The following is a 70,037-nucleotide window of genomic DNA, read 5'->3' as shown; positions in this document are numbered from 1 at the left end:
CCTCCGGGCCCCCGCCGCCCTCCGGGGCCCCGCCGGCCTCCGGCCCCCCGCCGCGTCTCCCCCCCCCCCCCGCATCTCCCCGCCCCCCGCCGCATCGGCCCCCGGCGCCTCCGCCCGCCGCCGCATCCGCCCCCGCCGCGTCTCCCCCCGCCGCATCGCCCCCCGCCGCATCTCCCCCCGCCCCCCGCCGCATCTCCCCCCCCCCCCCGCCGGCCGCATCTCCCCCCCCCCCCCCCCCCGCCGCATCTCCCGCCCCCCGCCGCATCAGCCCCCGGCGCCTCCGCCCGCCGCCGCATCCGCCCCCGCCGCGTCTCCCCCCGCCGCATCTGCCCCCGCCCGCCGCATCCCCCCCCCCCCCCGCTGCGTGTCCCCCCGCCGCATCCGCCCCCGCCGCGTCTCCCCCCGCCGCAACGGCCCCCGCCGCATCTGCCCCCGCCCGCCGCATCCCCCCCCCCCGCTGCGTGTCCCCCCGCCGCATCCGCCCCCGCTGCATCGCCCCCCGCCACGTCTCCCCCCGCCGTATCTCCCTCCGCCGGCAAGGTTAGCGCAATTGCAAACGTATTATGTGGTTCCCTTATGTTATTTCAGATTGCAAGAGCAAACTTTTGCTTATATATATAGCTTGGCATGATTTGTGTATTTTGTCACATGCATTCCCTTAGTTTTTCCTGGTAGAACGAATGGGAATCCTTCATTCTTTGAATGGAAAGTGTTTATTAGCCTAAAAATCTGGAATTATGACACTAATAACATGCATTGGTTACGTTAGCAGTAGGCATTACTCTGTTTTGATGTGCTCCTTTCATGCATTTTGTAACTAAGCAGTGTGCATTTGAACAAGTCATATTCTTTTATCTGCAACATGTAGTATAGATCTTATGAAGCCAACAACTATACTACCACTAGTATTTTCTGATGCATGGAACCTATGTTACGTTAGCAGCAGGATTGCAATGTGCAGGCCCTCAAGGGTCAAAATGGCATGTGGCAGCATAAAGTAGTGGTGCTAGCAACCAATAAAACCCAGGTCTTTTTTTGAAGGGAGGAAATCAGTTCAGTTTAAAATATGTCTAGTCACTAGTGGATGAGTGAGTGCAACTTTTATCTCTCTACCAGCTGCCTGAATGAAATGTTGCTGGGGGTGTGCATGCCTACTCCTATGCCTAGTCACTAGTGGATGAGTGAGTGCACACATAATGATCTTTAGCAAGCAATGCAAGTGCACATAGCATATATGCATCCTTAGCTTTCTCTGAATTGATTTCTAAGTTGTTTTAGATGGTTGAAATTGATTGGAATGCTGTGAACACTCGGGAACTTTGCAAATTGTTTGCTGAACAAGTTCGTAGAGGGAATCGTCCCAACACGTATTTGAATTCGGTTGGGTATGCTGAAGTTGAGAAAGGGATGAAAGATAGACTCGGTATTGAGGTGAGCAAGCTGCAAATAAAAAACAAATGGGACAAGCTGAAAGAAGATTTCAAGGCATGGAAAAAATTGTTGTTGAGGCAAACAGGAACAGGTTGGTGTCCTACAAAGGGCACCATCGTTATGGACGACGAATGGTGGAAGAAAGCTAGAGCGGTAAGTGTTGAGCCGTTGCTTACATGTTGCATCTTTGTGTTCATTTCAGGTTGTATTTATGTGGTTTTTGCATCTTTCAGGACATTCCAGGCTGTGGAAAATTCAGGAAACAAGGACTCCAAAATGAAGAGGAACTACAAGTGTGTTTTGGTAGCATCATTAGTATTGGTACAGATCATTGGTCACCGCATATGGCGAGTGCTGAGGAAGGACAACATGGCACCAATGAAGAAGACACAGCAGAGGATGCAGCTGATATTGGGCAAAATAGTACCAATGAAGGGGGCACACAAGAGGATCCATCTCCTGTCAATGAAAATGGCAAAAGAGCACCAAGGTTTATCCAAGAAAAAGGCAAGAAGCCGAAAACAGGGACTGCATTACTGATTCAAGAGGCAGTGACATCCATGGCTACTACAGCTAGCTCTTATGCTTCCAAGAAAGAAGGAAAATATTCTATTGATGAAGTGATGGGACACGTTCTTGCTTGTGGTGCCGATTATGAGAGCAACGAATATTTCATTGCATCTGAATTATTTGTGAAAAAGGAACAGAGAGAAATGTTCATGACGTTTCCTTCTAATGAGTTTAGGTTCAGCTGGCTTACTAGAAAGTATATGGGCAAGTATGGAAAGTAGAGATGTTTTTTTTCCTCCTATGTTTTTTTTCCCTGTTTCATGGTTTGAGGTGTCATGTGTTTTTTTTCAGATTGTTAAACATGTTTCATGTTTTTTTCAGATTGTTAAACATGTTTCATGTTTTTTTCAGATTGTTGAACATGTATCCTGTATCATGTATCATGATCTTTTTCGAGATTGTTGTCTATGTGTTCCCTTATCCATTAATTCAGCTTGTGTCACTTAATAATTTCTTATATTTTCAGATGTCAGAAAATGAGAGTGACAGTTCTAGTGATGATGGTGACCAGTTTCTTGACATTATCACCAAAGGTGCTAAGCTTGCTGAGATCTACTGTGATTTGTATTTGCATAAGGCTCCACCAAGAGTATCAATTCAAACTGGAATTGGATGGTTACAAGAGACCCTGAATACACCAGGAGAGTGTCATAAAATGCTTCGGATGAACACAGAAATATTCATTGATCTTCATGATGTATTGGTTGAGAGGTACGGGCTACAACCATCCAAACATATGAATACTTATGAGATACTTGCAATTTTCCTATTCATTTGTTCCGGTTGTGAGTCCAATTGGAGGTGCCAAAACAAGTTCAAACACTCAGGAGAAACTATTAGTAGAAAATTCCATGAGGTGCTAGATTGTCTGGTGGCGATGGCTGAACAGTACTTGAGACCAACCAATCCTAATTTTCCCACCATCCACAAGAGGGTTCGGAATGATAAAAGAGCGTATCCACACTTCAAGGATTGCATTGGTGCACTTGATGGCACTCATATTCGTGTCTCTGTTTCACCTGATGAACAAGTTAGGTACATTGGAAAGACGGGCATTCCAACTCAAAATGTGCTTGCTGTTTGTGATTTTGATATGCGTTTCACCTATGTGGCTGCTGGTCAACCGGGGTCTTACCATGACACAAGTGTATTGTACCATGCATTTGAGGTAGATGAAGATCACTTTCCACATCCTCCAGAAGGGAAGTACTATGTTGTAGATGCGGGCTATCCTAACCGCCCGGGATACTTGGCTCCATACAAAGGTGAAAGATATCATTTGCCCGAGTGGCATAGAGGTATGGAACCTAATAGTCCAAAGGAGAAGTTCAATCGGGTGCACTCGTCTGTTCGTAACATTATTGAGCGGACATTTGGACTATGGAAGATGAAATGGCAAATATTGTACAAGATGCCTAAATATACCATGCACACACAAAAAAAGATTGTTGCTGCCACTATGGTCCTCCACAATTTCATTCGTGAGCACTCAAGTGGTGATGTGGATTTTGCTAACTTTGATCGAGATCCTAACTTCGTGCCTACGATCCCTGATAGGTACAACAAGTATGCAGTGTCACCACATGCCTCTGATGATTCAACAACTGAAGCAAGCTTTCTTACCATGGATGGATTTCGCGATAGAATAGCAACATCTCTTTCTCTAGCTTGGAATTAGAATCTAATGTTTAGTTAGAAGGTTAGATGAAGACAATGGCCTTGTAATATTTTAGTAATTGTGATCAGTACAATGACTCATTTCTCAGTATCGTGGGCGAATATTTCAATTTCCTTTGATGAATTAACGGCAAAAACAATTACATATGCTTCACCATGCTCAACAAACATACACTCAACAAACAGGGGTAAGAATGTCTTTCCACACTCAAAAACCTCTTTTCTGGAGCCGTGAACACCAATCTTGCCAAACACCACAAAAACTCCAGAGCAGAGTTGCTCCACCCTGGAGTTCTGGAGCAGAGCAGCTCCGGGACGAAGCAGAGCCCTGCCAAACACGCCCTAAGTAACTGCTTTGGTGGTTATCGATATCATATGGCATCTCGTTCTTTAATTGTACTTATTGGATGTATTTGGTGACTGAATTCTGCTTATGGACATGTATTTGGTGATTGGGTTTTATGGATCTGTATTTGGTGAATGGTTTCATGGCAGCTTGACCCCCAGTATTTTTGTCGGCCAGGCAGCCGACGAAAATATTGACCATATTATTTTCGTCGGCCGGCGTAGCCGACAAAAGTCCTTGACAGTATTTTCGTCGGCCATAGGCCGACGAATATCTTACCTGTTTTCGTCGGCCACCGAAGCCGTCGAAAATAACGACCTGTAATTTCGTCGGCAGGGTTGGCCGACCTACCTGTAATTTCGTCGGCAGGGTTGGCCGACGAAAATAAGTGATTATTTTCGTCGGCTCACGTGGCCGACGAAAATGCAGTTATTTTCGTCGGCAACCAACGAAAATAACCCTATTTTCGTCGACTTTATTTCGTCGGCCTATTTTCGTCGGGGGGGCGACGAAAATAGCTATTTTCGTCGGCATTTGGGCTATTTTCGTCGGCTTCTGGCCGATGAAAATAGCATATTTTCCTGTAGTGTGTGACAAGTCATTAATCCTTATTAACAACTCTAATTGAGTCGCCAACCCCTCAATATATTTCCTAACTCCCTAACATGAATTATGAACCTTGAATTATTAAAATTTTAGTTGGGATTAAATGGGCCAAAAACTCAAATAAATTCAACATCCCACCCAATCTAAAATGATGTGCCTACCCTTATCTCTGACCATTTGACACTGTCCACGACACGGTTTTGGTCCATTTGTGGGACGTTGCCATCTCCCCGCTAGACTGGCAATGTAATTTTGTTTTGGTTTTGAATCAAAACCCTTAACGTGTATCCCACGGTTTTGGATCTTATAGTATTATATGTCATAGACTATATTTTTTTTGGAAAACATTGTTATTCATCGGTAATGTTTGGTTAGAAGCTGGTCATGACCAACTTATTTATACCACTAGTTAAATGCTGGTACATCACTAGGGCTCGTTCGGTTACAGAGGAACGGGGTTCCTGCCCAGGAACCGTTCAGGAATAGGATCGAGTGGATCCTGTTCTTGAACTTGATCCTGGTCTGGTCTGGTTCAGGCCCAGGAAACATTCCTTGCATCAAAAAGTTATGTTCGGTTGTTCAGGCATGTATTCAAGCCAGCAGAGGAGCAAGAATAGCTGCATGAAAGCAAGCAAGCAAGCATCGAGTTTGCTAGCGGTCTCGTCTGCAGCAAGTTTCCCGGGAAACAAATGAAAAGCAAGCCACTGCACTTCAATCTCACAGTGATCAGTAGCTTCGCTTTCCTTGCGATCCGCATCAGCACATGCCACCCACCCACCATCACCGTCACCATCACCATCTCACACATCATAAAAAGAAGCAGCAGCCGCTGGCCACATCCAGACTTCCACCAGACCAGGCTGCCTGCTGCTTCCACACACGAGCGCCACCAGGCTGCCGGGGTCCTCCGCGGATCGCCCCCTGCCCAGGCCGCCGAGGCCCGCCCGTCCCGCACCCACGACGCCACCGGGTGGCCCCATGCCCAGCAGGGGTCCACCGCCGCCGGGGCCGTACGCGTAACCGGCAGGAGAGCCCCCCCTGCCGCGCCCCCCGCGGCGGTCTTCGTCATCCGCACTGGCGTCCTGCCTGGCCACGACGGCGTTCCTGCTGCACGGACGCAGCTGCCGGCGGAGGCTGCTCCAAATCAAGAAACCAGAACAAGAAACGCAAGAAACGCGAGTACGGGAGAGGAGGGCACGGCTTACCCGTGAGAAGGGGACGAAGAGCATGGACGTCGAATGGGATGCGGTCGCCGTCGTCATCGTGGTGGTTGCCGTGCCTCGCCGCCGTGCCATCATCGTTGCCTCGTGCCGCCAGCCGGTTCCGTTCCGGAGGGTAAGAGGCTAAGTTTGATTCCGGACCGCTGCAGTGATGGAATGGCTGAGCTGAGCCGCGGATTGGAACCTAGCCGGCCTGAACCGAACAGCCATTCCGTGTTAGGTCGAAATTCAATCCAGGCCATGTCAATCCGGAGGGTAAGAGGTTAAGTTTGACTCCGGGCCGCTGCAGCGATGGAATGGCTTAGCTGAGCCGCGGATTGGACCCTAACCGGCCTGAACCGAACAACAAATCCGTGTTAGGTCGAAATTCAATCCAGGCCATGTCAATCCGGCCGGAACAGTCAAGATTTCGGGCCGTTCCGGGCCAAGAGGAACAGGCCTAAGGGGGAAAAGGCTTGCTCAGTCATTCTTTGACCTCTAGTTAAGGCTCAAGGCTAATCGAGAGTTCAAGTGGGGCAAAACGTGGTAATATTGCTTCTAGACATGCGATTAACTTCTAGACAGTTAGGTTTTTCTCAATGATCGGCCCGACAAATAAATATTCGCCTCATACCAAAACGTAAAATATGGTGGTCTAACGCGCCTTTTTCTGTCAAACATTGACACCATGTATGCTTTGGCGTGGTTTTAGCCTACAAGTAGCCGTCTTCGTCACGCTCACGCGGAGTGTGATTTTGATCCAATTGCACAATAGCATGTTGACTTGACTTATTGCTTTGCACGATGAATTTCCTAGGTGAACTCGTGCTGCCAATGTTTCGTTACAAAAGCCATACAGCACCAAACTATTTGTTCCATATGGTGGAAAAACAAATTACTCGTCACAGAAAAAGTACGGTTCAATTCAGCAAAAGACTGTATCCGTGATAAATCATCGTGTAGAAAATTCAACTTGGTTCTTAAGTACGGTGCAAGTGGTGGTAACGGATCAAGATTATATTACTCCTTTCATAATTCAACTTGGTTCCTGTGTAACTCAAAATTGTATAAAATAAAAGTCCAGCTCTTTTTTAGCCCTGGCCTTAAATTCTTTGCGCTAAATTTTTAGACCCTTTATCACCGTATATATATTTATAGAAAAGTTAAATTTATAAATAAGGTGTGCTAAACATTTTTTTCCCTTTCGCGAGGATTTGTGTATCCAAATTTTTTGATGAACAAAACATTTCGATCCTTGTAGTGGATGGTTCGGTCGCCGCAAGACCTGCAAGTTGTCAGTGTCATGCTTTTGGTAACCCCAAAATTTCATAAAGTTGAGCGCTGCTAGGCTAGTAGATATGGAAATGTATGTCAGTGTTCCGTGTGGAACAGGGTAGAGAAATCTCTGGAGAATTATTAAGGGGGTGTTTGGTTTCCTACCTAACTTGCCACAGTCTGCCACACCTAAAGTTGGGCAGGTTTGACCAACTTAGGTACCTGTTTGGTGTGCAGCCACAGTTGTGGCAAAATTCTTCCACTGTTATTTTGGTCTCACTTGTCAATGACTTATAAAAGTGTGGCAAGATGCTCTTAGGCATAGCAAAGTGTGGCGAAAAATTCGAGCGACTAACTTTAGGCAAGTGTGGCAAGAAAAGTTATGGCAACTTATGGCATATTGGTCATGAAACCAAACAGCCCCCTAATTCGGTGATGTCTACTAGGAGAAAGTTGCTGCCACACTGTAGCCACGGCACAGTTTTGGTCCATAAGTTGGACGTTGCCATCTCCCCGCTAGACCGGCGATGTAATTTTGTTTTGGTTTTGAATCAAAACCCTTAACGTGCATAGCACGGTTTTGGATCTTATATAGTTATTATATGGCACGGACAATATATATTTTTTGGAAAATATTGTTATCCATCGGCAATGTTTGGTTAGAAGCCGTTCATTACCAAATTATTTGTGCCACTATTTAAATGCCGGTACATTACTGGGGGGAAAAAATCCAGCTCAATCATTGTTTGAACTTCAGTCAAGGCTCAAGACATTGAGAGTTCAAGTGGGGCAAAACGCGGTATTGTTGCTTTCTAACTTTGACACTGTGATTAACTTCAAGGCTCATTACTAATTGAGAGTTCAAGTAGCCAGTTAGGTTTTCCTCAATCATCGGTCCATACGGTGGAAAAACAAATCTCTCGCCACATAAAAAAGTATGGCTAAATTCATCGAGAGACTGTCACTACTACAGATCCCCTCATTCAATTTTTTTATATTTATCCCGGATGGATTTGGACTCAGGACTAATAAAGATATTAGTCCCAGAAACAACTGCTAGGAGCCATAGGAGGGGGGAGGAGCCTTTAGTCCCGGTTAGAGGCACCAATCCGGACTAAAAATCTCTCTTTAGAGGCACCAACCGAGACTAATGGCTCCGCGCACTATTTGTCCCGGTTGGAGCCTCCAACCGGGGCTAAAATCAGCATATTAGTTCCGGATGGAGGACAGAACCGGTACTAAAAGTTGAGCTGCATTTTTCCCTTTTCGACGAACACATCAGAACATCTACTTATCTCTCTCATCTCTCATCTCTCGATCTCTCGTCCTCTCCTCTCTCGCCCCCTTATCCTCTTCCCTCTCCACTCCCTCTTCCATCCCTTTTCTTCCTTAGCGTCTAGTGAAGCCACCAGGAGCAGCGGAGCATGGAGGGGCCCAGCCAAGGGCGCCGCAGCCGTCCGGAGCTGCGGCTAGCGGCGGCGCCGCGAGGCCGCGGCAAGCCGCACCCGCAGCGCACGGCAGCGTGCAATGTCTGTAGCTGGCGGCGGAGGCGCGGGCCGCAGCGCCCGCAACGCCCGGCGTGCGCAGCGCGCGCAACTGGCAGTATCGGCGGCGCGGGGCTCGGGCGAGTCGTGGCGAGCGGTGACGCCGACCGCGTCTAGCGGCGGCATGTAGGGTCCACGTCTGGAAGCGGTGGTGGGAGCCCACGGCGAGCGGCGCCTGCAGCACACGGCGCGCAGCGCCCGCAACTAGCGGCATTGGCGGCGCGGGGCCCGGGCGAGCCGCGGCAAGCGGCGCCTACGGCAGCGTGGGACACGGGCGAGCCGCGTCGAGCGGCGCCAGGAGCGTGGGGCCGTGGTGAGCTGCGCCTGCAGCGCACGGCCCAGCGGGTCGGGCCCGCAGCGAGAGGCGGCGGCGCTCGCGCTCGCAGTGCGCGGCCGGCGGGGCGTGAAGCTTTTTTTATTTTTTTCCGTGTTTGGTCCCTATTTTTGCCACTCACCGGGATAAAAGGTTTTTCAAGTTCCGGTTGCTATAACCGGGACTAAAGGTCGGAACCTTTAGTCTCGGACAGCGGTTCCGGTTGGGAAACCGGAACCATCGTGGGTTCCGAACCAGTACTATTGAGCTATTCTGTAGCGGTGTGTAACCGCGACAAATCATCATGTAGGGCATTGCCAAAAAATGCAGAGCCCGCAGCCAGTAGCCCAGTAGTGTGACAGCATATCCATGTATGAATATAGTTCTGGAAAAGTTGAATTCATACAACTAAGTGTTTCTTTTCCATTTGCGAAGATTGGTGTCATCAGTGTTCCGTGTGGAATAGTCCTGGAAAAGTTGAATTCATACAAAAAGTTGACCGCTGCTGAGCTAGTAGAGATGGAAATGCATGTCATCAGTGTTCCGTGTGGAATAGGGTAGAGACAAGTCTCTGGAGAATTATTGTAGCATGCGAGACCTTTCTCTGTCATTGACATGTCAGTGTTCCGTTTCGCGATTTCTCCACTCATGCTTACTATCTTGTTGGCCATAGTACTAGATCATACTTGTACCAAACTTCATTTCTAATTTCCTACTATACTATGATGACAACCATCATATATTGCGGTGAAAATTACACTCATCGTAGTAAAGAATAATTAGAAAAAATGAGAGCATCTTTCTAACTATATATTTATTTACTTTTTCGAAGACTTGCTCCCTCACCGTCGACTCGAAGTCTTGGTCCTCGCCTATGTCATCCATCTACAGCCTATTAAAGGTTGCTTTCTAACGTAGCCCTCGCACTGTCATTCACAATACATTATATATATAAGCACCGAGCACCTTCTCTGCTCAAGCCACCACTAGCATCAAACCATGGTTTGCTTGCATCATTTTCCCAGCTACCTTCTCCTGGTCATCGTCATCCTCGCTACCAGCGGGGGTGGATGCCACCAAGATCAAAGTGCTGCCCTGCTACGCCTCAGAGCTAGCTTCCGCTTCCCAGATACAGACTCAAATTGTCCCTGGTTTTCATTCGACGGAAGAACTCTTTTGCCGTGGAAGGTAGATACCAGCTGCTGCACCTGGGATGGTGTAACATGCGACGGCACGTCGGGCCATGTCACTGCTCTCGACCTGTCCCGTCTCTGCATCTCGGGTAATCTCAGCTCATCAGACATCTTTGAACTTACCTCCCTTCGCTCCCTTAGCCTTGCTTTCAACAACTTTGATGCAAATCCATGGCCAAACCGCGGATTTGAGCAGCTCACAGAACTCAAGTACCTTGACCTCTCGTATTCTGGTTTGTCTGGTGCTTTGCCCGTCGAGAACGGACAACTTTCCAATTTGGTTGCTCTAGACCTCTCTGGTCTTGATCTTAAAAATTTGAGCCTCCTCCATACCTTGATTGACAGCCTTGGCAATCTCCAGGAACTACAACTTGAAGAGGTAATCATTTCGGCCAGTCCCACCGATTTGGCACATGCCTCTTCTACAAATACAACGTCAGGTCTCAAAGAGCTAAGCATTGGGTGGTGCACGATCACCGGTGGCCGTTTTGATACTGATCTTGCTAATCTCTTATTTCATTCCAAGTTTGCCAATTTAGTCACGCTATACCTCTCAGGCTTTGATCTTAAAAATTTGAGCCTCCATACCTTAATTAGCAGCCTTGGCAATCTCCAAGAACTATATCTTGAAGAGGTAAACATTTGGTGGGTCAGTCCAAGCGATTTGGCACATGCCTCTTCTAACAATACGACGTCAAGTCTCAAAGAGCTAAGCATGTGGCAGTGCACGATCAAAGGCGGCCATTTTGATACTGTTCTTACTATGCTCGCGAATTTAGAGATGCTATACCTCTACGGCTTTGATCTTAAAAATTTGAGCCTTCATACCTTAATTAGCAGACTTGGCAATCTCCAAGAACTACATCTTGAAGAGATAATCATTTCGGCCAATCCCACCGATTTGGCACATGCCTCTTCTACCAATACAACATCAGGTATCAAAAAGCTGACCATGCTTGGGTGCACGATCACTAGCGGCCGTTTAGATACTGTTCTTAGTAAGCTCCCATTTCTTTCCACGCTGATCCTTGATGGCACAAATATCAGTGGCCCTACTCCTGTGCCAGAACATTTTGCAGATTTCTCATCGCTGGCAGTTCTTAGTCTTGACAGTTGTGGGTTGACAGGGACCTTCCCATCTTGGATATTTCGTATTAAAAGCTTAATGTCTCTGGATGTATCGGGGAATGAGAATCTATGTGGAGAGTTGCCAGAGTTCATACAAGGTAGCGCTTTGCAGGTTTTGAGGCTTAGTGGAACCAAGTTTTCAGGAAAAATACCAGAGTCTATCGGCAGCCTCCGAAATCTGACTGAATTGGACCTATCTAATTGCCTGCTCTATGGTCCCATCCCGTCCTTTTCTCAGTGGCCAATGATTTCGTGGGTTGACTTGTCAGGTAACAACCTAACTGGTTCATTACCTTCAGATGGCTACCTTTCTCTACACAACCTAACCAGAATTACTCTTAGTAACAACTCGATAAGTGGTGCGATACCTGCATCTCTGTTTTCTCACCCTTCTTTGGAGTATCTAGATCTCTCGCAAAACAATTTCACAGGAAATTTTCTATTGTATCCCAATATATCTTCTAGTTTGACAAAGATCGATGTTAGTTTTAACAAACTAGAAGGACCTCTCCCAAAACTGTTGTCAAAATTTGTAGGACTAGAATGGCTCGATCTTTCATCAAATAATCTCACTGGAACTGTGGACCTAAGCTTCATAAAAAATTACAGGACGCTCTACTATCTATCATTATCTTATAATAAGTTGTCTGTTGTAGTTGAAGATGGTAATCACTCCTACGCAGAACATCCAATTATTTGGGAGCATTTGGGGTTGGCATCATGTAACCTATCATATGTACCTAAATTCTTGATGCACCAGATAAGCATTACTGATTTAGACCTCTCAAGCAACAATATTGGTGGGCACATACCTGATTGGATATGGGGAATTGGATCTTTAGCTCTTAACCTCTCTCATAATTCATTTACCAGCGTTAATACAAATCTATCGAATGCATTAGTTAGTGATTTTGATCTCCATTCCAACAAGATTGAGGGGGCTCTCCCACTACCCCCATGGGGAACTTACCGAGCGGACTACTCCAATAACCATTTCAATTCTTCTATCATGCCTGAGTTTTGGTCACGCATTAGCTCTGCTACATCCCTGTCATTGGCAAACAACAGCCTTATTGGAGAAGTTTCCCATTTGATCTGCAGTGCAACTAATATTGAAGTTCTAGACCTTTCTTTTAACAGCTTCAGCGGATTAATACCACCCTGTTTGTTGAAACACAACGAGGGTCTTGAGATACTGAATCTAAGAGGTAACAATTTCCATGGACCCTTGCCTCAAGACATCATCAATGAATGTGCCCTTCAAATAATAGATCTCAACGGCAACAAGTTGGAAGGAAAATTGCCGGTGTCTATGATCAACTGTCAAATGCTACAAGTCCTGGACCTCGGGAACAACCGGATAGTGGATACGTATCCAGAGTGGCTAGGAGTTCTGCCTTTGTTGAAAGTGCTTGTTCTGAAGTCAAACATGTTTCATGGTCCCATTGATTATGAGATGAACAAACAGACGAATCCTTTCTTCCTAAAGCTGCAGGTTCTGGACCTCTCTTCAAATTATTTTAACGGTAGCATACCTACACGGTTCCTCAAGCAGTTCAAGGCTATGATGGTGATTTCTCCAGGAGCTCCCAGCATGTATGTTGAAATTATTCCAAAATCATTAAATTCATCTTCAGGTTACAGGGAATCGGTCACAGTCTCCCTCAAGGGGCAAGAAACAACACTGGTACAGATACTTTCAGTCTTCACGTACATCGATCTCTCCAACAACAATTTCATGGGTGTCATCCCCAACGCGATCTGCGACCTGAAGTTTCTCAAGCAGCTCAACCTGTCCAGAAACTCCTTCACCGGCGAGATCCCTCCCAGCATCGCGAACATGATGCAGCTGGAGTCACTTGACCTCTCCTATAACCAGCTCTTCGGGGAGATCCCACCCGCAATGGCGGCGATGTCATTCCTCGAGGTGCTCAACCTCTCCTACAACCACCTGTCAGGGATGATACCGCAGTCCAGCCAGTTCTTGACGTTCCCAAACACCTCATTTCTAGGGAACGACAGGCTTTGTGGGAAGCCGCTGGCACGGCTGTGTGAGACGAACCACGCACCGTCAGCTGCTGCTACACCGGGCTCTTCAAAAGAGCTGAACTGGGAATTTTTGTCAGTTGAGGTAGGGGTCGTTTCGGGTTTGGCCATTGTGGTTGCGACCATGCTGCTATGGGGTAACGGGAGGGGCTGGGTGTACTGGCACGTCGACAAGTTTTGGCTGCAGGTTCTGCAGCCATGGATCTGTCGCCGTCGACGCCGAAAATGGATTTCATGTATGGTAGTGTGTGTATGGCTTAGTGATGTGTGTAAGAATATGAGCGAGCACTAGCCGTGCTTTTGCTGGACATCATTGAAGTACGTATATTTCAAATTTGGTGAATAAATTTACGTGGTGTTGCTGTATGTTTAGATACTACTTTTTTTTTCCAAAGAAGAAATTCAGTTGGGGATCTCATCTGAAACTTTCATATCTACTAATATACTATACAATGTTTATTTGATTTGATTTATTAGGGAACGAAACTCTGGTTTGCCAGGAAAAAGAACGGTAATATAAAACTAAAACTGCTGAAATGTTAACAAAGCTTACCTTTCGAACTTACTACATGAAAAACCGGATTGTCACTGATCAACATCAAATGCTCGTCATCCATTTTTCTCATTCAAATAAAACTTATACACTTCAGGAAATTGAAGATTTATTGGGTTTCTTAAAAGATGCTGGCGTTTGGAGCTCCCTCCGGACTTCCCGCGACGCGTGGCGCCCCACGCGAGCTCTCCAGCTCCGAGCGCTGCAACTGCAAGTCTAAAAGACTGCAGCCAATAGGAGCTGCACACTCCCCTTCAAAAAGAAAATAGAAAATGCATGCTTCTTTTTTATATGCAAGAACCGTACAACTGTACAACGCTAGAGTGCTTAATACAGTGGAATAAGACACACAACGATGTTCCACTCATCAGCACCGAGATGGTCTGCTGTGTGGAATTCATGCTCGTTTTTTTTTCAAAATACAGTAAAGACGCAGATGTTTATATACAACGCACACTCACTCCAAAAATACATGTACGTAACTCTACCATATAAGCATCTCCGAATTACTGAACCGGAAGTCTACACAGGCGCCTCGCTGTCGACGGGCATGTCGCGTACCACTGAAAGAATAGCGCCAGTTAAATATTGGAATAATCCAGAAAAATAGGAGAACTCATGTCAAGTCTACGATATCAAATCCGGATAAGCAGGTTCCGCCACAAGAAACCTTATCAGCTGAGCTACACTCACTTCACGGAATCAGTGTGCGTTGTGCTTCAGAGGACTCATGACGCGGCTGGGCCCCCTCGCTCGGCTTTGTTGCTGCTCGGACGTAGACGATTTGCCTTGTTGCCGTGTGTATCTGGTTCAACTTAATATTTATAATGTATCATTTGTTATTCTTAAAAAAATATATGAATTTATGCCCCTTACCAGCAGGTTAGATAACATATTAATGAAAGAAAATACCAACGCATCATTTCAATATTGTACGACAAATTTTGAGTTACTAATATGTTTTTTCTTATACACGCAAGAAGTAAAAAATATGTGATTAGACCTGCTCTTGATGTATTTAGTCAACTTGAAAAAAAACTTACAGCTAATTTAGGCATGGTGCAGTAGTCTGCCTGTGATAACCACACGAGTAGCTGAGTTGTAGAACCTTAATTGCTTGTTTTGAGCGTATTTTGTCATACGTCATTGTTGTTGCTTTCAATACAAATGCATCTGATGATTCTACAAACAAGACAAAGAAATATATTATAAAGAAAAGTTAGGTCCACTAACATTCTATTTTTTTTGTTTTTGTTAATTGTGTAACAGAAATAATATAAACTTTTATATGTACTTATAGGTCTCGCTCATCTTCTAGCAAAAAAAACTGCCAGGAAGGTAATGGCGAAGATGATGATGATAATAATAGTGCAGACGCCTATATTAAAATTAGGTAATTTCTTGCACCGTCTTTACTCATTAGTTTGTACACATATTCTAATGTTTTGGACGAGATCTGGATAACAGGTCTTTTGCATGTGCTAATTATATAGAACCAAGTGACATGATTCATATAGTTTTTTTTCTTTACAGCCCAAGCGAGGATGCATATATAGCTAGAAGGGGAGGTCTTATCCTGGTCTTTTTTTTAGTTTGATTATCGCATCCATTTTGTATGTACCCGTTTCAATCATCCTTTTATGTGTCTGGTGTGAAGTCTGATGATCTTAAAAAAACTAGACCGATACATACTTTTTCCTTTTTTTAGGAATACATGTGTTTGTTGAGCTCATGGCTATAAACAGATTCACTATTCTCCTCATTTGGATCAGTATAGCTAAATTATTTGGTAACTATAAATTCTGATCATAAGATATAAACATGTAACCTATAACTATACATAATCTTGCTGGTTGTATTACCATACTTCCAAAATATGCTGTTATTTTATTATAGATATTTCTATACCCAATAATAGAATTGTGATAGGGCACGAGCGCGTTTAATGTTCTAGTTGACGAATAGCTCTATATACAATAATTAAAAATTAAAAATTTTAAAAAAGGAAAATTAAAAATTGTTTACAACAGAGAGAGGAAGAGAGGAAGGGAAAGAAGAGCTCATCCTATACGATCTAGACATGTTTCTATCAAAGGGAAGCAACTCCATTCAGCTCGGTGCATAAAGCAAGGCAAAATATTTAGTTACTTTTCTTCGTTTTTAGCTTTGTTCTTTTCCTCTTCTGTATAGCTACTTTTTTATTTTAATAAATTCCAGTAGCGGCGTGCCCCTCCTGTTTCTCTCAAAAAAAAGGCAAAGTATTTAGTTTCAACCAGCAAATTCTTCCGCCTATTTAATAAATGAATGGCACAACTGGGCTGGCCAATGGACTTTAGCTACTCAATGGGCTGATTTGAGTGGATTTGTTGGGCTGCATCAAAATTTAGAGATGATCTAGATGGCAGTTGTATAGCCCGAGACACGAGATACGGCCCAAGTGCCCTCAGTAGCAGCTTAATTGTGTCCAAAAACAATGTTTCTAACAATGTAGCGAATGATTTCTATAGGATATGCTAATCCCCTATGACATACAACGGTCTGATGTCTGATATCTTCCAGCCCCACTGTTGCAAGGTTCAAACATATTCAAACAGAGAAGTGATTCAGGGGGAGAATGGCATAAGAGTTGCTATTGGCCGAATTGTTCCGCTCCAAACAGGGTTCTGGAGAGCCATTCCCGTCTAGAAGGCTGACCAGCTATAAGGAAGGCTGATTATTTGCATGAACAAAGCGGAAAAGGAAATTAAGAAATCCAGATCCTACCACTGAGACACTGATCACACAGACAGCAAGTGCTATAGCACAACTATACAAGCTACAAATGCTAAGCTAAACTAATCATTGGAGACCTACAGGCTGCTGCAGTAGCAGCAACTGATGATTCTCCAGTTGGATTAGGCGTCTCCGGCGCGTCTCCATCCGCCGCGGCTGCTGTGGTAGGCGAAGTTGTCCCGGCGGCTGTTCCTGAAGGCGCAGCAGCTGAGGGCGCAGACGACGACGATGAAGGCGAGGAAGACGGCGTTGATGACGGCGGCGCGCTTCCAGTCCCGCCTGAGCTCGCCCTCCACGCCGGCCTTGCACGACCGGCACCCGTAGCAGAGCTTGTCGTCGTCGTTGTCCCACCTGGCGCAGTCCGGGTCGGCCGGCGGCGCGGGGCCCCTCCCGGCGGGCCTGGTCCACTCCCCGCCCCCCGCGTACGTGAAGTTGCAGCTCGCGGGCGGCCTGCAGCACCCGAACTCGACCGGCGAGAGGCCGCGGCCCAGCGCCCCCGCCGCCGCCTTCTTGCTCTTGCCGCCGTCCTTCTCGAGGCGCTTGCAGACGCCGGCGACGGCGAGGCAGCTCCGGACCGGGGCCCAGCTCCTGCTGCCCTCGACGTGGCGCCGCAGCCAGGCGGAGTAGTCCCCGCCCCCGCCCCCCGCCCCGGCGCCCCTGCTGGTGACGGCGAAGGCGAAGGCGGTGAAGCAGAGCAGCGCGGCGACGAGCGCGAGCATGGCGAGGAGGTAGAGCCAGATCAGCCAGGTGGCGCGGCAGCAGGCGCCGGCGAGCCCCGCGAGGGAGACGGCCGCGAGCGCGGCGCCCAGCGCGACGGTCGGGGTGGAGAGGAAGTGGTCGCACCCGGTGCCGTCGGCGCGGGACCGCAGCCAGACGCCCGCGGCGAGCACGGGGACCGAGAGCAGCAGCGTCACCGCGTTCAGCGCGACGATCACGTTGTTGCTCATCCGGATCGCCATGGGGGAGGGGAAGGTTTCTCGTGGCCCGCGCGGTGTGGTCTGCCAGGTGGGCGGCCGCACGCGTACGTATTTGTAGGGGGTGGCCTGGACTCTGGTGCCGTGGCGGGCGCGCGAGCGAGCTGCCGTGCTGCTGGAGTGGGGAGCTCAGGCTGCTCAGCTGACTTGACCTCGCCGCGGCGGCGGCGGCACGGGGAAGGTTCCTCTGCGTTTAAACCGTTTGGAGACAGCGGAAACCGTGTGGTCCGTGCGACGGGCAGAGCCGCGGGGGCATGCCGCGGCTCGGCGCTTGGGCAGGGCCCGCGTCTCGCCACGGCGGCACGCGCGATCCGGACGGGCGGCGGCGGCGCATCGCTTGGATGGTCCACCCCTGTGGGTGGGCGGGTGGGTGGTTTTTGGTCTGCCGGGACCAGGAGTCGCAGGAGCGAGGGAGCTCGAGGAGGCCTCGCAACTTGGGAGCGGACGTGCTCCTCCGCGCTTGCTCCACGGACGTGGACTAGGCGGTCTCCGAGCCTGGCCGCTTCTGGTAACGCGACGTGGGTTGGGCTGGGACGGGACGCACGTAGACGTCGCGACGGCCCCTCGTAAATGGGAGGGCGATGCGCGGGTGGACTGTTCCTCACGCGCCACGGTCCTACACGCGGCTACTGCAGAGGAGACTCATCCCGGTGGTTCTCCTCCCCGCACAGCGCGGGCCAATCGCCTACTCCACAGCTGCCGACAGTTCGCAGCAAGCACCACAGGTTCTGAACAGAGCCGCGGATGACGCGGCGTGGTTGACTTGTTCTGGATCGTCGATGTAGTCAACCCCGTTTGACATTTACTCCTAGCTTGTAGCTTTGGAGGCTTGGACTCGATCCTTAAAAAGTAATTGGCGTAGATCCTCGTTGAAATTTTCGTTATCCATGCACGGCTGCCGGGCTGCGGCGGATGATAGCTTGTGTCAGCGGATGCGTCACGATTGCTTGGTTACCAACTGAAGTGATATATTTTCAATGATAATTTTTTTTGTCTTGTAAGTCGTAATAACTCGATTCTTTTGTTGAGTGTAAGGCTGGAAACGAGCCGAGCCGAGCCGGTGCAGCTCGGTGGTTGAGCGAGCCAAGCCAGGCTCGGCTCGGTAATTTTTTGAGCTCGCTGAGTAGGCTCGGCTCGGCTCGAACTAGCCGAGCCAACGCAATAATCAGACATTCAATAAATTTGCATGCATATGCTTCCTGTATACATATTATGAACATTTGATTGATGTGTGGATTTTTTCATTAAATATTTGAAAGTGTATACATATTAATAAGTCATGTACTAATCATGTCATCGAATTTGATTAAAAAAGCCCACAGATCAATCAATCATGGACCATTAGTCCATCACGGCATCACTCATTTAGTCCTTTGAAGAATATATATGATAAAATAAATAGCAGTAGTTCTCACATGGTCACACAGAACACAGAGAGTAACATGTAACTTCATGACTTACTCAACTAGACAAGGTGCCGCTATGGGCCGCCTTGGGCCATACCGGGCCGAGCTCGCAAGCCAGAGCGAGCTGCTCGGCTCGGCTCGTTGCTCCAGCGAGATAAAGTACCTCGCATGGCTCGGCTCGCCCCAGGCTCGCGAGCCACTCGGAGCCGAGACGAGCTGCTTCGAGCTCGAGCCGGCTCGCGAGCTCCGAGCTATTTTTCCAGCTCTAGTTGAGTGAGTGGGTCTGACAGGAAACAGAACGAGGAAAGACCCGGAAACTATAACAACTTGAGGACTAAGATGCCTCAATTCTGGGAATTTCTAATTAGCGAGTGCGCGCCAGCGGAACTCCCAGCGATCGATAAGACAACTCCAGATTTTCCTTTCTCGGAAAGTTTTATTTTCCACTACTTTTTATTTTCAAGAAGTTATAAACTTATATATACAAGTTTGACGTACAAACTTTTTCATACATCTTTTAAGCGAAAATATTGCTAAAAGTTTTTTGCAAACAACTTTTATGCATACTTTATACGTATAATTTCTTGTGAGAATTTTTTATCACGAATTCAAATGAGTTGTCATGCTCACAACGAGAAAATTGAAGACAACGCTATACTAATTTATTCAACAAAGTTAGGCACCAACTTTGTTATATACTCCCTCCTTTCTTATTAGATGTCGTATTTGGCTTCGGTGCACAGACCAAGAAGACTACTCCCTCATGAGTTAATCATTCTTGATAAACGCTCTCTCCGATTAATGACGCATCGGTTTCCCCGCGCATGCAAGCTGCACAGCAATGCAAACCAATTACGTTTATTTATGCCAGGCTGTCACCAGCATGGCATGGCCAAGGCGGGCCAATCGGGACGTGCATGCAGCAGCACCCTTTAATTCCACGTCTCTTCCATCAAAGCACCTGAGAGACCAGATAGAACCACGACATCCTTCTCTGACGTTCAGAAAATCTAAATACAACTTCTAATAAAAACAGAGGGAGTAGCAAAAATTTAAAAGAATAAAAAACGCTGAGCCACGCACAGTCACCGAGCCCGAGCTGCCTCCGACGGCCGCGCGCATCAAAAAAAAAAAAAAGGCGCGCACAAAGTGCAGAGCCCGTACTGACACGATGGCAGTGTAACCCGCACAGGATGCAGCAACGCGCCTCAAGGTGTGACAGCCCTTAAATTTCATGCGGCCGGAGCCCTCCGTACACGGCGGCAGACAGCGCAAGCAGTGACGTGACGGCGGCGGCGCTGGCCGTGGCCGCGGCGAGCCTCCGCGCCGCGACCAGGCCAGGGTTGGCCGCCACGGCGAGCTCGAGGTAGACCAGGGCCACGGCGAGGAAGTAGGTGGTGGCCACGAGGAGGAGGAGCAGGGGCGCAGCGGCGGCGGCGCTCGCATGGACGTCGCCACACGGGAGTGCGGTGGTGGTGTGGCCCGCGTGTCCGGCCGCCCAGTAGAGCGCCGCGCCGAAGGCGCAGGCGAGGTGGGCGGCGGCAGCTAGAGCACGGGACGCCATTGGAGCCGAGGAGAGGAAGAGCAGGGTTAGTTCACAGCCGGAGGTAATAGTCAGCTAGGTGAGCGGCGCGCATTGCTTATTTATACGGACGGGACAGTTGAATGTGTTGCCCTGGTATGCCAATGTTGGCGCGGAACGTACAGGGCAAGTCAACAAGATGCTTGTTCGTGTAATAATATCTTATTAGACAATAAAATCATTTATGGGTGCTTGATGATGTGGCTGCTTCTGAGATTAAGAGTTAGTGGTCTTCCATTTGCCTCTGGGGCGTCACCTGTCCCTTTACCGCCACCGCCTGGGACGGTTTGTTTTCCCTTTAAACTAGTGTACTATATTACTCCATTTTTATATTTGTATAAGATTTCTATCATTTCGTTAGAACAAACATTTACCAACGGTTTCTCTACTGCTCCCTCCGTTCCAGAAATGATGAAATTCTATCTCAATTCTGACTAAATATAAAAAATAATATTATCTATAATGTTAAGTAATTATAATTAGATTCATCATGAAATATATTTTCGCAATATACCTATTTAGAATCATAAGTGTTGATAATATTTTCTATAAACTTAGTTAAAGAAGTTTGACTCAATCAAAATCTAGAATTGCATTCTTTTTGGGTAGTAATATATATATTTGCGTTATACAAACTTGATGCCAGAAGATTCATATTCGAATGCTTTTATGATTACAATTTTACATTAGATGAGAAATTATTGAAGTAATTTTTGGTCAAATACTAACAAAATGCATCTTGTAAAAAAAACAGAGCATGTATTATCAAAAGGAAAATGCGAGGACCATACAACCAATACAATACGACACCAGCTTAGTTATACTACTGTGATAAACTACTTAGTATACTAAGCATATACAATACGACACCAGCTTATTTATACTACTTAGTATACTACTGTGACAAAAGCAGAGCATCTTGATAAACTAATTAACTGTCCAAGACAAAAGAAATAAATTTGTCCCGTACAATACGACATCTACTGTAGGCAGGACAAAAGGGTCTACTGTGAGTCGCGTGTACCTACAGCTGTTTCTTGAGAAAACAACTAGAAAACTAATAAGACAAAAGGGCCGGGACTACCTTGACATGGACGAATTATTTCACTAAAGTAAATCAACCGAGCTGTTTCACTGTTGTTTGCATCCTTAATTTCTATTACGCGTCTGCATTAAGGTCTGTAGATCGACCTCCAGCATCGTCGTACACAAAATACAATAATGACGTTCGTGCTGTCTGACTTCAGGTGCAAGCTTCGCCACGGCTGATCCACGTTACATGAAAGTGACCTACTGTTTCTCTCTCTCTTTTTTTCCCTCCTAAAACAAAACAGCTCTAAGCCTCTAAGGGAAGCGACAACCAGTACAAGCTTTGGTCTTCCAACCACTCTGTTCTTGTACCCAGGTTGCTTTGCTTTGTCACTTGTCAGGTTCACCGGGCACCGTTTCGACCGCCCAGGAGAGACAGCGGATTCTATATGGTATCCCAATTTGGCACGGTGCGTTAGATCCAAGGGCAGCTGGGCTTTCTTTTCTTCCAATTTCCATAGCCTTGGCGCCATATGACACATGGGGTGTTTTAGTTGCATTCTTGTCACATCGAATCTTCGGATACTAATTAGGAGGATTAAATATGAGGTAATTATAAAACTAATTACACAGATAGAGGCTAATTCGCAAGATGAATCTATTAAATCTAATTAATCCATCATTATCACATCTTTGCTGTAGCACCATATTGTCAAATTATGAACTAATTAGATTTAATAGATTCGTCTTACAAATTAGTCTCCATCTATGCAATTAGTTTTATAAGTAATTTATATTTAATACTTCTAATTAGTAATCAAACACCCCGACACTCCGACAGATTGCAGCTAGCAAAGCTTTGCGTGTCCAGCGCGGTGGTAAATTAGCTGGTAATTACCAGAGGCTTTTGCATTGCTTGTGGGAGAATATATTCGCCCATTCACATAGAAAGGCTCCAAACGGGGTACTTAGTAAAATATATGCATGTATGTTATTATACAAACTACGCGTCTACACGCACCTCTAGTCTAGATTAAGAATAAATGAAAGAGTTTGCCTTCGTATGTCGTGTACGTTAGTTTCAGGGTGGATGCGAGCTCGCCGCATATGCACGCGCAGGCACATGCGAGTGTGGCGAAAGACAGAACCACCTAGCTTGCTGCATGTATTTGTGCCATCGTATGTATTCATTCCTTGTACGAGAACGAGAGTGTACCCATAAGAGGTCAGCGGAAAATGTCTAACCTCTTTTTTAGTGAAAGAAAGGTGGTCCTCCCGTAATGAAAAGGACGAACAACAACGTTTGTATCTATCGTTTCAGTTTTTTTAGTGGAACAAAGAACTACCGTCGTGTGTGGTCCTTTGGAAATGAACAGAGACAAATACTCTGTCAATTCACGTTTATTCAACACCTTTTTCACCGCGGTATGAGTACGGACGAAATAGAAAGATTTGTGAACCTAACGAATTCAAATTAAACGTCCAAGGATGGGATCCCTCATCGGCATACTGGTCTTCGTTGCGCTTGTGTGCGGTGGCCGTGACCGATGGGAAGCACCGGAAGAGAAGAAGATAACCTGGCTGTAGTTTTCTCCCTCTTCAGGACTCCTGTGACGGGGATGTACTTTTCCAAGTTTAATGTAATTCCAACTTATTTGCAAAAACAGCAGAGAGAGAGAGAGAGAGAGTAACACCATGTCAAACCTTTGTATCATCATAGCAGCATGGAACATCATGTATTGGTATTTGCCATTTGGGAGTTTTGTAGCTACTGTTGCTATTTATGAACAAGTAATCAAAGATGACAGGCATTATATATACATACCCAGTGAGTACTTTATATCACATTTCACTATTTCAGAGAGAGAGACGTCCTCATTAGTTTGTCACTCCGAAAAGCCAAGACATCTACTAGGTCATCTACACCAGGGTTCAGATTTCAGAGTACCATTACGGTCAACTAGACAAATCTTGTTAAAAGTGGAAAAAGGAACAAGGACGGCCACTCGGCCAGGATCGGTTCCCCCCTTTGGACCTCCGGGTAGGCAAAACAGAAGATGCAGGTAAGGGTGAGCGGGTGATGATGTAATGCTTTGTCAGGCACCGGCCGGCAATGAGTTCCACAAGTGCTTGAGGTGATCTTGGTGTGGCGGTGGCCTGTGTCCTAGCGAGCCGTTCCCGTTCGTTCCGTACGAAGGAGATGCAGGTCCAAGGTTTCCTCTTTCTCCACCTTCCATCTGACCGTTTTGACCACCAACGGTTTCAGAAAAAAAATCGTTCTATGGTGCAAGCCCGCAGCGGATAAATTCCAAGTGATATCAACGAAATACTTTTTTATCTCAAGAAACAATTGTGATGAAATCAGAATTTAGTTTGGATGATCGATAGAAGGATGTATATTTTTCTTTTTCTATTTCAAACTAATTTTTGCAGGCAAGTGATGTAAGCGACCTAGTACTCTTCGTTCTCCTCCCCTCTCTCAGGGCCATCAACCATGCATGCATGCATGCGCTTTGTCCGTGTATGGGCCGCTGCTCTGCTCTCTACTATAAGCCCTGCCCTGATATTGGCTTCATGTGATGAATGGAGAATTTATCATCTTCAGTGAATAGTGATAGCTAATCGCCTCCCATTCCATGGGGTCTTAAACTTAGACCATGCCAAACGAGAGAGGATATCGAGAGGTAAAGCCACATAATAGAATAGACTTAATGGACCGTGGTAGCATATAAAGTTTAAAATCTTTAGAAGGCAACAAACTACTCCCATTTTGAATTTCTCTAAATATATAGCTTTTGCTATGCGATTTACATTATATCTATAAAAAAATTAAAACGATTTGCAATTTGAAACGGAGTGTCCTGAAAAGAATGCAATTCTAGCTACGAATCTGGGCAAGTGTTTGTCCAGATTCGTAGCAAAACTGTTTTTCCTAGGACGGAGGGAGTACTCCATTTAGAAAGCATTAAAGTCGGTGCTATAGATAAGCACACCCAAGTGCAAGCTGTACTAGTCTTGTTTTAGCAATAATAATGTAATGTATGGGTTGGCAAATTCAATGAAACATTAATCCCTCCGTTCCGAAAAGATTGCATTTCTAGCTATGTATCTGGATTAATTACAATAAGACGGCCTAAGGTAACATGCCTCCATATCTTGCTTCAAATGTTCATTTTGTTCCTTCATCAGTTCGTTAACTACATGTCAAATATCATGGATGTATGTGAATCAAGCCAATGCCACATATGGAGTGATGGTGCTGAATGAGTAGCCTCTACTAATACGGAATCATTATTCATTACCAAGGCTGGAAGTTTTCCTGATCTAATAACACATTTGACAAATCCTTGAGGTATTGTTGATTTCCATAGATATTACCAAGAATTTTGTTAAATTTATCGATTCTTCATGTTTCCTTACAAACGTTGGTTCATTGGATTACGAAGGACATGACACTATGACTATGCTAATTACCATGTCCTGCGTGTATGACCAGGCTTGAATAATCCTCCATATTTTTACCCCTTCTCACTAGCATTCCTTTGTGATGTCACATAAGAATCAAAAGGCACTTCAGGACACATACATATACTCAGTTAGCCCAACACTTGTGTGCCAAGGTTTTATTGGTATTTTTTAATTTGAGAAAAACATTGGGAACAAATTCCAGTTCCATTCAGAGCTATGAAATTGTGAAAATAGATTTAAGTAAGATATTCACAGTTGTAGTATAAGATATTGCTTGGTAATACATCACACTGCCTGTTATGTTCTTTGAGATTGTTGCCAAGTTTATTAGTTAGCTTGTGCTTCAATTTTGTTGAAAACATAAGAAAATTCCTTGGGCACTCCATTTGCTCTTAATGGTCCCATCTGTTGCTTCCTGCTTCTAGGAAGACGGTGAACTAATGATGGGTGCTTGTGCTCAGTGGTTTCTTTCATTGCTGTTTTTTGAATTATTGGAAGTGTTAATTATTTAATGCTGACATGCGATATGCTGCACCATGAACCTTATTTTAACTCCTTAATCAGTTCCTTCCAGTCCAAAATGCAATTATTGATTACATTCTCATTTGTACCTATTAATACTTAGTGTCATGCCACTCTGCTATTTAATGCTGTTCCAGCAAGATCAGTGCTAAAACCCATTAATACATTATTTAACCAGTAAGGAAACACTACTGAGTTTACTAACAAATGGCTACGGAGTATGGACTGACATATCAAGACCAAAATTATATGCTGCTCATTTGCATTTGGACCTGATTGGTTACTTCAGCTCATATATTTAGACTGTCATATAGAGCCTCAATACCTCATCAGCCAGATATAGCTCTTAGGTATAATACTGTAACTATTGTAGAACCCATTTACAAATTTGATCTTTCTTTATGCATATTTATTATTTATGCATGCTAGCTTTTGAAACCAATGTGATTTTGCATATGCCATCTGTGAACATTTTATCTTTTTAGACAGTCAATAGTCAGTACATTCAGGCATAGTTTAGCAGTAGTGTTGCCTGATGCATGTAGTGGGTCGAAGGTAGATCTCATGATGTGTCTCTTGGTACTAATGCTCAGTTTTCTGACAAGAATTTCCGTTGCCTTGGTGCTAATGCGTGTCTTGTATTTTGGTTAAGGATACATGAGTTGCGTTTGTGGTCTTCGTGCACTGAAAAGTTAGATAGCAGTTTGAATTGTACATCTTAAGGGACCTTTTAACATAGTTGCAGGTAGCTAACCTGCCATGATAGGTAAAACCTACTATCCATCCTTGCATGTATAATATTTTTAGTGTCGTACTTTGGTAATCCGTATGATATACAATCTGTTAAGTGCTATGCTGCTAAGGTTCCAAAAAAATCAGACCAAATTCAACTTTGCATTGTTCTGTTTCTTTTGTACCTTTGGGTTTCAGATGAAGGCCAACGACTAGAGTACACTTGGGGCATGGTGAATTTGAAGATGAGTTTGTTAAAAAGGATTAGGTGGTATAAAGGTGTTTATTGGAAAAATATATCTGTACACCTTTTTCATGGCTATCCGTTGAACATATGTAGTTCCCTATTGACCACTCCACCTTCAAATTCGAAACACTACAATATGTTGTGTGTATTGTTTTGTACTGTCTTTCCTTTCTAGTAGAACTTGCAGGAAAACTCTTGCGGCCCTTTCTGGAAAAAAATGTTCTATGTATATGATCTGTTTCTTAGTACATCTACTGTTGTTAGTGTTGCCTATCAGATGCAGAATGCAGTGGTGATCCAATTTCTCAAGAGTATAGCAAGCTTCGGTTCAATAAAAATGCATTTCAGTTTTTACCTTATGGATATGCATGTTTGCGCTCCAATTTTATTTTACGTGGTGATGACTTACTGATTACAGTTTCTGTATTATTGATCGGTTGTTTTGGTTTGAATCTAAAGAAAAGTACTACATAAATATTGTGAATGGTTGGCAGTTAAAATCTATGTTATCTATTTGCAACCTGATCTTGCAAATGCAAATGAAAATACTACACGTCTGGCTGTAAAAACCTACTATGTTATCTACTCTTTAACTAATTGCAAAGATTAGGTTGCAAGTGCAAGTATTCTGAAAAGCATATTTAGCGTTTCCCAAAACGGGCGGCGGTCATCCTATTAGTAAATATACATATGGCGAAGTCTACTGATGTTTCAAATGTTGCAGCCAAGAGAAAAATACCAGTACTACGAGCACGACTAATAACTAAAGAATAAACATTCACTTACTGACTTACCCGTAGTGCTCGGTGCTGGTGCGCCCTCCGTCGAAGGCGCCGACATTGGAACCAGTACGTCGCCGTTCATCACCACCTTGACATTAGGTTCGCCAGCAAAAAACTTTCACTGAGTCTCGCACCTGAGGCCGCACCTCTAGCCAACCAGCGACCCAATCGACCGAGGAAGCAGCAGCCCCCGATTCACCTTCGCCGCCAACAGCTCCAGCTTCAGGTTCTTCAATGGGGAAATTCCCTGCAAGGCTCTCAAACAAATCACGCTTTCTTTTATGGTTTTGCAAAATTGCAACTTTCTTATTTGATCCTGATTTTATTTTCCTTCCCTTCCATGGCCCTGCCATTACATCTGCAGAGTTAAATGACTGTGAAAAGACAATAGTACCCCTAGCGTACAAACAACGGATATTGAGACCTCGCACAAAACCGTGAACGCGTAGCCAAGCCAAGCCGGCAGGGATACTATTCTTTTTTCACAGTATCTGTTCTCCATGAGATCTCAATATATGTTGTTTGTGCGCCAGGGATACTATTGTCTTTTCACAGTCACTTAACTGGAAGTTAACTGCAGATGTAACGGCAGGACCATGGAAGGGAAGGAAAATGAAATTAGGATCAAATAAAAAGTTGCAATTTTGCAGTACCATAGAAAAAAGCGTGATTTATTTGAGTGTCTTGCAGGAAATTTCCCGTTCTTCAATCTTCAGGCACCTGTGCCACTCCGCCGGGGACAGGGTCGCATTGGGCCATCGAATAAAGGGATTCGCTCCCCACCACTTGGCCGGTGCCGAAGTACACCCTCGGCAACGGATCGGCTGCCTTGCCGACAACGTAGCTCACTGTAGCGTTCAGCAGCTCCGCGGCGGCGCTGATGGTGGAAGCGCCGGTGCTGAGGATGACATGCACCAAGCCGCTGTTGTTCGAAGAGGCAAGGAAATCCTTTGCCGCGAACGCGAATGTAGCATCAGCCGTAGAGGACCCACTGGCGGAGCAGGGGGGCTAGGGGCCATGGCCCCCTCGACACGTGAGGAACTATGTTGATTAGCTTTAGACCCTTAATTATGATGATTTGTTTTTTAAGTGGCCAAGGCTCGAGTGTGGTTAGATTAAGTTAATGTATAGCAGAAACCAAATATGCATTACACACATACATAGCGGATCATGGTCTCTTCACAATCTAACTTAGCTCTTATATATTTTTAGCTTAAAATTATATAAGATTAGAACCCAGATCATACCCTTAGATTATTTAGGCTAAATTTTAAGACCCTTTACTACCTATGTTAGGAATAGTAAGCAATTCTTATTCCTAAATCTTAGATTGAGTTTGTTTTGTCTTCTCAAGCACATATTAAATATGTGTAATGTGGAAAATATAAATTATATATTAATCGTAAAAGTATCATATTTTTTTGCTGGTAACGTGGAAGAATCATTAAATCATTATTTTTTTACGGGTAACCGTGGAAACATCATTAAATCTAAAAGTAAAACAGCTTGCTTCTTTTACAAGTAACATAGGGGATTTTGTATAAGGAAAAAATTATTGATTTTAGAAGAGTATCAATCTTCATTTTTGTGCACCACTGTAACGCCTGAACTGCGAAAAGCTTTTAAAGACAACATCAACAAGAAAGAATACGAGTTTAATTCTTATACGTAATTCTTTGCTTTACTTTTGCGTTTAGGTATATCTATAGTTCGTATTCGGCCTCCCCTATATATAATTCCTGGCTCCGCCGGAGAGAGGACCGCTGCGTCCCGGCTTCGGTTGAAAGCCACCGGCACGTCCTGGACGGCCCGGCTGCCGCAATCGAAGCAATCTTCAGAGCTGATGTCGCCGCGGCAGACCACCACTCGGTAGGCTGCTCCCTCGCCTGCGCCGGTGGAGCCGGAGGCGAACAGCGCTGGCGACACCGACGCGCTCGCTACGAGGTTGGAGATGAGGTCGGCGACGTTGTTGGCGTACGAGCTTCCGGCCGGATAACTGCCAGCCGTGTCGTCGCAATTCGACAATGCGATCGGGCCGAGGATGTCGTCGGTCTTCTCAGCAGCAATGAAAGCCGCGGCTGCCGAAGCGATGAGCACTGCTAGAAGAAAGCGGGCCATGGCGCACTCAGGCCAGCGCAGGGGGGGACTGGAGTGATGCGGAGATGAGCGCAGGACTGGCAGGGGGAACTGGAGTGAGTGAGTGACGCGGATCGGTGAAAAGGGGCGAATGAACGAGGAGCTGCTTCTGCTTGCAGGAACCACTCCCTGTTCTTTCGTGGGATAGGGGAGTGCTTATTATAAGACGCCGCACATGTCATTGCCAGGTGGAACGTATGATATTTGTCGAAGTTAAAGTGCAACGAGTCAGACGGAACATGTACAGCTACTTATCTCCGCTTGATCAGCATTTGAATGTTCATTTTTGTTTCTCAGTGAAGTTTTCGTGTGTGTTGTGCGTGCGAGAGAGTTGCTTTCATTGTCGAGATATGTCAAGTTCAATGGTCAAAATTGTATTTAATGAAATGCGCAGACATAATTAGACTACTAACCTCCATTTAATCGATGTTTGACCGTACATCTTTACATTCAAATTTGTGTCTCTTATGAGTAATGTTGACTTTACTGTTGGCATAGACTCATATTGCAAGTATAGAAAAAAAAATGCAGTGTTTGCCAGCAGTACTCCTAAAGAACAGTAATTCCCATATGAGCCTATCAACATTAGCCGTACAAGGTCCTTTCTAAGAGTTTATCTGTGGTTTTTAGATAGGATTTCAGATTGCCAGCTACGGGCGGGAGTGCAACGTTATCCCAGGTGTCCTGTGCTTGTGTGTGGAGAGTGGCGGTCAATGACCGTCGATCGGTGGTGGGGTTCGGATTTCATTCACGTGGGAGAGAAAAAACAAAAGGCGAGAGCAAACCGTATCGCATTGTTGATACTAGATCATACGGAGTAGATAGCAATGGGTTAAAGTTGCATAAACCCCAAATAAATTATTTTGAGTTTGATTTCATCCTCTTTAGTTATTTGTTACAAACAAAATGACTTTACAAAAGCAATATTAAAATTCAAATAACTTATGTGGATGGTTTTGCAATTTTACCGAGCATTAGCGCGCTACTTCTTAAGTGTGGCTGGAGCGCAACGTTAGCATTTTTCAACCATACAGAAGCTCCCTCTTTCGTGGTGACCGCAAAAATCAGAGATGAAGCCGGCGTGAAGCATCTGGCACGACTTATTTGGTATAGCGTGAGTTCACATGCGTATTTTAAGTGCTCCGTGCTTCTTTTATTTTATGCTAATTATTGTACAGTGATAAAACCTAAAAGCTTTCCCTCTTCTTATTAATACAGCCGGTTCCGTTTCAAAAGGCACGCTACTTCTTTCTTCCGCTCTAAACTATATATTACTCATGTTATTCTGTTCTAAGTGGTGAAGCTTGGCTACCTTTGACGAAATCTTGCTAGCTAATTAAGGCAAGAGTCCAAGCCAAATTAGTACAATGCAAGAGTCCATATGACTATAAACTATGGAGCCACAATTTTTAGTGGGGAACGAGATAAGTAGTTTGTTTTTTGCTTTATTAGAGAAAATATGTATAAAAACGTGAACATCTAATTTGAACAATAAATTGATCCACTTGATGTGCCTGGGCCTGTTTGATGCGGCGGCCCGTCTGGCGAGGAAATAGCAGCAGTCAACGGGCCGAATATGTTCTTGGCAGTTGGCACCTGCCGGCCTCGATGCAAAGGCAGGCGCCCTGCTAATCTGTCTGCCAGACTAGTAGCCGTGTTCGGGTAGATTTTAGACAGGCCCGTGTTCGGGTAGATTCTTGTGGTGACGTAGTGGGGTGATGGATGAAATGAAATCACCAACGACGAATGGCGGTAGCGTGTCAGTTGCGCGCGTTCCAGTTCAAGGCAGACCGCGTTCCAGTTGCACACGCCCGTCGCGCTCACCAGTCACCTCGTATGCCACCAGTTGAGTTGAGGCCCGGTGGCGGCACGACTGCGTTCCGCCCGCAGGAAAATCCTTGGACTAAGAAAGTGTTAACGTAGTGCGTGTATCAATGATCCTTACATATATATCATTAATTAATTCATTATACAGTCAAAGAAGGGTATTAAAATTCTACGCCAAAATCGACAAGCATGCACTAGCTCGAGACCATTGCCGCCAGCCGTCTCGCAGTAGCCAGTCAATCAATCATGCACTGCAGCTGTATCATCGTCAGGGAATGCATCAGGCACGAGCTTGATTGGCTTTCTGACCAATCAAGCGGTGCTACTGCTAGAGAAGGCTAGTTACATGGATCAACTGGCCAGTAGCCACGGCTCATCCGCATGCACCGAGCTACGACGACCTCGGAGCTCGAACGTCGCACGTGTCGAGCGGCGCACGGAACGTCTGCCAATCCGCGCGACGGCCTCGCTCCACTACCGCAACGGCTAGCTTTAGCCTGCCAACGCCACGAGCTCGCGCCACCAATCCAAACCCACTAACCGCGACGCGTGCGCGTGCTGTCGTCTTCGATTCTTCAGTCTTCACCCGCGCCCTATAAATAGACGGCTCGCAACCACGCCATCTCCGCATCGATCGCAGTCTCGCGGAGATCGAGTGAGTTAGACGACGACGACGACGACGCAAGAAGCTCACCAGGGCCGCCGCCAGTCGCCACCGAGAAGAAGCGCGCGGTAGGAGCCTTGGTTGCAGCGAGGAGGTGTCCGGCGCTGTTGGATCTCATCTCACGGCGTGCCCGCTCGGAACGATGGCTTCCGCGAAGGCCATCGCCGTCCTCGGCGTCGCGGTGATGGCGTCATCCCTTCTCGCGGCTGAGGGCCGCCACATTGCCCGGAAGGACCTGGGCGTCGGCCTCCGCGGCGGCGGCAACGGCGGGGTCGGGGTCGGCACCGGCGGCGGCGTTGGCACCGGTGGGGGCCTGGGGGTTGGCACGGGTGGCGGACTGGGTGTCGGCTCAGGGATCGGTGTCGGCGTCGGCGGCGGCGGCGGCTCTGCGTCCGGGTCGGGATCCGGGTCCTACTCCGGCTCCGGCTCGGGACCAGGGTCCGGCTCGTCCAGGTCCGGCGCGGGGTCGTCACCGGCCGGATCCAGAGCGGGCTCGTACGCGGAGTCAGGAGCCGGCTCATACGCAGGCAGCGGGCATGGCAAGTGAGCTTGCTTGGATGCAGCGTGCCAGGACAGGAGAGCTCTACACTCTGTTGTACTAACCAGTTAGCTTGTACGAGATTACCCATGAATAAGTCTAGTGATGTGCCCATTTGTCAAATAATGAAGAATAAGGTGCTAGCGGATGCCTATCGCTGCAAACATTTATGTGAATGAATAATTTGGCAAATAAGTATGAAGGTTGCTATACTTCCCCGTAAGATGTTAAAGTTGAATGAGTATCTAATTAAGAGACCTAGATGGGAGTTGACAGCATGTCCGAGTGGATACCCACCATATATATGTTATATATAATAAAAAGAATACCAATGATGATCCTCTATAGAAAAAGAATAGTATGGAAATTAAAAAGAAAACCGTCTCGCGTTGTGTAGATGCACCTAGCGTCAAACAAGAAATTTGTTATTAGGATCAAAATTTTACAATTTATGCACTTGCCGCGACCCATATTCATGCACGTGTGGGGGCACCCCGAGTTACCATGTAACCACTGCAACCCAGCGGTGATGCCTACTGATATGCCAAATTATGGGAGCACACGCATACAAGTGGACAAATCATGCTTATTTATGAACCACCAACATAAGCGCACGTTGCAAGATGCAACCAACCTTATAAAAAAACCCCGACTGCAACCAATGTTGTTTAAAAAGGAAGAAGAAAAAACCAGTATGCCGCCAAAATAAGTAGTATAAATGAGGTCAAGGTTCAAATTACTCCATCCATTCGTTTTCTATAGCATGGTGAGATTGTAAAGTATCTAAAAGTATATCTTGACCAGTAATTTCATTATAATATATTACCAATTCCAAATAATCAGTATAGTTTCTAAAGATATGTGAAAAACGAATACATTGAAAATAGATAAAGTTTTTGAGAGCTATATATGTGTGTATAATTTGACTAATTCTTGTTGACTTAAACTTTTTACATTTTCAAATTACATTTCGAGCCACATAGTGAGTACAAAAATAAATGAACATGATAGGGTTTCAAATACTATGTGAACTTTGTTGATGTAATATAGCCTCGCACAACTCCTGTTGTATCCCCTTCACACAAATCTTGTGTGACAAAACTTGCATATTGCAATTATAGTTCAAGTCGGCATTTTGCCTGGCATAGTTCATGGTAAAAAAATAATCTATGTGAACTTTGACTTGGAAGTGAAGAAAGCAATAAATATAGAGAGCAAATAAAACTTAGGAAAACTTGGAGAAAACTACGAAATGAAAAAGAAAATATGGCATGCAAGAAAATCTTAGAGTTCTTGTTGACATAAAAGATAGAATAAACAAAAAAAAATTAGAAGGCGAGAGAAATCAAACATGTAGGAAAAATCCTTGAACAAAACATTAGTAAATTTCGAGGCGTTTCAATGGCCCTTAATCATAAAATCTAAGAAGAAAATTAAATTCTAGTATAAATTATTAAGCATATAAACATGGAGTTTGGTAGTGTTATACTCCGTATTACGACAATATGCTAGATTTTATTAGAATACGTGTACCGCGCCGTCACCTACAAAGCTGGAGCCCAGCGAAACCGCATGTTGGTCGATCCATACGGGAAGGTGAAATGCGCACGACTGAAGGCACTAATGCTTGCTGCCAACACTTCAAGGGTTGACAAATGAAAACGACCAGCACTAGCTCAAGATCAATGCTGCTGCCAGCAGGCTTGCAGTAGCCAGTCAATCAATCACGCACCCACCAACAGAATGGCACGGGCTTGATTGGCTTTCTCTTTTTTTCTCCCGAATGGATAGCAAGAATGTTTTGATTGGCTTTCTCGAACCTTCTTCCAATCTTTCCAAAGCCGATTGCTCGCATCACACCGTCTCTGCACAGCGAATCCACTCAACCATTGCTGCCTGGGAAGCAAGCTACATGGAGCAACTCGCCGCCGCTCATCCGCACGCCCCAAGAGGCCCTCGTCGGACCCTCCAAGGCCGCACGTGTCGCTCGGCGCGCGGAAAGGCCGGCCGATCTGCGCGACCGCACTGCTCCACTACACCTGCAGCAGCTAGCGGCCGAGCGGCCTCGACCGGCCGGCCGGCGCCACGAGCTCGCGCCACCACTCCAAGCCCACTGACCCGCGCCGCGTCGTCGTGTCGCGCCCCCGCGTTCCTATAAATACCGGCAGGCAACCCCCGCCATCTCCGCATCGATCCATCCCTCACCCAGAGCTAGCTGAAGCGCGTCCCAGACTGACCCGTCTCCGCCGTGAGGCAGGCGCATTTGTAACAGCTAGCACCGGCCGGCCTCGGTCCGATCTCGCGGCGGCGTGGGAGCACGAGCACGAGACGATGGCGCGCACGAAGGCCGTCGTCGTAGCGGTGGTGGTGGCGGCGTTGGTTGCCGCGGCTGAGAGCCGCCACATTGCGCGGAAGGACCTGGGCGTCAGCCTCGGCGGCGGCGGTGGGCTGGGGGTCGGAGTAGGCGGCGGCCTCGGCATCGGCTCGGGGATCGGCATCGGCATCGGCGGCGGCGGCGGCGGCGGCGGCTCGGGGTCCGCGTCCGGGTCAGGGTCTGGGTCGTACTCCGGCTCTGGCTCAGGGTCGGGCTCCGGTTCGGGGTCCTGGTCCGGGTCAAGCTCGGGCTCGAACGTCGGGTCCGGCGGCGCGGGGTCGTACGCGGGCTCCCACGCCGGCTCGTATGCAGGCTCCAACGGCGGAGGGGCGGGCTCGTACGCGGGGTCCAACGCTGGTTCGCACGCTGGCTCCAACGGCGGAGGCGCTGGCTCGTACGCGGGCTCCAACGCCGGCTCGTACGCTGGTTCTAACGGCGGGGGCGCGGGCTCCGAGGCCGGCTCGTACGCTGGCTCCGGCGCCGGCCCGCACTGGGGCCCTGGTGCCGGGTCGTACGCAGGCTCCAACGCCGGCTCGTACGCAGGCTCCAACGGCGGAGGAGCGGGCTCGTACGCGGGCTCCGAGGCTGGCTCGTACGCTGGGTCTGGCGGTGGCCCGTACGGCGGCGCTGGCGCGGGCTCCTACGCTGGGTCTCGAGCCGGCTCCTACGCCGGCAATGGGCACGGCAAGTGAGCCGTGAGCAAGCTAGATGCCGTGCCGATACAGTGATGCTCTTGCTTGTTCTTCTGTGTGTCTGTGTGCATCCCTGATTATTTGTGACCGCAAGTAAATCCATTATGTGTGTACCCATGAATAAGTCTAGAGATGACGGCTGATGAATAAGCTCCCGATGTAAACATTTAGATGTATCAATTGTTCAGCATGTACACTATTGTATTGTTTATGCACTCTTGACATGAGATGAGTTTAGTGAACGTGTTCTTGCTTAAGAGGTGGTAGAGTTGTGAGTTCAAAACAAGTGGGGGATCGTTGGTAAATGATCTTGGGCAGGGAAACGCTTCTGGCTCAATCCGACATAAAAGGATGTCTACTTTCCGAATAATGATAGCAGAATCTCCATGAATTCAGAGGGTGTTTGGTTCCAGATGTATAAACTTTAGCCTTGTTATATTTTAGCCCTATTATATCAAAAAGAATCTATCATTTAGAGTATTAAATAATATCTAATTACAAAACTAATTGCAGAACTCATGGGCTAATTCACTAGATGAATCTAATGAATCTAATAAGATATATTAATCCATGATTAGCGGATGGTTACTGTAGAATGTTGCAAATTATATATTAATTAGGCTTATTAAATTCGTCTCGCGAATTAGCACCCATATGTGCAAAAAGTTTTGTGAACAAATTTTATTTAATACACCTAAATGATAAGATTCTCTTTGATGTGACGGGACTAAAGTTTAGCCCTTCGGAATGGAGCCTTCGAACACTCTACAGCAAACAAGGCACAAGGCAGGAGACCGACTGTTCACATGCAGTACTACGTAGGATGGAAACGGATCGGATACGCATGGAATCGGATTCAGATAGTACTTTTTACCGTATTTTAACCCAAATACGGATATGAATTCGGATATTCCCAAATACGAATGCAAAATGGATGCCTCGGATTCGGATTCAAATTCGGATATTTACTCAATATATAGGATAACATTTAGCAATTTTTTATTAATAGTTTTAGAATATAAAATTATTATATATGTACAAACTAAAGTATGATAATATAACAAAGATAGAGGGTCAAAAATAGCTTATTTATCAACAAATATTTTAATAAATAAATATATAAAAAATAAAACTAGAAATAAAAATATATTTTTAATAAATATATAAACATTTTAAATTAATATATAATAAAAATTATAAAAGTAATTTCACCCATAAATAGATAAAATAAGATAAATAGATAAAACAAGAATATTTACCAGTAAACTTAATCTTCTTATAACTTTATTATAAAAATTAATAACATTGGTTATGAAAAATAAATATGACTTCTTCTACTAAAAACGGATTCGGATAGTGTCGGATATTATCGAATACGGATGTGGAATCGGATAGAGGAAAACAATAAAAATCGAATTCAGATATATCCACTTTATTACCACATTAAATTTAAATACGGATATCCATACTGATGTTTAAGCGGATACGCATATCGGATATTTCGGATATCCGCATTCACATTGCCATGCCTGCTAGCGCACACGGCAAAAACGACCAGTTTACACAGATGCAGCAGCAGTAAGTTCAGTTAGAAGGAACCCTTGATTCATACCAACATGAAGTTATTTCACAAAGACAACTCTACAAGTATTTTGGATTTTGCTCTTCCGTGCCTTCTGGCCTTTGCCCATTTCAGTATCAGATATTCAGATGGAACCACAAAGACAAGGCTGCCAACCATAGATGCAAACGCCAAAACGGAGGAACCTTCTGGCCTTGCCCATTTCAGTATGGGATGGAACCACAAAGCCGAGACTGCCAACCATACATGTAAATGCCAAAAACAGAGAATCTCGGAAGTGAAGGAATCATGAATACATTGGTCTTACTGATTCTGGTAATTGCATCCTCATTGGCTGCCATTAAACAAAGGGCGCTACAGAGCAAACTGAGTCCAGCAAAAATGATGGATGCCATGTTATTTCTTCTATGGATTAAACATTGCATGCACATTCCACAAGTTAACAAACACACAGAAAAAAAATTGGCAACTGTGTCTTTGCCTCAAAGGAACTAAAGGCGGATCATTTGGTAGCAGCGCCAGACTGTTGAGCCTTGGTATCATTTTCACTGGATGCTGTTGCAGATGGCGGAACATACATCTTAGCTCTGCGAAGAATTTCAGCAACAACCCAGTGCTTATGTCTGCTCAAGGGCCTGGAAGGATCCAGCCTAACCTGAATTGAAATAATCCAGCCAAAAAGTTACTGGAAGAGAAAACTAATTTCTTGCAAGTACAAAGGATCAAACCTAACCTAAACTAATATACAGAATAATAGTGCAAAGGCACATTAGTCCCAGTAAGCAGGTGGACAGAACGGTAAAAAGGAATATCATATGCAATGCAACTAGTTAAGCCCAATGTCATAGTTATATCAAGAAAGCAAGGAGCGACTGGATTTTTTTATTCTGTAAATTCTCAATAATTACAATGTAAAGTAAATATAGCTTTTTGAGGATCTAAGAATGACTGTCAGGGAAAGCATCATTCAGGTCTGGTGTTGGGGAAAGCGGATAAAGCAAAAAAGAACTGAACTGGTTGAATAAGTATGTTGTAGTACTTACTACTTAACATTATCAAAAAAAATTGCATCGACTGAAAATAATAGGATAAATCACACTATAAACAATGTCCTTTGCCCAAAGTGGTCACAGACATTCAAAATCAAAACAGTCGCATCTAAGTTTGAGGGTCAAAACACATGGAAATTGTCTAACAGACGATAAGAATATTCAAATCTAGTGGTTAAAACACATGGATCCTAGAAAACTCCAAGGAACCAGTGCTGTAAACTTTCTCCTGTGGGTAAGTTGTCTAAATTTCTTTTACCCTAGATTAGATTTTTCCTTTTTTTCTCCAGTACGATACCTAGCTTACTCAAACTCCACATCATGCCTCACAAGCATGCCCAACTTCATCGTATGTGTACAAATGATTCACCTAACTATCCAATTGGAATGACATCAAAAAAGGTGTAAGCAACATCTTTCACCATTGGAACAGGAAAAATATAGAAGCATAACTAAAAGAGTGGCATCCTATTGACCCTTTAGCTGTTGTTTCCCATCAGAGCTCATTCAAATAGTCAAGCCTACCGGTACATAGATCGCTGGTACAAAAATGGGCAATAACATCCGCATACACCAACTCATCTAATTTTTCCAGATACATAATGAATATTGATAAATAACACGGGGGTGCCCAACCAACCTAGGATATCTAATCCAGTAGCCGAAAGGGAAATTTGGCTACAGCATATAGGAAATGGTAGCAATGCATTCATTTCTATCCCCCTTTCATGTAACATACATAGATTCAGCAAAGGAGCTTAAGGTCGCTTCCGCTAAATGAATTAGCCAAACTATAACTCTAATCCCACTAATCCCAGCTACCGGGCCGCAACAGTAGAACCGAATAACGAATCCTCTCCAGTCTAATCGAAACAGGCATCGCGATTCGCAGGCACACGAAATCAGAAACGGAGGGGAGGGCTTGAGACGGGCCGATGGGGGCTGTGAGGTTACCGACCCGGTCGCCGATGTTGCAGGCGTCGGCCTCGTCGTGCGCCATGAACTTAGAGGTGCGCTTGACGTAGCGATTGTACACCTTGTGGTGGAAGAGGCGGTCCACCGCTACCACCACCGACTTCTGCATCTTGTTCGACACCACGATCCCCACCACCGGCTTCATCTCGGCTCCCCCCGGCGGAAGAGACTATCTCCCCCCTTGAAGACGGACCGGATCCCTCGTGCGGCAGCGCCTGCTTGGAGGGTGAACTGAAGGCGGAGGCGGCGTGGGACGGGATGGGCGGCGCTCACCCGGCGGCGACGGGAGACGGGACCTCAGCTCAGCGGCGCAAGGGTTTTGCAGGTGACCCCCTGGTTGCCTAGCAGCAGTAGAAGCGCTTCTGCAGCGCGTTTACTAGGCCGGCCCACTTCAAATCGGGCTTACAAGTCATCTCCCTGACGACATTTCGCCTGGTGGGCTGCGGCCCAATTTAAACAGAAGCTGCTAGTTTCTAAGCGCTCGCGCTTAAATTATGGGCATGATTTGGTTGAGTGCCAAAATGTTCCTGCCAAAGTATGAATATGCCTATAAATTTTGGCATTCATTTGGTTAATTTTTAAAAAGTTAGCATGACTTAAATTGGCAATGTGCAACTCGCTCATAATTTGGCTGTACTTGTATTTTGACATTGAACCAATTGATGGTCAAAATTTTGGCACCCAACCAATTGTTATTTTTGTCCATATTTTGATAAATAAATTTGGTATGTCAATATTTTGGTATGCCCATAATTTGGTAGGAAAAATTTTGGAACCCAACCAATCGAGCTATATATTCGCACCAAAAGCATGGCAAGAGCTTTGAAGATCTATTTTTTTTCTTTTCAGAAATTGAAGATCTGATATTGATAAAGAGGAGGTTCGAAATTTTTCACGTTCTGGAAAATAGAGAGGAGATTCGTACGGAGATTTGAACGCTGGTGAATTGAGTCGCTGTGCTCTCACGCCTCCCCGCGCCAGAGCATAAAAAGAAAACTACCAAAAACATAAGGGCCTAGCTTTGTGATTTCTAGAAATGGCAGGCTATTTTGTGCTTTTGAGAAACGAATTTTTTCAATGTTTTTCTCTTCCTCCTGCAATTCTGCCGTGGGAAGCAAATAGACTTACTACCTCTATCCTAAAATATAATAACTTTTTGACCAAATCATATTCAAACATTTTCATCTTTAACTAATAATATCTCTAAAAATATTTACTTTTAAATAGAAAAAGTTATATGTTACAATAGTTGATTTCATTATGAATAAACTAATATCACTTTTATGTCGTCAATCTTTATATTTTTTTTACCATCTACAGTCAAAGTTTAAAAGATTAGTACATTATGCAATTAGTTATATTTTTAGTACAGTCTAAAAATAGCTATATTCTGAAACGGAGGTAGTAACTTTCTGCAATTACATTCTTGATTTCAAAAATAAAAAGATTAGTACAACAGTTTGCAAAGTACAACCTGCGGATAACAGCTCTGAAACCAGCAAAACGGAAGAGTATCTTGATGCCGTCATGACTCACGAACAGCTACTAGCGTTCGCAACATTCAGATGGTACAGACCACAGACCCAGTCTTCTTCGGTTACCATGACAGTTCACATAACTTCATGCATGGAAAACATATAACCATAGTCCCAAATGCTATATGCATGTGGTCATTTTTCTCGTAGCAATCTAACTTCAATGTTGGTATTTGCCGATGGACACTAACTACTATAAATTTTTGCTAATAGGCACTCTTAAATTATGGTTGTTTGCTCCTCAAACTATGATATAGAGAGAACAATTTCATGTTGCAGAGCTTAGATCATAGAGAGAAATTTAACGATGATCATCGTGCCCTTTGGAGAGCTGCTTGTGTACAGAGAGAAGAAGCCTGGCAGGAGAAGTGCCGGGGGAGGAAGACAAATGGGCGTATATCTTAAAACAAATTTCGTGCTTGACTTTCTTTGAATCATGTTATGTTTCGCTTTTTGTCATAATAAATTTGCGCTATTCCACTCAAGACTGAAGTTCTTAATAAGGCATAATAGTCGTGTACATGCCTTATGCAGACGCTAGAATAAAAGAAATGAGGACGAGATGATTTATAGCAATATCATAGCTGAACTCAATAATATTATATATATATATATATATGATTTACACAAAGGGAAATTCTCAAAAGAAATTTGCAGTAACCAAAGGAATATATCAACATGTCCGCGAATGTGTGTTTATGATCTGAAAAAAAAATGTAAGGATGACGGAAGGAAATAGTCGACGGACAATGGAATTAAATAAGGGAACAAGGCGAAATCTATTCTTCAGCGGGCACGTAAGCACACAACGGGTGGCGGTGGCCTTCTCGTCCGTGACTCTGCAACACGAAATGAAAATCAGTCACCGGTTGGCAAATGCAGGCACGGTATATATGCGAGTTTCAGAGCATAGCAATAATCTTCAAGTGCCACGAAAACTGAATAATGCACTTACATAAGTTGACCAACCCATCAGGGCAAGCAAGGTGGGTATGAAGTAATCTTCCATATGGCGTTCAGTGAGTTTGGTGATGCGGAAAAGATCCCGACCTCCGATCCGCTACGCACGCCCCTCAGTCCATTGAGGGTAAGAGCTGGGTTATTGGTAACAAACAGTTGGAAGAAGCCGTCAGCACGCGTCGGCTTCTCTGGTGTCCACAGCTCCTCACGTGCGGCTCTGGTTGCGTCGGTTGGGCCAGACAGTCCCACCTGGTTGATGTTTCATCAAGGCAAGCTAGATGTTTAGCAAACAATATTTTTTTCAAAAATATTCTATCTAGTGTTGTTAGGGAATATATGTGTTTTATACCTTCTGTCCACTGCCTGATGGAATTGTCATGACCTGAAACGTCTTTGCGTTCACCAGTGAAAACGGCTGCCGTCCGGAGAAGGATCCCGAGGTGTACAGAGGGTACCATTTCTGCTCAAACATGCAACGTTGACAGTTAGTAATAACCATTACAAGAGGCGGCTAATTATATTTATATGTACGTATATATAGCATGAGTGTTTGTATATCCATGAGCGGTAGACAATGGATTGGGATATAGAAGAATCTTGCCTGTGAGTCGTCCGAGCAGTCGGCTCTTGCGAAGACGACGTTGCCGCGGCGTACGGCCACGTTCAATGCGTCGTTCTGCCTGGAGTAGATCCTCACCGGCGGTGGCAGGGATCCACTAGGAAACCAAGCAGCAAGGTTTGCTTGAGGCTGAGCTTGTCCGGCGCCGAGCGCAACGCACACCAGCAAGGTCGCCCAGGCTAAGCCGGCAGCTGCGGTGAGTCTTGCCATTATCGTTGGCGTACAAGATCGAGAGGACTGAGAGAGATACCAACGACAAGGGCTGCTGGCTTTCAGGCTTTGATCGTGTGCTTTGCCGTTGGAGTGGTGGTGCCTTCCAAGGGGCTCACCATCCTCCCTTTTTATACACGTACCCCAGCCCTGAATCCCAATGGCTTATGCAGCTGATTGATGACCTGGCCATGTGACCGGCAATGCTACCAAAGATAAGCTTAGTGATTTGAAGGATGCACGTCGATAAAATGATCGTTTGCACTTTGATTATTTGAATCCATTAAGATAATTAAACACAAGCAAGTGGTACGTGCGTGCGTCCATCTAAGTTCTTTCTGATGAACATGCCAACTCATAATACAGACTAGGATCAATACTGTGTTATGCTACGGCCGGTGAAGATGAAAGCAGGTATGTAATATGCTTGCAAGGAAAAATGAAAGAAAATAGCAATAAGGAACGGAAGAAAGAAAGAAATAGACAAATATTTGAAAGTATTAGTTTAGAATTGATGAGAAATCAATAGAGAACTTATCTCCGAAGGTGTTTAATCTGGGAGCTGGAGACTAATAGCATCTCCGGCTGTTCCGCAATACACATCTCCTAATAAAAATAAAAAATAGTATTGGAATGTCCCAATACCACTTTCATATAGATTATTGGGGAAGATACTTTTATAGTTCCCCAATAATCTGATCCTAATACAACCTAATAATTATTGGGAATAGGAAGAGAATTGGGGGAACTGCTAAAGTGTATCTTTTCTTGCGGAAAGGGAAATGGCTAGAGATGCTCCAAGGACTGATCCAAAGAACAATAGCCGCTAAATGTGATGACTTGGCAAGGACATAGCAGGAAATGATCTGCTCAGTGCTTAGTTTACCCGGTATGGTCTTTCTTTCTTTCTTCTTCTTCTTCTTTTTTTAGAATCTATCGCATGTGTATAGTTGCAAATAATTAAGCTTAAAGCATAAAGGGATCGAATTACAAATGGTTTAAATGCCACCATGATAAGTACAAGATTGAGAATATCTCATTGGATGCACGGTAAAAATTATAATAGTTATGGGAAAGATAAAGTGGAAACCTAGAGGCTCCCACATTGAAGAGGGATGGAGAATGACGATGTAAGCGTACACTACATTGCAAAACAGTCTGCAATTCATATCGAAATAATGCCACGCTGCTTCCATAAAAACTTGAAATATGCATAAGAAAAGATAGACACGTGCATTTATGTTTTATTATATCACCCAACTGTTGGCGCTCAATATTCAGATCGCGTAAAATCTTTGAAATTCTGCCTTGGCAAATGAGCTGCACAGCTGCACTATAGTGTAGTGTTATCTACCAGCTGGCACCAAAAAAGAAAGGGCAGAATGATCTTCTACTGTCTGGCGCGATCACAGTCAATGATAGAAGCGGTTGCTTGACTCTAAAATGCCAGCTGCACAGCAACTTATTTGGAGAGAACTCACAATGTCCTCCATGCATGCCGCAGGTAGCTGTTTAGCAATTCTCAAACTGGCTTGGTTGACCAATTTGCTATGATTAAACCACATGGTCTATCAGAATCAGACTTAGCGTGACCTGGCGGCCGGGGCGACGACGGCGAGGGCGAGAGGACAGGCAGCAGCTGGCGAGCAGAGAGGAGAAGAAGATCTGCTGGTGTACTAAAAAAAAAAGCCAAGTCTGATGGAAGAAGTGCTGACGGAGGTCTGGAGGAGGAAGACGAGCAAATTGATAAGAATTTAAGTAATTAATTTTATAAACTACAGGTGGTTTTCTAATCTATTGCAAAACTACACTAAGAAGTTTTATCACAAATTAAAACCATATTTTTAAAGTTAGCGTGTCAAGGTTTCACAGATCTAAATGTTTGAAAAAAAGTATAACAGAACTACGTGCGTGATATATTACAAAACTGCATATTTAAATGCATCATGAAGGTTATAGATTTAGATAGTTTCTGACACGCTACTTCCCAAATTTGTACTTCGCGGCTTTATGTGACACGATCTTCAGTTTTAGATACAACTTCGAAGTCATACTTGCGTTTTGCAAAGATTCCTATAACGGATGGTGGCCGAGTTCAATCAGTCATGGGCTCACGACTCGTTGGATGGAAAGCCCAACCCACATGCCATCGGGCTTTGTAGCTACAATCGGACTATCCCGTTCCGCGATTCACACCTCACATTTCGTTTCTCTCCAATCGATTTCCATATTTGCGCATGTAGCATACCACTTTCTCTTTCAGACCCTCCCGAAGCCTCCGGCTTCAGAAACCAACACCACGTTTGGTCCTTAGCTGCCGGAACATGTATCGCTCACGTTGGACCCTCTTCGAGTTTGCATCCGCCGCAAAACCAACCATGGCAGCGCCGGAAGAAGCTTGCGAGTGTATCATAGCCTGGTGATATGCACGGTTCCTCATCTCAGATCATCATACTTTGTAACAATTGGCAAGTAGGCGCCATCTCGTTTCATGTTGTTTGCTCTCGGACACCGTATGATTATTAAGATTTAAGAAAGGGAGAAGCTATACTAAATATGTATTATTTTTACTTTTTTTCAGGCAACAAAATATCAACCGTTGGATCAAAATCATACGACTCCTGTGTCTCTTCCTCCTCTAACAGAATCTGTTCATCTTCATGCCTTCTCAGTTTCTCACAGGCACCCTCACCCTCGCCTCGCTCCCGCTTCCTCCAACCCTGCCGGTGTCCCTGCTGCGGAGTTGCGTACCACCATCGTCCGAAGACACCCCCGCGCTGACCCTTCCTATCTGAGGATCCGCTGCTGCGTTGCCGCACCGCCGTTCTACCACCAATGCCGTCAGGTCTACCTACTGCCTGGCACTCGCTTCTAAGTCTGGCATCCATGATTCTCTTCTCCAGCAGCCTCTCTTCCCTAACCTCACAAGCACCATGCTGTCGCCTGAAAACTGGTGAGTTTTCAGATGTCTGATAAGGAGGTGTGTTAAGAAAATAATTTCATGTTTAGAGCAATTAGAGGAATTTAACAATGACCATTGTGCACTTTGGAGAGCTGTTGGTGTACATAAAAAGTCTGGTAGCAGTGCTGGATGAGGAAGACACATAGATGGTGTCGGTGGGTGAATACCGTAAATAGGAATTCGTGGAAATCCCTATTTAGAGATTCAGCAAGGGGTTGAACGCGTCGATCCCCTTGCACACCACGTATGGTGAGCACAAAGAGATTTTTACCAAGGTTCGGACCTCCTAGAGGATAATAGCCCTACGTCCTACTTATCCGTATATTTTGTGGTTGTGTATAAACCAGAGAATATATGGGGAGGGAGCTCATGCTCGAGCTCTATCCTCTCCCCACTCCCTGCAGCCCCCGGTCTCCTCTTTTATAATCCAACAGGGATCCCCACATCGGGCTATAACAGAAAATAGGTGAGATGTCCTCCATGAGGTGACATGCCTTTCATGCATGGGCTTCCTTCTTTAATGCGTGCAGGTGCATGTATTTGCCACATGCTTGCATGCAGCACATGCATGCATGCACCGCCCTTCACACGTGCTTGTGTGGCAGGAGCCCCCTCCTACCTTGGAGTCCATGCATCAAGTTGGCAAGAGAGAGGAGGAGATAGCCTCTTAATGCACATGCACTCCGGGGTGCACGCATGCATGCTTGCTCCATGTGCATGCATGTCAGAATAAGGTAGCAGGCGGTAGACTTGCATGCCCTTCCATCTTTATTATGAGGGCTGGATGGTTCTACCAGCCTGCCATGCTGCGACGCACCGCCCCTTCAGCCATCAGTCTGGGGTTATTTAATAATGCATGCTCCTACAACTGTCATAGCTTTTCCTTCAAAGCAAAGAAAACTATCGCCTCTCGGGGTACCGAGCTACACCCTAGGGTCCTCCGGAGGTACCGAGCTGCACCCCATGGGGGTTAGGTGGGCCCATCTCGCAGGCCACTCCCTTCGTGCGTCGTGCCGATCAAGCGTCTCCATGAATCATCTGCGCAGGGGACTCTCGTTCCCTGTACGCCGACAATAGCCCCGGAACCATGTCTGACCGAAGACCCAAGGATCAGGCGTGGGCCCAATCTTCTCCTGTGGTGGAAGGCGCCTCGATGTCATTCCCTTTTTAGTGCGACCGGTGTCGTCCCACTGCTGGAGCGGTGCCACAAGAGTGGACTTGGTGCGACCAAAGTCGGTTTTGTGCGACCGGAGTTGACTCTGCCACTAGAGCGAGCTTCAGTGGGACTGGAGTTGGGTTTGCCACCGGAGTGAGCTTTAGTACGACCTGAGTCGGCTTTGGTCTGACCAGAGTCGTCTTTGTGCGACCGGAGTTGGATTTGGTGCGATCGGAGTCGGCTTTGCCGCAGGAGCGGGCTTTAGTGCGACTGGACTTGGCTTTGGTGCGACCGGAGTCGGCTTTGCCGCTGGAGTGGGCTTTAGTGCGACCGGAGTCGGCTTTGGTGCGACCGGAGTCGGCTTTGCCGCTGGAGTGGGCTTTAGTGCGACCGGAGTCGGCTTTGGTGCGACCGAAGTCGGCTTTGCCGCCGGAGCGGACTTTAGTGCGATCGGAGTCGGCTTTGGTGCGACCGGAGTCGGCTTTGATGCTAGAGCGGGCTTTAGTGCGACCAGAGTCAGCTTTGGTACGACCGGAGTCAGCTTTGCCGTTGGAGCGGGCTTTAGTGCGACTGGAGTCGGCTTTGGTGCGACCGGAGTAAGCTTTGCTGCCGGAGCGGGCTTTAGTGCGATCGAAGTCGGCTTTGGTGCGACCCGAGTCGGCTTTGGCGCGACCGGAGTCGGCTTTGGTGCGACCGGAGTCGGCTTTGCTACCGGAGCGGGCTTTAGTGCGACAGGAGCCGGCTTTGGTCCGACCGGAGTCGGCATTGCCGCCGGAGAGGGCTTTAGTGCGATCGGAGTCGGCTTTGCCATCGGAGCGGGATTTAGTGCGACCGAAGTCAGGTTTGGTTAGAAGTTTCATGGAATTGACTCCTTGCTTACACTACAACTTATAACGCATAGTCGTTGAGTGAGAGACAGGTGACAGCCCGGCCATGCGTGCGCTGGGGCCAGCATTCGTGAGCCCCCGAGCCACCTCGTGCGCAAACTCGAGTAGCCCCGAGTCGTTGAGGTCCCGGGACCGGCATGAGCATGGACTCGGGTGGCGCTGGCCATGGATGTAGCCCCCGGGACGTCGAGCCATGCTCGCGATGTAGCCATCTCGGGCGCACACTGTGCCGCGGATACTCAAAGCATGTGGAAATTAGCCTCATCAGGCAGATGTGGCCAGTACTAGCTGCTATGCTAAGTACAACCGGCGTCTACATGGTATTAGCTAATATTTGAGATGCATTAGTAACTAGTAATTAAGGGATTAAATACTTAGCTTTTTGAGGTTTGAGTCGGCAACGCGTGAGCGGCTTATGCGGTCGCCGCATCTCGGAGTTCGGCGATGCGGGTCGCGTCAACCCAGCTGTGCCAGGAAACCACTCGAGGCCAAGACTTGTGGGATGCAGCTTGGCTGATGAGGTCGCTGTTGTTGCGTGGCACTCGGCAGCATCCACGCAGGGCCACCGCAGTCGAGCTGCTCCCAATCAGCGACGCGGGAGGACTCTCGGGAGCAGCTGTAGTACACCTCGGGAGCATCAGCAGTTCGCGCTTCGGAAGCGATGGGAGTGCGCGCTCGGGGATCCGGGGCCGCAATGGCCTGGCGCGGCCGCCGCTTATATCCCGGGAGCTGCGCTAACTCGCATCGCGGGGGACGCGGGGGCGACGGGAAACAGCGTCGGACGCTCCTAGGGGCAGGACATGGGTTGCGGGAGAGCAATCCAACGCGCGGGCTAGCAGCTTACAGCAGGCGCGACACACCTGCAAAAGAAACGACAAGGGGAAAAAGCAACCATACATGCAGCCCGACGTGCACCTTGTCACGCCAGCACTTGAAAAGTGCATGAATTAGCTCCACCGGTAAGTAGCACTTAAAGCGTGCATGAATTAGCTACTTAGCTCCACCAGCAACTAGTCATGGGAAGAACTGGCAGCCTAACTCTTGCATGCCCTTTCACACTGCTAACAATACCTCAGCATGGGTTAGTCCATCCAGGAAAAGCATTGCGATTAAAGAAATCAAGGCTTTGGTGATGAGCACCAGCATGTATGTGAGAGCGCTCGTACCAAGTACGCACATGTAGCTCGGCGTACGAGGAAAAAGCACGAGCCACATAAAAATGAAGGAAGAGGCAGATAAACAACACCTTGCTGATATGAGCAGCAGGCTGTTCTTCCGCCAAAACAGGTGATGGATGCGGACTGAGAAATATTGAGATTGCAATCTGCAGGCTTGCTTGCGGGTCGGATGCTCGTCGGGCCCGAGGCCCCTCTTTGCTTCGCCGGGATGCCGCGCAGCAGAGCTCACCGGAGACGCCGGGAAAGAAGAAACAACGCCACAGCTCTCTGCCCGACACGCCAGCTGTCGGTGGATGAATACCGTAAGTCGGGATTCGTGGGAACTCCATTTAGAGATTCGGCCAGGGGTTGAACGCGTCGATCCCCTTGGACAGCACGTATGGTGAGCACAGAGAGATTTTTACCCAGGTTCGGACATCCTGGAGGATAATAGCCCTACGTCCTGCTTGTTCGTATATTTTATGGTTGTGTATAAATAAGAGAATACATGGGAGGGAGCTCGTGCTCGAGCTCTGCTCTCTCCCCCCTCCCCCAAGCCCCGGATCTCCTGTTTTATAATCCAACAGGGATCCCACATCAGGCTGTATATAGAAAATAGGTGAGGTGTCCTCCCTGAGATGACGTACCCTTCATGCATGGACTTTCTTCTTTAATGCGTGCAGGTGCATATATCCGCCGCATGCTTGTATGTAGCACATGCATACATGCACCGTCCTTCATGCGTGCTTGTGTGGCACGAGCCCCCTCCCACCTGGAAGCCGTGCATCAAGTAGGCAAGAGAGGAGATAGCTTTTTAATACGTATGGCGCATGCACACCCAGGGTGCATGCATGCTTGCTCCGATGATGTTGGCAGGTGATTCTTATCTTGGGATACGCCGTGCATGCATGTCGGGATAAGGTAGCAAGCCTTAGACTTGCATGTCCTTCCATCTTTATTGTGAGGGTTGGACGGTTCTACCAGCCTGCCATGCTGCGACGCACCACCACCACCCCTTCAGCCATCAGTTTAAGATTATTTAATAATGCATGCTCCTACAACTGTCATAGCTTTTGCTTCAAAGCAAAAGAAACTATCGTCTCCCAGGGTACCGAGCTGCACCCTGGGATATGGAGGCTAGGTGGGACCATCTCGTAGTCCACTCCCTTGGTGTGTCGTGGCGATTGAGGGTCTTCATGAATCGTCTGCGCAGGAACCCTGTTCCCTATACTCCGACAGATGGATATTTTAAAACCACTTCATGCTTGACCTTCTTTGAATCATATTTGTCTTCTATTTTACGTTCTGTCATAATAACTTTACAATAATCCACAAAAGTTGATATTTTCAATAAAGAATAATGGTCGTGCCCATGCCTTGTGCCTAGGCCAGAATACGAATAGATATAGACATTTCTCTCTCTTGAAAAAAGAAATGTACGTAACCGAGCATGTAGAACAACAAGATAACTCCAATAGATGATATATATATATATATATATGATAGCTGAACTCAGTTACAGCAAGGAAAATTCTCAAAAAAAAAGGCGGTAACAAACGGAATACATCGGCATGTACACATATGCGTGTGTTATGGACTATGGTGAAAACATTGAAAGGATGTCCGAAGGAAACAATTTGTTGAAATTGATAAATAAAGAAATAATGTGAAATTTATTCTTCAGTGAACACATAAGCACACAATGGGTGGCGGTGGCCTTCTCATCCGTGGCCCTGCAAAATGAAATGATAATCAGTCAATGGTTGGGAAATGCAGGCACGGTATATATACGAGTTTCACTGCAAAATGAAATTATAATCAGTCACCGGTTGGCAAATGCAGGCACCGTATATATGCGAGTTTCAGAACATAGCAATAATCTTCAAGTGCCAGGAAAACTGAATAATGCACTTACATAAGTTGACCAACCCATCAGGACAAGCAGGGTGGGTACGAAGTAATCTTCCATATGGCGTTCAGTGAGTTTGGTGATGCGGAAGAGATCCCGACCTCCGATCTGCTACGCACGCCCCTCAGTCCATTGAGGATAAGAGCTGGATTATTGGTAACAAACAGTTGGAAGAAGCTGTCAGCACGCGTCGGCTTCTCTGGTGTCCACAGCTCCTCACGTGCGGCTCTAGCTGCGTCGGTTGGGCCAGACACCTGGTTGATGTTTCGTCAAGGCAAGCTAGATGTTTAGCAAACAATATTTTTTTTCAAAATATTCTAGCTAGTGTTGTTAGGGGATATATGAGTTTTGAAAAATTAGCATGACTCAAATTGGCAGCGTTCAACTCGCTCATATTTTGGCTGTACTTGTATTTTGGCATCGAACAAATCTATGGTCAAAATTTTGGCTATCATATTTTGGCATCGAACCAATTGTTATTTTTGTCCATATTTTGATAAATAAATTTGGTACGTCCATATTTTGGTATGCCCATAATTTGGTAGGGAAAATTTTAAAACCCAACCAATCAAGCTCTATGTTCGCACCAAAAGCGTGGCAAGAGCTTTGAAGATCTATTTTTTCTTTTGAGAAATTGAAGATCTGGTATTGATAAAGAGGAGGTTCGAAATTCCGGGTTCGCCCGTTCCAGAAAATAGGGAGGAGGTACCAGGTACGCACCAAGATTTGAAGGCTGGTGAATTGAGTCCCCTGCTCTCACGCCTCCCCACGCCAGAGCGTAAAAAGAAAACTACTGATAACATAAGGGCCTAGCTTTGTAATTTTCAGAAATGGCAGGCTATTTTATCCTTTTGAGAAAAGTTTTTTTCAATTGTTTTCTCTCCCTCCTGCGACTCCGCCGCAGGAAGTAAATAGACTTACCACCTCCGTCCCATACTTTTTGACCAAATTATATTCAAACATTTTCATATTTAACTAATAATATCTCTAAAAATATTTACTTTTAAATAGAAAAAGTTATATGTTACGATAGTTGGTTTCGTTATGAATAAACTAATATCACTTTTATGTCGTCAATCTTTATATTTTTTTACCATCTACAGTCAAAGTTTAAAAGATTTGATTTGAAAAAAAAATCTAAAAATAGCTATATTCTGGAACGGAGGTAGTAACTTTCTGCAGTTACATTCTTGATTTCAAAAATAAAAAGATTAGTACAACAGTTTGCAAAGTACAACCTCCGGATAACAGCTCTGAAACCAGCAAAACGGAAGAGTATCTTGATGCCGTCATGACTCACGAACAGCTACTAGTGTTCGCAACATTCAGATGGTACAGACCACAGACCCAGTCTTCTTCGGTTACCATGACAGTTCACATAACTTCATGCATGGAAAACATATAACCATAGTGGTCATTTTTCTCGTAGCAATCTAACTTCATCCTGGCTCTGTCCCAGAAACCATGTTCGGCCGACGCAGTTGCTGAATTGCGAACACGGCGGGAACTACAGCTATGGGTCTACGCCAGTGACCAAAGGAAAAGAAGTAAATTTTTTTGAGTAAACTACACTTCAATGTTGGTATTTGCCGATGGACACTAACTACTATAAATTTTTGCTAATAGGCACTCTTAAATTATGGTTGTTTGCTCCTCAAACTATGATATAGAGAGAACAATTTCATGTTGCAGAGTGTAGATCATAGAGAGAAATTTAACAATGGCCATCGTGCCCTTTGGAGAGCTGCTTGTGTACAGAGAGAAGAAGCCTGGCAGGAGAAGTGCCGGGGGGAGGAAGACAAATGGGCGTATATCTTAAAACAAACTTCGTGCTTGACTTTCTTTGAATCATGTTATGTTTTGCTTTTTGTCATAATAACTTTGCGCTATTCCACTCAAGACTGAAGTTCTTAATAAGGCATAATAGTCGTGTACATGCCTTATGCAGACGCTAGAATAAAAGAAATGAGGACGAGATGATTTATAGCAATATCATAGCTGAACTCAATAATATTATATATATATATATGATTTACACAAAGGGAAATTCTCAAAAGAAATTTGCAGTAACCAAAGGAATATATCAACATGTCCGCGAATGTGTGTTTATGATCTGAAAAAAAAATGTAAGGATGACGGAAGGAAATAGTCGACGGACAATGGAATTAAATAAGGGAACAAGGCGAAATCTATTCTTCAGCGGGCACGTAAGCACACAACGGGTGGCGGTGGCCTTCTCGTCCGTGACTCTGCAACACGAAATGAAAATCAGTCACCGGTTGGCAAATGCAGGCACGGTATATATGCGAGTTTCAGAGCATAGCAATAATCTTCAAGTGCCACGAAAACTGAATAATGCACTTACATAAGTTGACCAACCCATCAGGGCAAGCAAGGTGGGTATGAAGTAATCTTCCATATGGCGTTCAGTGAGTTTGGTGATGCGGAAAAGATCCCGACCTCCGATCCGCTACGCACGCCCCTCAGTCCATTGAGGGTAAGAGCTGGGTTATTGGTAACAAACAGTTGGAAGAAGCCGTCAGCACGCGTCGGCTTCTCTGGTGTCCACAGCTCCTCACGTGCGGCTCTGGTTGCGTCGGTTGGGCCAGACAGTCCCACCTGGTTGATGTTTCATCAAGGCAAGCTAGATGTTTAGCAAACAATATTTTTTTCAAAAATATTCTATCTAGTGTTGTTAGGGAATATATGTGTTTTATACCTTCTGTCCACTGCCTGATGGAATTGTCATGACCTGAAACGTCTTTGCGTTCACCAGTGAAAACGGCTGCCGTCCGGAGAAGGATCCCGAGGTGTACAGAGGGTACCATTTCTGCTCAAACATGCAACGTTGACAGTTAGTAATAACCATTACAAGAGGCGGCTAATTATATTTATATGTACGTATATATAGCATGAGTGTTTGTATATCCATGAGCGGTAGACAATGGATTGGGATATAGAAGAATCTTGCCTGTGAGTCGTCCGAGCAGTCGGCTCTTGCGAAGACGACGTTGCCGCGGCGTACGGCCACGTTCAATGCGTCGTTCTGCCTGGAGTAGATCCTCACCGGCGGTGGCAGGGATCCACTAGGAAACCAAGCAGCAAGGTTTGCTTGAGGCTGAGCTTGTCCGGCGCCGAGCGCAACGCACACCAGCAAGGTCGCCCAGGCTAAGCCGGCAGCTGCGGTGAGTCTTGCCATTATCGTTGGCGTACAAGATCGAGAGGACTGAGAGAGATACCAACGACAAGGGCTGCTGGCTTTCAGGCTTTGATCGTGTGCTTTGCCGTTGGAGTGGTGGTGCCTTCCAAGGGGCTCACCATCCTCCCTTTTTATACACGTACCCCAGCCCTGAATCCCAATGGCTTATGCAGCTGATTGATGACCTGGCCATGTGACCGGCAATGCTACCAAAGATAAGCTTAGTGATTTGAAGGATGCACGTCGATAAAATGATCGTTTGCACTTTGATTATTTGAATCCATTAAGATAATTAAACACAAGCAAGTGGTACGTGCGTGCGTCCATCTAAGTTCTTTCTGATGAACATGCCAACTCATAATACAGACTAGGATCAATACTGTGTTATGCTACGGCCGGTGAAGATGAAAGCAGGTATGTAATATGCTTGCAAGGAAAAATGAAAGAAAATAGCAATAAGGAACGGAAGAAAGAAAGAAATAGACAAATATTTGAAAGTATTAGTTTAGAATTGATGAGAAATCAATAGAGAACTTATCTCCGAAGGTGTTTAATCTGGGAGCTGGAGACTAATAGCATCTCCGGCTGTTCCGCAATACACATCTCCTAATAAAAATAAAAAATAGTATTGGAATGTCCCAATACCACTTTCATATAGATTATTGGGGAAGATACTTTTATAGTTCCCCAATAATCTGATCCTAATACAACCTAATAATTATTGGGAATAGGAAGAGAATTGGGGGAACTGCTAAAGTGTATCTTTTCTTGCGGAAAGGGAAATGGCTAGAGATGCTCCAAGGACTGATCCAAAGAACAATAGCCGCTAAATGTGATGACTTGGCAAGGACATAGCAGGAAATGATCTGCTCAGTGCTTAGTTTACCCGGTATGGTCTTTCTTTCTTTCTTCTTCTTCTTCTTTTTTTAGAATCTATCGCATGTGTATAGTTGCAAATAATTAAGCTTAAAGCATAAAGGGATCGAATTACAAATGGTTTAAATGCCACCATGATAAGTACAAGATTGAGAATATCTCATTGGATGCACGGTAAAAATTATAATAGTTATGGGAAAGATAAAGTGGAAACCTAGAGGCTCCCACATTGAAGAGGGATGGAGAATGACGATGTAAGCGTACACTACATTGCAAAACAGTCTGCAATTCATATCGAAATAATGCCACGCTGCTTCCATAAAAACTTGAAATATGCATAAGAAAAGATAGACACGTGCATTTATGTTTTATTATATCACCCAACTGTTGGCGCTCAATATTCAGATCGCGTAAAATCTTTGAAATTCTGCCTTGGCAAATGAGCTGCACAGCTGCACTATAGTGTAGTGTTATCTACCAGCTGGCACCAAAAAAGAAAGGGCAGAATGATCTTCTACTGTCTGGCGCGATCACAGTCAATGATAGAAGCGGTTGCTTGACTCTAAAATGCCAGCTGCACAGCAACTTATTTGGAGAGAACTCACAATGTCCTCCATGCATGCCGCAGGTAGCTGTTTAGCAATTCTCAAACTGGCTTGGTTGACCAATTTGCTATGATTAAACCACATGGTCTATCAGAATCAGACTTAGCGTGACCTGGCGGCCGGGGCGACGACGGCGAGGGCGAGAGGACAGGCAGCAGCTGGCGAGCAGAGAGGAGAAGAAGATCTGCTGGTGTACTAAAAAAAAAAGCCAAGTCTGATGGAAGAAGTGCTGACGGAGGTCTGGAGGAGGAAGACGAGCAAATTGATAAGAATTTAAGTAATTAATTTTATAAACTACAGGTGGTTTTCTAATCTATTGCAAAACTACACTAAGAAGTTTTATCACAAATTAAAACCATATTTTTAAAGTTAGCGTGTCAAGGTTTCACAGATCTAAATGTTTGAAAAAAAGTATAACAGAACTACGTGCGTGATATATTACAAAACTGCATATTTAAATGCATCATGAAGGTTATAGATTTAGATAGTTTCTGACACGCTACTTCCCAAATTTGTACTTCGCGGCTTTATGTGACACGATCTTCAGTTTTAGATACAACTTCGAAGTCATACTTGCGTTTTGCAAAGATTCCTATAACGGATGGTGGCCGAGTTCAATCAGTCATGGGCTCACGACTCGTTGGATGGAAAGCCCAACCCACATGCCATCGGGCTTTGTAGCTACAATCGGACTATCCCGTTCCGCGATTCACACCTCACATTTCGTTTCTCTCCAATCGATTTCCATATTTGCGCATGTAGCATACCACTTTCTCTTTCAGACCCTCCCGAAGCCTCCGGCTTCAGAAACCAACACCACGTTTGGTCCTTAGCTGCCGGAACATGTATCGCTCACGTTGGACCCTCTTCGAGTTTGCATCCGCCGCAAAACCAACCATGGCAGCGCCGGAAGAAGCTTGCGAGTGTATCATAGCCTGGTGATATGCACGGTTCCTCATCTCAGATCATCATACTTTGTAACAATTGGCAAGTAGGCGCCATCTCGTTTCATGTTGTTTGCTCTCGGACACCGTATGATTATTAAGATTTAAGAAAGGGAGAAGCTATACTAAATATGTATTATTTTTACTTTTTTTCAGGCAACAAAATATCAACCGTTGGATCAAAATCATACGACTCCTGTGTCTCTTCCTCCTCTAACAGAATCTGTTCATCTTCATGCCTTCTCAGTTTCTCACAGGCACCCTCACCCTCGCCTCGCTCCCGCTTCCTCCAACCCTGCCGGTGTCCCTGCTGCGGAGTTGCGTACCACCATCGTCCGAAGACACCCCCGCGCTGACCCTTCCTATCTGAGGATCCGCTGCTGCGTTGCCGCACCGCCGTTCTACCACCAATGCCGTCAGGTCTACCTACTGCCTGGCACTCGCTTCTAAGTCTGGCATCCATGATTCTCTTCTCCAGCAGCCTCTCTTCCCTAACCTCACAAGCACCATGCTGTCGCCTGAAAACTGGTGAGTTTTCAGATGTCTGATAAGGAGGTGTGTTAAGAAAATAATTTCATGTTTAGAGCAATTAGAGGAATTTAACAATGACCATTGTGCACTTTGGAGAGCTGTTGGTGTACATAAAAAGTCTGGTAGCAGTGCTGGATGAGGAAGACACATAGATGGTGTCGGTGGGTGAATACCGTAAATAGGAATTCGTGGAAATCCCTATTTAGAGATTCAGCAAGGGGTTGAACGCGTCGATCCCCTTGCACACCACGTATGGTGAGCACAAAGAGATTTTTACCAAGGTTCGGACCTCCTAGAGGATAATAGCCCTACGTCCTACTTATCCGTATATTTTGTGGTTGTGTATAAACCAGAGAATATATGGGAGGGAGCTCATGCTCGAGCTCTATCCTCTCCCCACTCCCTGCAGCCCCCGGTCTCCTCTTTTATAATCCAACAGGGATCCCCACATCGGGCTATAACAGAAAATAGGTGAGATGTCCTCCATGAGGTGACATGCCTTTCATGCATGGGCTTCCTTCTTTAATGCGTGCAGGTGCATGTATTTGCCACATGCTTGCATGCAGCACATGCATGCATGCACCGCCCTTCACACGTGCTTGTGTGGCAGGAGCCCCCTCCTACCTTGGAGTCCATGCATCAAGTTGGCAAGAGAGAGGAGGAGATAGCCTCTTAATGCACATGCACTCCGGGGTGCACGCATGCATGCTTGCTCCATGTGCATGCATGTCAGAATAAGGTAGCAGGCGGTAGACTTGCATGCCCTTCCATCTTTATTATGAGGGCTGGATGGTTCTACCAGCCTGCCATGCTGCGACGCACCGCCCCTTCAGCCATCAGTCTGGGGTTATTTAATAATGCATGCTCCTACAACTGTCATAGCTTTTCCTTCAAAGCAAAGAAAACTATCGCCTCTCGGGGTACCGAGCTACACCCTAGGGTCCTCCGGAGGTACCGAGCTGCACCCCATGGGGGTTAGGTGGGCCCATCTCGCAGGCCACTCCCTTCGTGCGTCGTGCCGATCAAGCGTCTCCATGAATCATCTGCGCAGGGGACTCTCGTTCCCTGTACGCCGACAATAGCCCCGGAACCATGTCTGACCGAAGACCCAAGGATCAGGCGTGGGCCCAATCTTCTCCTGTGGTGGAAGGCGCCTCGATGTCATTCCCTTTTTAGTGCGACCGGTGTCGTCCCACTGCTGGAGCGGTGCCACAAGAGTGGACTTGGTGCGACCAAAGTCGGTTTTGTGCGACCGGAGTTGACTCTGCCACTAGAGCGAGCTTCAGTGGGACTGGAGTTGGGTTTGCCACCGGAGTGAGCTTTAGTACGACCTGAGTCGGCTTTGGTCTGACCAGAGTCGTCTTTGTGCGACCGGAGTTGGATTTGGTGCGATCGGAGTCGGCTTTGCCGCAGGAGCGGGCTTTAGTGCGACTGGACTTGGCTTTGGTGCGACCGGAGTCGGCTTTGCCGCTGGAGTGGGCTTTAGTGCGACCGGAGTCGGCTTTGGTGCGACCGGAGTCGGCTTTGCCGCTGGAGTGGGCTTTAGTGCGACCGGAGTCGGCTTTGGTGCGACCGAAGTCGGCTTTGCCGCCGGAGCGGACTTTAGTGCGATCGGAGTCGGCTTTGGTGCGACCGGAGTCGGCTTTGATGCTAGAGCGGGCTTTAGTGCGACCAGAGTCAGCTTTGGTACGACCGGAGTCAGCTTTGCCGTTGGAGCGGGCTTTAGTGCGACTGGAGTCGGCTTTGGTGCGACCGGAGTAAGCTTTGCTGCCGGAGCGGGCTTTAGTGCGATCGAAGTCGGCTTTGGTGCGACCCGAGTCGGCTTTGGCGCGACCGGAGTCGGCTTTGGTGCGACCGGAGTCGGCTTTGCTACCGGAGCGGGCTTTAGTGCGACAGGAGCCGGCTTTGGTCCGACCGGAGTCGGCATTGCCGCCGGAGAGGGCTTTAGTGCGATCGGAGTCGGCTTTGCCATCGGAGCGGGATTTAGTGCGACCGAAGTCAGGTTTGGTTAGAAGTTTCATGGAATTGACTCCTTGCTTACACTACAACTTATAACGCATAGTCGTTGAGTGAGAGACAGGTGACAGCCCGGCCATGCGTGCGCTGGGGCCAGCATTCGTGAGCCCCCGAGCCACCTCGTGCGCAAACTCGAGTAGCCCCGAGTCGTTGAGGTCCCGGGACCGGCATGAGCATGGACTCGGGTGGCGCTGGCCATGGATGTAGCCCCCGGGACGTCGAGCCATGCTCGCGATGTAGCCATCTCGGGCGCACACTGTGCCGCGGATACTCAAAGCATGTGGAAATTAGCCTCATCAGGCAGATGTGGCCAGTACTAGCTGCTATGCTAAGTACAACCGGCGTCTACATGGTATTAGCTAATATTTGAGATGCATTAGTAACTAGTAATTAAGGGATTAAATACTTAGCTTTTTGAGGTTTGAGTCGGCAACGCGTGAGCGGCTTATGCGGTCGCCGCATCTCGGAGTTCGGCGATGCGGGTCGCGTCAACCCAGCTGTGCCAGGAAACCACTCGAGGCCAAGACTTGTGGGATGCAGCTTGGCTGATGAGGTCGCTGTTGTTGCGTGGCACTCGGCAGCATCCACGCAGGGCCACCGCAGTCGAGCTGCTCCCAATCAGCGACGCGGGAGGACTCTCGGGAGCAGCTGTAGTACACCTCGGGAGCATCAGCAGTTCGCGCTTCGGAAGCGATGGGAGTGCGCGCTCGGGGATCCGGGGCCGCAATGGCCTGGCGCGGCCGCCGCTTATATCCCGGGAGCTGCGCTAACTCGCATCGCGGGGGACGCGGGGGCGACGGGAAACAGCGTCGGACGCTCCTAGGGGCAGGACATGGGTTGCGGGAGAGCAATCCAACGCGCGGGCTAGCAGCTTACAGCAGGCGCGACACACCTGCAAAAGAAACGACAAGGGGGAAAAAAGCAACCATACATGCAGCCCGACGTGCACCTTGTCACGCCAGCACTTGAAAAGTGCATGAATTAGCTCCACCGGTAAGTAGCACTTAAAGCGTGCATGAATTAGCTACTTAGCTCCACCAGCAACTAGTCATGGGAAGAACTGGCAGCCTAACTCTTGCATGCCCTTTCACACTGCTAACAATACCTCAGCATGGGTTAGTCCATCCAGGAAAAGCATTGCGATTAAAGAAATCAAGGCTTTGGTGATGAGCACCAGCATGTATGTGAGAGCGCTCGTACCAAGTACGCACATGTAGCTCGGCGTACGAGGAAAAAGCACGAGCCACATAAAAATGAAGGAAGAGGCAGATAAACAACACCTTGCTGATATGAGCAGCAGGCTGTTCTTCCGCCAAAACAGGTGATGGATGCGGACTGAGAAATATTGAGATTGCAATCTGCAGGCTTGCTTGCGGGTCGGATGCTCGTCGGGCCCGAGGCCCCTCTTTGCTTCGCCGGGATGCCGCGCAGCAGAGCTCACCGGAGACGCCGGGAAAGAAGAAACAACGCCACAGCTCTCTGCCCGACACGCCAGCTGTCGGTGGATGAATACCGTAAGTCGGGATTCGTGGGAACTCCATTTAGAGATTCGGCCAGGGGTTGAACGCGTCGATCCCCTTGGACAGCACGTATGGTGAGCACAGAGAGATTTTTACCCAGGTTCGGACATCCTGGAGGATAATAGCCCTACGTCCTGCTTGTTCGTATATTTTATGGTTGTGTATAAATAAGAGAATACATGGGAGGGAGCTCGTGCTCGAGCTCTGCTCTCTCCCCCCTCCCCCAAGCCCCGGATCTCCTGTTTTATAATCCAACAGGGATCCCACATCAGGCTGTATATAGAAAATAGGTGAGGTGTCCTCCCTGAGATGACGTACCCTTCATGCATGGACTTTCTTCTTTAATGCGTGCAGGTGCATATATCCGCCGCATGCTTGTATGTAGCACATGCATACATGCACCGTCCTTCATGCGTGCTTGTGTGGCACGAGCCCCCTCCCACCTGGAAGCCGTGCATCAAGTAGGCAAGAGAGGAGATAGCTTTTTAATACGTATGGCGCATGCACACCCAGGGTGCATGCATGCTTGCTCCGATGATGTTGGCAGGTGATTCTTATCTTGGGATACGCCGTGCATGCATGTCGGGATAAGGTAGCAAGCCTTAGACTTGCATGTCCTTCCATCTTTATTGTGAGGGTTGGACGGTTCTACCAGCCTGCCATGCTGCGACGCACCACCACCACCCCTTCAGCCATCAGTTTAAGATTATTTAATAATGCATGCTCCTACAACTGTCATAGCTTTTGCTTCAAAGCAAAAGAAACTATCGTCTCCCAGGGTACCGAGCTGCACCCTGGGATATGAGGCTAGGTGGGACCATCTCGTAGTCCACTCCCTTGGTGTGTCGTGGCGATTGAGGGTCTTCATGAATCGTCTGCGCAGGAACCCTGTTCCCTATACTCCGACAGATGGATATTTTAAAACCACTTCATGCTTGACCTTCTTTGAATCATATTTGTCTTCTATTTTACGTTCTGTCATAATAACTTTACAATAATCCACAAAAGTTGATATTTTCAATAAAGAATAATGGTCGTGCCCATGCCTTGTGCCTAGGCCAGAATACGAATAGATATAGACATTTCTCTCTCTTGAAAAAAAGAAATGTACGTAACGAGCAGTAGAACAACAAGATAACTCCAATAGATGATATATATATATATATATATGATAGCTGAACTCAGTTACAGCAAGGAAAATTCTCAAAAAAAAAGGCGGTAACAAACGGAATACATCGGCATGTACACATATGCGTGTGTTATGGACTATGGTGAAAACATTGAAAGGATGTCCGAAGGAAACAATTTGTTGAAATTGATAAATAAAGAAATAATGTGAAATTTATTCTTCAGTGAACACATAAGCACACAATGGGTGGCGGTGGCCTTCTCATCCGTGGCCCTGCAAAATGAAATGATAATCAGTCAATGGTTGGGAAATGCAGGCACGGTATATATACGAGTTTCACTGCAAAATGAAATTATAATCAGTCACCGGTTGGCAAATGCAGGCACCGTATATATGCGAGTTTCAGAACATAGCAATAATCTTCAAGTGCCAGGAAAACTGAATAATGCACTTACATAAGTTGACCAACCCATCAGGACAAGCAGGGTGGGTACGAAGTAATCTTCCATATGGCGTTCAGTGAGTTTGGTGATGCGGAAGAGATCCCGACCTCCGATCTGCTACGCACGCCCCTCAGTCCATTGAGGATAAGAGCTGGATTATTGGTAACAAACAGTTGGAAGAAGCTGTCAGCACGCGTCGGCTTCTCTGGTGTCCACAGCTCCTCACGTGCGGCTCTAGCTGCGTCGGTTGGGCCAGACACCTGGTTGATGTTTCGTCAAGGCAAGCTAGATGTTTAGCAAACAATATTTTTTTTCAAAATATTCTAGCTAGTGTTGTTAGGGGATATATGAGTTTTGAAAAATTAGCATGACTCAAATTGGCAGCGTTCAACTCGCTCATATTTTGGCTGTACTTGTATTTTGGCATCGAACAAATCTATGGTCAAAATTTTGGCTATCATATTTTGGCATCGAACCAATTGTTATTTTTGTCCATATTTTGATAAATAAATTTGGTACGTCCATATTTTGGTATGCCCATAATTTGGTAGGGAAAATTTTAAAACCCAACCAATCAAGCTCTATGTTCGCACCAAAAGCGTGGCAAGAGCTTTGAAGATCTATTTTTTCTTTTGAAATTGAAGATCTGGTATTGATAAAGAGGAGGTTCGAAATTCCGGGTTCGCCCGTTCCAGAAAATAGGGAGGAGGTACCAGGTACGCACCAAGATTTGAAGGCTGGTGAATTGAGTCCCCCTCTCACGCCTCCCCACGCCAGAGCGTAAAAAGAAAACTACTGATAACATAAGGGCCTAGCTTTGTAATTTTCAGAAATGGCAGGCTATTTTATCCTTTTGAGAAAAGTTTTTTTCAATTGTTTCTCTCCCTCCTGCGACTCCGCCGCAGGAAGTAAATAGACTTACCACCTCCGTCCCATACTTTTTGACCAAATTATATTCAAACATTTTCATATTTAACTAATAATATCTCTAAAAATATTTACTTTTAAATAGAAAAAGTTATATGTTACGATAGTTGGTTTCGTTATGAATAAACTAATATCACTTTTATGTCGTCAATCTTTATATTTTTTACCATCTACAGTCAAAGTTTAAAAGATTTGATTTGAAAAAAAAATCTAAAAATAGCTATATTCTGGAACGGAGGTAGTAACTTTCTGCAGTTACATTCTTGATTTCAAAAATAAAAAGATTAGTACAACAGTTTGCAAAGTACAACCTCCGGATAACAGCTCTGAAACCAGCAAAACGGAAAGTATCTTGATGCCGTCATGACTCACGAACAGCTACTAGTGTTCGCAACATTCAGATGGTACAGACCACAGACCCAGTCTTCTTCGGTTACCATGACAGTTCACATAACTTCATGCATGGAAAACATATAACCATAGTGGTCATTTTTCTCGTAGCAATCTAACTTCATCCTGGCTCTGTCCCAGAAACCATGTTCGGCCGACGCAGTTGCTGAATTGCGAACACGGCGGGAACTACAGCTATGGGTCTACGCCAGTGACCAAAGGAAAAGAAGTAAATTTTTTTGAGTAAACTACACTTCAATGTTGGTATTTGCCGATGGACACTAACTACTATAAATTTTGCTAATAGGCACTCTTAAATTATGGTTGTTTGCTCCTCAAACTATGATATAGAGAGAACAATTTCATGTTGCAGAGTGTAGATCATAGAGAGAAATTTAACAATGGCCATCGTGCCCTTTGGAGAGCTGCTTGTGTACAGAGAGAAGAAGCCTGGCAGGAGAAGTGCCGGGGGAGGAAGACAAATGGGCGTATATCTTAAAACAAACTTCGTGCTTGACTTTCTTTGAATCATGTTATGTTTTGCTTTTTGTCATAATAACTTTGCGCTATTCCACTCAAGACTGAAGTTCTTAATAAGGCATAATAGTCGTGTACATGCCTTATGCAGACGCTAGAATAAAAGAAAGGACGAGATGATATCAAGCTGAACTCAATAATATTATATATATATATAATTTACACACAAGGGAAATTCTCAAAAGAAATTTGCAGTAACCAAAGGAATATATCAACATGTCCGCGAATGTGTGTTTATGATCTGAAAAAAAAATGTAAGGATGGAAGGAAGGAACAATCGGAATGAAATTAAATAAGGAATAAGCGAAATCTATTCTTCAGCGGGCACGTAAGCACACAACGGGTGGCGGTGGCCTTCTCGTCCGTGACTCTGCAACACGAAACAATCAATCAGTCACCGGTTGGCAAATGCAGGCACGGTATATATGCGAGTTTCAGAGCATAGCAATAATCTTCAAGTGCCACGAAAACTGAATAATGCACTTACATAAGTTGACCAACCCATCAGGGCAAGCAAGGTGGGTATGAAGTAATCTTCCATACGGCGTTCAGTGAGTTTGGTGATGCGGAAAAGATCCGACCTCCGATCCGCTACGCACGCCCCTCAGTCCATTGAGGGTAAGAGCTGGGTTATTGGTAACAAACAGTTGGAAGAAGCCGTCAGCACGCGTCGGCTTCTCTGGTGTCCACAGCTCCTCACGTGCGGCTCTGGTTGCGTCGGTTGGCCAGACAGTCCCACCTGGTTGATGTTTCATCAAGGCAAGCTAGATGTTTAGCAAACAATATTTTTTTCAAAAATATTCTAGCTAGTGTGTTAGGGAATATATGTGTTTTATACCTTCTGTCCACTGCCTGATGGAATTGTCATGACCTGAAACGTCTTTGCGTTCACCAGTGAAAACGGCTGCCGCCGGAGAAGGATCCCGAGGTGTACAGAGGGTACCATTTCTGCTCAAACATGCAACGTTGACAGTTAGTAATAACCATTACAAGAGGCGGCTAATTATATTTATATGTACGTATATATAGCATGAGTGTTTGTATATCCATGAGCGGTAGACAATGGATTGGGATATAGAATCTTGCCTGTGAGTCGTCCGAGCAGTCGGCTCTTGCGAAGACGACGTTGCCGCGGCGTACGGCCACGTTCAATGCGTCGTTCTGCCTGGAGTAGCCTCACCGCGGTGCAGGGATCCATAGGAAACCAAGCAGCAAGGTTTGCTTGAGGCTGAGCTTGTCCGGCGCCGAGCGCAACGCACACCAGCAAGGTCGCCAGGCTAAGCCGGCAGCTGCGGTGAGTCTTGCCATTATCGTTGGCGTACAAGATCGAGAGGACTGAGAGAGATACCAACGACAAGGGCTGCTGGCTTTCAGGCTTTGATCGTGTGCTTTGCCGTTGGAGTGGTGGTGCCTTCCAAGGGGCTCACCATCCTCCTTTTTATACACGTACCCCAGCCCTGAATCCAATGGATCATGCAGCTGATTGATGACCTGGCATGTGACTGGCAATGCTACCAAAGATAAGCTTAGTGATTTGAAGGATGCACGTCGACAAAATGATCGTTTGCACTTTGATTATTTGAATCCATTAAGATAATTAAACACAAGCAAGTGGTACGTGCGTGCGTCCATCTAAGTTCTTCTGATGAACATGCCAACTCATAATACAGACTAGGATCAATACTGTGTTATCTACGGCCGGTGAAGATGAAAGCAGGTATGTAATATGCTTGCAAGGAAAAATGAAAGAAAATAGTAATAAGGAACGGAAGAAAGAAAGAAATAGACAAATATTTGAAAGTATTAGTTTAGAATTGATGAGAAATCAATAGAGAATTTATCTCGGAAGGTGTTTAATCTGGGAGGTGGAGACTAATAGCATCTCCAGCTGTTCTGCAATACACATCTCCTCCTAATAAAATAGTATTGGAATGTCCCAATACCACTTTCATAGATTATTGGGGAAGATGCTTTTACAGTTCTCCAATAATCTTATCCTAATACAACCCAATAATTATTGGGAATAGGGAGAGATTTTGGGGAACTGCTGAAGTGTATCTTTTTCCAATATTGACAGTTTATTGCGGAAAGGAAAACAGCTAGAGATGCTCTAAGGACTGATCCAAAGACTGATCCAAAGAACAATAGCCGCTAGATGTGATGACTTGGCAAGGAAATAGCAGGAAATGATCTGCTCAGTGCTTAGTTTACCCGGTATGGTCTTTCTTTCTTTCTTCTTCTTCTTTTTTTAAATCTATCGCATGCGTATAGTTGCAAATAATTAAGCTTAAAGCATAAAGGGATCGAATAACAAATGGTTTAAATGCCACCATGATAAGCACAAGATTGAGAATATCTCATTAGATGCACGGTAAAAATTATAATAGTTATGGGAAAGATAAAGTGGAAACCTAGAGGCTCCCACATTAAAGAGGGATGGAGAATGACGATGTAAGCGTGCACTATATTGCAAAACAGTCTGCTATTCATAAAAACTTAAAACATGCATAAGATAAGATAGACGTGCATTTATGTTTTATTATATCACCCAACTGTTGGCGCTCAATATTCAAATCGCGTAAAATCTTTGAAATTCTGCCTTGGCAAATGAGCTGCACAGCTGCACTATAGTGTAGTGTTATCTACCAGCTGGCACCAAAAAAGAAAGGGCAGAATGATCTTCTACACTAAGAAGTTTTATCACAAATTAAAACCATATTTTTAAAGTTAGCGTGTCAAGGTTTCACAGATCTAAATGTTTGAAAAAAAGTATAACAGAACTACGTGCGTGATATATTACAAAACTGCATATTTAAATGCATCATGAAGGTTATAGATTTAGATAGTTTCTGACACGCTACTTCCTAAATTTGTACTTCGCGGCTTTATGTGACACGACCTTCAGTTTTAGATACAACTTCGAAGTCATACTTGCGTTTTGCAAAGATTCCCATAACGGATGGTGGCCGAGTTCAATCAGTCATGGGCTCACGACTCGTTGGATGGAAAGCCCAACCCACATGCCATCGGGCTTTGTAGCTACAATCGGACCATCCCGTTCCACGATTCACACCTCACATTTCGTTTCTCTCCAATCGATTTCCATATTTGCGCATGTAGCATACCACTTTCTCTTTCAGACCCTCCCGAAGCCTCCGGCTTCAGAAACCAACACCACGTTTGGTCCTTAGCTGCCGGAACATGTCTCGCTCACGTTGGACCCTCTTCGAGTTTGCATCCACCGCAAAACCAACCATGGCAGCGCCGGAAGAAGCTTGCGAGTGTATCATAGCCTGGTGATATGCACGGTTCCTCATCTCAGATCATCATACTTTGTAACAATTGGCAAGTAGGCGCCATCTCGTTTCATGTTGTTTGCTCTCGGACACCCCGTATGATTATTAAGATTTAAGAAAGGGAGAAGCTATACTAAATATGTATTATTTTTACTTTTTTTCAGGCAACAAAATATCAACCGTTGGATCAAAATCATACGACTCCTGTGTCTCTTCCTCCTCTAACAGAATTTGTTCATCTTCTTGCCTTCTCAGTTTCTCACAGGCACCCTCACCCTCGCCTCGCTCCCGCTTCCTCCAACCCTGCCGGTGTCCCTGCTGCGGGGCTGCGCACGTCCGAAGACACCCCCGCCCTGACCCTTCCTATCTGAGGATCCGCCGCTGTATTGCTGCACCGCCGTTCTACCACCAATGCCGTTAAGTCTACCTACTGCCTGGCACTTGCTTCTAAGTCTGGCATCCATGATTTATAGAATAAAGAAAGTCATACTTTCTCCGCGCCGTTTAGAGGATTTATAGAATTTTTTTTAGATTTTATATCCTCAGCTCAGCATATTACATTGCTAAGCAAGGATTAGTTAGATGATTGCGTGATATAAACCGTCAATAGATGGATGAATATCATATTTTTATAATACTTGAGGGATGAAAATACACCTTTTCCTTAGATGTAACAACTTTGGCAATGACATGGCGTGAGAATGATCTGCTCAGCGCTTAGTTTACCTGCTATATATGGTCTTTCTTTATTTTTCTTATTAATCTACGGCATGCATATAGTAGCAAATGAGCTTAAAGCACAAAAGGGTCGAATTCCAAATGGTTTTAAATGTCATCATTAGATACGTGTTAAAACTTATTATAGTTTATCGGAACGATAAAATAGAAATGTAAAGGCTCCGACATTGAAGAGGGATGAAGAATGACCGATGAGATGTAAGCATACCCAATATTGCCTAGTAATTTAATGTCAAAATAATAAAATGTTTTTTCTCGGGGGCTTTCATAAAAACTTAAAGGAAAAAGTTCACTTTTAACCATCAAACTATCACCTGTATTTAGTTTTGGCCATCCAACTCCAAAATCAGAAATCTTTTACCAGCCAACTATCAAAACCGTTCACATTTGACCATTTAGCTATTTTGAACAGTAGTTTTGATGATGTGCACTGCATATGGAAGTGGGGGGCCACATGTTAGCTCATTTTATATTCCCTCTCCTCTTCCTCTTTTTCTTCTCCTTCTCTTCGTCTCACTGGATCCGGTCGTCGCCGGCTTACATGGGATGAAGATGGAGAAGGAGATGTGGCGATCTCTAGGGCCACCGCAAATCAAGTTCTCCCACAAATCAAGTTCAGCATCTAGCAAATTGAGCTCGCTCACTCGCACATCGAGCATGCTCGAGGGAGGCAAGGTGCGGCCGCTGGCAAATCGAGCTTGACCGCCCGCGAATGCTTGAGGCAAGCCCAGCGCAACCACCGGCGAATCGAGCTTGCCCGATGGAGGCAAAGCGCGGCTATCGGCAAATGGATCTTGCGCTAGGGAGGCGAGGCGCGCCGAGCAGGGACTATGAAGCTGGGGCAAGGAGACAGCCAAGCAGAGTTGAGAAGGCCAAAAGGATCGATAAAGGACAACAAGAACGGGGCGGAGAAGGTGCCGACAGGAGAGCCTGTGGCGCGGCGGTGCCCCACCTCCCCATGTGGTGCAGACCACCCAACAGGCGGCGGCGAGCTTCTTCTCCCGCGGCTCTGCCACCCTTGCGGAGGGAATACGGGAGAGAGATGGTGGGATAGGGGGAGAGAGATGATGGGGAAGAGAAGAAAGAAAAGGGTGAGAGGTGAGAGAAAAAAGAGCTGACATGTGGATCCTCCACATGTCGTCCGTATCAGCGAAACCACCTTTTGAAACAGCTAAAGGGTCAAATGTAAACGGTTTTAACAGTTGCATGGTTAAAAATTCTGATTTTGAATTTGGATGGTCAAAATCAAACTCATAGTTTCATAGTTAAAAATAGACTTTTTCCAAACTTAAAACATGGGTAAGAATATAAGATACGATAGACATGTATGCACGCGCTTATGTTTTACATCACCCACCTGCCCACCTACCTGTTGGCGCTCAATGTTCGAATCGCATAAAATCTTTGAAATTCTTCCTTGGCAAATGAGCATGGATCACCTACACAATATTGTAGTGTTATCTACCAGATGTCGCAAAAAAAAGTGGGTAGGATGATCTTCTACTGTCTGGCGCGATCGTCAATGATAGAGGCGGTTGCTTGACTGTAAAATGCCAGCTGTACAGCAACTTATTTGGAGTGAACTCACAAAATCCTCCTGCATGCACGCCGCAGGTAGCTGTTTAGCCTGTTGTGCTTTTTTTTTTGAAAGATTTACTCTAAGCCCATCACGGATGGTGGCCGAATTCAATCTGCCATGGGCTCATGACTCGCCGGAAGGGAAGCCCAACCAACATGCCAGCGGGCTCTGCATCTCCGCTGCATCGAACCAAACAGACTTTCTTTTCTTTTTATAAGGCTTTTCTGCTCTTCAAACGCTACAGCGTGTCTGGCTCGGCCCTCCTGCAATTCGGACCCGCCGGCCAAGCAACCATGTCACTACGGCAGCCACCGGAAGAAGCGCGGCCGCGCGGCGCCCGACACGCCCTCCCCCGCGTCGCAGTCCAATCTATGCGACGCGCGCGGCCGGATCATAGCATGGCGATGCCAATTGGCAAGTTGGTGCCGCCGCCCGCCGCCTCGTATCGAGGAGCCCGGCGCGCACTCGATTCCGCGGTTCCGCCCCCGCCCCCGGCCGCAGCCATGATATATTCCTTTCTTTCTTTCTCTCCCGTCCGGTACCCGGCAGCGCCCGCGCCGCGCCGGTGGCCGCGCCCCAGGCTTGCCCGAAAAAGAGGTGGGCGGCAATGAGTGCGCGACCGGCCGGCGGCCGACCGGGGGCGGGGCGGGCGAGAGCAAGCTAGGCTAGCCATGGCGAGC

The 70,037-nt window shown here is 46.0% G+C and overlaps 7 protein-coding genes across 7 annotated transcripts; 3 read left to right on the top strand and 4 right to left on the bottom strand.

The window, feature by feature from the left end:
- The first annotated feature begins 1,278 nt into the window (after nucleotides 1-1,278).
- On the top strand, nucleotides 1,279-2,222 carry LOC112896564 (L10-interacting MYB domain-containing protein-like). The gene is made up of 3 exons (XM_025964578.1): nucleotides 1,279-1,499; nucleotides 1,581-1,590; nucleotides 1,665-2,222. Exons 1-3 carry the CDS (start codon nucleotides 1,279-1,281, stop codon nucleotides 2,220-2,222), a joined length of 789 nt encoding a protein of 262 aa, XP_025820363.1.
- A 7,731-nt stretch (nucleotides 2,223-9,953) lies between these two features.
- LOC112896359 (receptor like protein 22-like) lies at nucleotides 9,954-13,675 on the top strand. Its single transcript, XM_025964301.1, has one exon. The coding sequence runs from the start codon at nucleotides 9,961-9,963 to the stop codon at nucleotides 13,618-13,620; it is 3,660 nt and encodes a 1,219-aa protein (XP_025820086.1). The 5' UTR covers nucleotides 9,954-9,960; the 3' UTR covers nucleotides 13,621-13,675.
- A 2,805-nt stretch (nucleotides 13,676-16,480) lies between these two features.
- LOC112896362 (tetraspanin-8-like) lies at nucleotides 16,481-17,837 on the bottom strand. The gene has a single exon (XM_025964303.1). It carries the CDS (start codon nucleotides 17,610-17,612, stop codon nucleotides 16,776-16,778), a length of 837 nt encoding a protein of 278 aa, XP_025820088.1. The 5' UTR covers nucleotides 17,613-17,837; the 3' UTR covers nucleotides 16,481-16,775.
- Nucleotides 17,838-32,016: 14,179 nt separating this feature from the next.
- Nucleotides 32,017-35,883, top strand: LOC112896363 (keratin, type I cytoskeletal 9-like). The gene is made up of 2 exons (XM_025964304.1): nucleotides 32,017-32,196; nucleotides 34,912-35,883. Exons 1-2 carry the CDS (start codon nucleotides 32,165-32,167, stop codon nucleotides 35,624-35,626), a joined length of 747 nt encoding a protein of 248 aa, XP_025820089.1. The 5' UTR covers nucleotides 32,017-32,164; the 3' UTR covers nucleotides 35,627-35,883.
- Nucleotides 35,884-37,479: 1,596 nt separating this feature from the next.
- On the bottom strand, nucleotides 37,480-39,581 carry LOC112896366 (30S ribosomal protein S17-like). The gene is made up of 2 exons (XM_025964308.1): nucleotides 39,216-39,581; nucleotides 37,480-37,863 (listed from the first exon to the last, which is right to left on the bottom strand). The coding sequence occupies exons 1-2, from the start codon at nucleotides 39,375-39,377 to the stop codon at nucleotides 37,711-37,713; spliced, it is 315 nt and encodes a 104-aa protein (XP_025820093.1). The 5' UTR covers nucleotides 39,378-39,581; the 3' UTR covers nucleotides 37,480-37,710.
- A 1,767-nt stretch (nucleotides 39,582-41,348) lies between these two features.
- Nucleotides 41,349-42,649, bottom strand: LOC112896364 (ricin B-like lectin EULS3). Its single transcript, XM_025964306.1, has 4 exons — nucleotides 42,329-42,649; nucleotides 42,077-42,187; nucleotides 41,723-41,976; nucleotides 41,349-41,606 (listed from the first exon to the last, which is right to left on the bottom strand). The coding sequence occupies exons 1-3, from the start codon at nucleotides 42,554-42,556 to the stop codon at nucleotides 41,740-41,742; spliced, it is 576 nt and encodes a 191-aa protein (XP_025820091.1). The 5' UTR covers nucleotides 42,557-42,649; the 3' UTR covers nucleotides 41,349-41,606; nucleotides 41,723-41,739.
- Nucleotides 42,650-52,607: 9,958 nt separating this feature from the next.
- LOC112896365 (ricin B-like lectin EULS3) lies at nucleotides 52,608-53,919 on the bottom strand. Its single transcript, XM_025964307.1, has 4 exons — nucleotides 53,599-53,919; nucleotides 53,347-53,457; nucleotides 52,993-53,246; nucleotides 52,608-52,876 (listed from the first exon to the last, which is right to left on the bottom strand). Exons 1-3 carry the CDS (start codon nucleotides 53,824-53,826, stop codon nucleotides 53,010-53,012), a joined length of 576 nt encoding a protein of 191 aa, XP_025820092.1. The 5' UTR covers nucleotides 53,827-53,919; the 3' UTR covers nucleotides 52,608-52,876; nucleotides 52,993-53,009.
- Nucleotides 53,920-70,037: the final 16,118 nt, after the last annotated feature.

This window comes from Panicum hallii, chromosome 6, assembly GCF_002211085.1.
Source record: "Panicum hallii strain FIL2 chromosome 6, PHallii_v3.1, whole genome shotgun sequence".
Taxonomy (NCBI): Eukaryota; Viridiplantae; Streptophyta; class Magnoliopsida; order Poales; family Poaceae; genus Panicum; species Panicum hallii.
The sequence above is the reverse complement of the archived record's forward strand: the minus strand, read 5'-3'. Positions and strand labels throughout refer to the sequence as shown.

Coding starts and splice junctions, on each gene's coding strand:
- LOC112896564 (XM_025964578.1), top strand. CDS start 1,279: ATGGTTGAAATTGATTGGAATGCTGTGAACACTCGGGAACTTTGCAAA.
- LOC112896359 (XM_025964301.1), top strand. CDS start 9,961: ATGGTTTGCTTGCATCATTTTCCCAGCTACCTTCTCCTGGTCATCGTC.
- LOC112896362 (XM_025964303.1), bottom strand. CDS start 17,612: ATGGCGATCCGGATGAGCAACAACGTGATCGTCGCGCTGAACGCGGTG.
- LOC112896363 (XM_025964304.1), top strand. CDS start 32,165: ATGGCTTCCGCGAAGGCCATCGCCGTCCTCGG. Junction 32,197..34,911: donor AAGGCCATCGCCGTCCTCGG/CGTCGCGGTGAT, acceptor CACGAAGGCCGT/CGTCGTAGCGGTGGTGGTGG.
- LOC112896366 (XM_025964308.1), bottom strand. CDS start 39,377: ATGAAGCCGGTGGTGGGGATCGTGGTGTCGAACAAGATGCAGAAGTCG. Junction 37,864..39,215: donor CCTGCAACATCGGCGACCGG/GTCGGTAACCTC, acceptor ATTTCAATTCAG/GTTAGGCTGGATCCTTCCAG.
- LOC112896364 (XM_025964306.1), bottom strand. CDS start 42,556: ATGGCAAGACTCACCGCAGCTGCCGGCTTAGCCTGGGCGACCTTGCTG. Junction 42,188..42,328: donor ACTGCTCGGACGACTCACAG/GCAAGATTCTTC, acceptor ATGTTTGAGCAG/AAATGGTACCCTCTGTACAC. Junction 41,977..42,076: donor CATCAGGCAGTGGACAGAAG/GTATAAAACACA, acceptor AACATCAACCAG/GTGGGACTGTCTGGCCCAAC.
- LOC112896365 (XM_025964307.1), bottom strand. CDS start 53,826: ATGGCAAGACTCACCGCAGCTGCCGGCTTAGCCTGGGCGACCTTGCTG. Junction 53,458..53,598: donor ACTGCTCGGACGACTCACAG/GCAAGATTCTTC, acceptor ATGTTTGAGCAG/AAATGGTACCCTCTGTACAC. Junction 53,247..53,346: donor CATCAGGCAGTGGACAGAAG/GTATAAAACACA, acceptor AACATCAACCAG/GTGGGACTGTCTGGCCCAAC.